Genomic DNA, 70,657 nt, shown 5'->3' with positions numbered 1-70,657 from the left:
AAGAGGTATACGAGCCCACTGTGGGAGAGCAGAGGCTGAAAGGAGGCCCCAGCATGAATTCTTCCCTTCCCGCTAACTTAGAGCGTTTTCTCTATTTTGTACAGAACGTGATACTCTCTTAGGAGTGACCCCTCTGACCTCCCACCTCCTGATAGGATGGCGAGTAAGTGAGTGCAAAATAAATGGCACCGAATAGACCTTTTCAAAGAGAAGGAGGGAAATAAATCAGGTTATTCTGGTGCGGCATTGACAGCACGTCAAAACAACTCCCCAAAGCGTGAAACTTGGCTGGGGAACGGTAATTCCACTTACATGCCAGATACTTACATGCCAGATGTATGGCTTATCATCATGTCTGTCTGTCTGTCTACCTGTCTGCCTACCTGCTCTTACTGTAGTATCAATTCTTTAAGCGCACATAAGCTATTTATGATCTTATCTCCAGTTCTGGAGCGGAAACTGGGATCTGGACGTGTGAGAATTGCTCAGGAAGGAAAGTCTGCTAGATTGTAATAGCTGGTGACTCAATGTAGCAAAATGCCGCGCCAGTCAATGTTGTAGTAGATTGATGGTTATATTTTACTTACTGCAGAAGCTCTGCGGTCTTGCTGAGACACATAGATGTTAAGGCAGGTGGATGATAGAAAAGCCCAATGGACTCTGTAAACTCAGACTGGTACTCAAGGTTTGTATTACCCAGACCCCCCTTTCCTAAAGAACAGTGACAAACAGATCTAGAGCTTGTCCTGCCAGAAAAAAATGCATTGCATCGTATTCTGCCGAGACCAAGCCTTCATAACGCACACAGAAAATCACCACTCTGCAATTCCACCAGGAAACCGAGAGACGAAATCCAAACATGATGAACTCCTCCAAAGCCCTCAGCATTGATCTGCACTGATCAGTAAGAGCTGATGAACGAGGTGTAAGAAATCAGGCTCGAAAGCTCCCCACCCTCTCCTACGTGGTTCTCTGGACACACATCGCTGAATTTGCTGTGTACAGGAGGCTTTGAGAGGGAATGCATCTGTGGATTTCATGCCTGTGAGCTTCATGGTTACTCCAGTGTGAGCAGAATAAAGAAGGCTTAGAAATGCTGATGAAGTTAGTTAGTATACTGGAACATTCCTGGAGATTCCTATAAGTTCAGAAAAACTGTAGAAAATTATACTCCCTAGTAATTTCCAAGGCTAAAGTCTGAGCTCACTTCCAGTAGTGCAGCTGCTGTAAATTTACACTAATTAGTAGTAGTCTGAGTAATTTGGGGAGTAGTTAATGTTTTGGCATTTGTATGCTTGTTTGTTTTTTCTCTTTGGAGGATTGGGGGAAACATATCTGTGCTGCACATTGGATCTGGTAGCAGGAGGGGGTGTTTCTGTTGCCAGTTTCAGACCAGGTTTCTCATCTGTGCAGAGGGTGTTTGTAGAAATGGAGCTCAGGACACAGCCAAGGACTTGAGCACACAGACCCCTTGATCCCAAGCAAGGCCTATAGCTTAGTATCAGCAATTCCATCCATCGGGTATGTTGTGTTTCTAGAGGCGATCCTGAAGCTACGTGCTCTCTAGATGAGGAAGTGGAGGGGTTTAAAGGAGTTTTAAAGAAAATCACTGCTGTCTGTGAGAGGCGACTGAGCTATGAGTAGCAGAAGTGCTCGGATCAGGCAGGTAGGAGCTTCAGGATGATGCCTCATCCATGAAACTTTCCTGATCCACAGGCGTAATGTTTGTCTAGGCTGAAATTTAGCAACTTAGGGCTGACTTGCTGTATAGGATGTCTCTTATTTCTGTTATCTTCCACTTTTGGAAACAACCGGGGCAATAGCAGTATCTGTCCCACTTTGTCTACATGGAGACCTTAATGATACAACCGGGGGTGAAACTTATACCCGAATACACACCCCTGTGTCACAGAGTGGGAGGCATTGTGCTGTGCCTGTTTGGTTTCAAAAATCTTGTACTTGACACGGATGGGTTTGTCCTGGTTGCCTGTTCTGCAGGAGTGCTGGAGAACCAGCCAAGGTCAGACTCACAGCACTAAGCTCATCACATATATTAATCAGGCCTAAGAGATCTAAAAAGCAGATACTTAGTTTAAGCTGGGTGTTCAGGCTCTCTTTGTTAGCGGTGGATGGGTAAGGGCAAGCCAACCCTGCTATTGCAGGGAGGTGTCTTAGGACTAGCTAAAACACCTTTCTTTTGACTTCAGAGGGAACCTGGCGTAACCAGAATGGCCTAAATGTCTAATTGAGGGGTTTGAAGGAGGGAAGGGTCCCATGCAATCAGTAGCAAGACAAGAGCAGAGCCTAGTTTTCATCATTTTGAAGTCTTGGAACTTTCACCTTGTTTATTATCCTAATATCCCAAATCACCTTGGTTTATAAGCATGACACTTCAAATAAGAGAAAGGGGAGATGTCACGTGTGACTGTGCTTGGAGTGTAATTGTGTTGCTGGATGTCAGAGCTCTGCTACTGGAAGATAAGGGAGGGGTGACAGAGCAAGAGGAGAGACCACCTGCCTCATCGAGTGCAGGCGCTCACAATTACAGGTGACCATGTAATAGCTGCTTAATCCAGAGGGGTCCCCAGAACATCCACTGCATACGCCGCAGGCCATAAAACACTTCCCAACACCCTATAACAAATTTAAGACCGTTAGTACAAAAGACCAAAAGCCACAAAAACTCAAACATGCAGGAGAGATCAAGGGCATTGCCAGTGTCCCGGGTCCCGGCAGTAGCAGGGAAATTGTTAGGTGAAAATGTCCAGATGATCTTAGGAAGTGGACCATGGCCCACCCTACAGAGGAAAGCAAGAAAACCTTACCAGTCCCTGCCAAATCTGACCCGGGGGGAAACTCTTTCCTGAATACAGGCCAAAACCCAAAGTAATTGCACATGTACTCTTTAAAAATGGATTTTATTTAGGAGAAACACATTGTCATCATCATCCTGTAAACTGCGCCAAATGTGTGCTAAGGACTTCCCGTAGAAGGAGAAATGGGAAGGCTCTAGCTTTTTTGCAGAAATGCCGTGATGAGTGAGGTACCTCCATCCCACCACAACCTGACTGGTGCTAGATGGAGAACCTTCTGGAGACACCCCAGGTTTCTTGAGGAAAGAGGCATTACTTAGCTTGAGCTGCTTTTTTTTCCCATTCCTTGCCAGAGTCCCCAGACAGCTGCGGTATATTGAATTATTGAATTTATGGCTTCTAATCAATCTCAGTCTTTTGAAAGCAGGACAAAGCTTTTCAGAGGGTTTAGTCAAGGTCCTGGCCTGAGGAACCTTGTGCAGGGTTGGTACATCCATCGTGGCTGATCTAGCATAATGCAGCTACTCTCTTCCTCCGATGAAATCCTCTCTGATGCACAGGGCTTGTAAAAGTCCTAAGTGCCACTTAAATCTAACTAACAGATACTGAAGGATTTGTTCTCAAGGCAAATTAGCTTCTGTTTCCTGCAGTCCCAACCCAGTTTCTCTCGTTTCCATCTCCGTTCCCTTTGATTTGACTTTCTGTTCTTGGTTACAGCAGCAATTGCAGTCAGAGCTATCTAGGCTGCAGTTTAACTGTGTCTGTAGAAACAGATGGATTTTAGAGCGTCTGCCAGTAAGACTTACCGAAATTAGAAGACTGCTGAGTTTCCAGCCTTAAAACGCAGCCAGCTCTGTGCTCTGGATAGAATTAAGAGTGGAACTGGGAGGGAGCAAATAGACGTTCACTTGTTCTCTCACATCCTTTTGCAAGGTTGTGTTATGCTGAAGCCCCCTATTTCTGCGATGGATGAGCCCACCCCAGGATCTCAAAGTCCTTGTCCTAACCCAGGACCTTAGTACTAAGTAACAGCATTGTGAAAGACATCGAACTACTCTGCCATTTTACAGACAGGCCCATAGTTGTTAAAAAATATGGCCCAAAATTGAACAGAGCAGTTGGTGTTGCACTTTCCTGCCCAGTGTCTGACAACCAGAGATGTTGCCTTTACTGTTTGGGTAGTATCCTGACCCGTCTCCCCAGGGTGCTGCTCTGGGACCGTTTGTGAGTGTGGGACAAGGTGCTCCTGGCCCTGAGGCTGCACGGTGTAATAAGGACACTCGTGCACTAGGGACTGCACAGACACCACCCAACTAGTTCAGAAACTACCAAACAGGCTGAGTAATAGCTTTTCCTCCCAAGGTTTCAAAAAACCATCAGAAATGCAGGTATTTGCATTGCACTGAGGTTGAAGTGGACACCTAACTCTCTTGATTGCATTGTGACGATGATGCGCTCAGGGAACAACTATTTCCAGCTCCATGGGTGCTGCAGAGCACTCCTGGGTGCAGCCATGGGAGGACAAGTTGGGAAGACCCCAGGGATGGGATTTTTCTTAGGGGGAGCTCTTAGCCCTGCAGCCCTGACGTGTGTGCCATGTGTGAATCCGTCCTTCCTGCTCCGTCCTGGTGACATTGTCTCTATTTTGGCTGTGCTGAGTAGTCTCTCTAGCCCCAGGAGGGTGGTTTGCAGGCAGCCTGGGCAGTGGCTTCTGTTTGTGATCCAGCACTGTGCTGCTCCTCTGGAATCTGGTGGCAGAAGAGCTTTGGCAGAGGGAGTGCTGTGAGCAGCGGTGTTTCCAGCACACCTGGCTGACCAGCGGGGATGACCCAAGACAGAGTAATTGATTCATGCAGCCACAACTTCACGCTTCTTCCTGGCCCTGAATCTGCTCTGGGTGGACATCCAGGGCCAGCCTTCCTCAGCATTCACTCTTGGGAAGCTCGGGCTGGTTTCTGAGCATGCTAAGCTTTCTGGCAGCTTGAGTTTGATAGGAGCCTTGCTGTAGGCTCATTTCTCACCCCTGGTGAGGAGGAGTGTGGTCCATGCTCAGAGCTGGGTGCCAGACCCCTGCGCAGCCCCCACCAGCATTTCCCATGTGAGCCCTCCCTCATCAGTTGCTGCAAAAAATAAAATAACAAGATTTAATGACAGTTATCCTGTTAAAGTTGAAGAGCCGAGTGTTGCTGGGAGAATCTTGGCATCTTTTTTTTATATATGAGGACTTTATCTATATTTGGAAGGCAGCAGGTTAAAAGCACAAGTCAATGCTAAGTTAAACCGTGCATGGAAGAAATAAAAATAGCCCATGTTGGGCTAGTTGGGGAGAAGAAGAGGTTACACTATTTCCATTAGAAATGACATTTAAATGGAGGGTGAGCTTGAAACTTTGACAGGACCATGAACATCCCCTTTGGAGACTGCTCCTGCATACCAAGGACTGCAAGGATTTCCCTCCTGATCAGGACTTTGTAATTCATGTGTCCCTTTTAGGTGTGGGAAAAGCTCACTGAAAAGAGGGATGAAGGGTTATTTTCTGAAATACTTGTACGAAAATCAGCTCCTAAAGACAAATAGCTTTCCTGCTGGAGATTAGATTTAGGAACTAAATGATACACTCCTCTTTGTTCCTCTCTCTGGGGGGAAAAAAGTATTGAAGGATGTGCTGAGGTGCTGCTCCTGTTTATGAAGATTCATGGACAGAGCACAGGGCATTTGTCTGGACTTTAAGTTCAGTTTCTTCATGCTCCAGCACCCGCTGAGTCTCAAGGCCAAGCCTGGAGTGTGTTTGCCAAGATGTGGGTCCCAAATCACTGCACAGTGGGTACGGGACTTTGCCTCTTCCCACGGCGCTTGGCCTTGCCTCATGTTGCTGGCTGCCGAGGCTCCAACGGGACGTGAACAGCTGCTTCTCCTTCCAAAACCACTCTAGGGAAATAATACCCAAAAAGTTGTGGAAAGGCAAAAGACATGAGCATAGAGGGAAAAAAAATACTAAACTCTAAAACTCCACCCGTCTTCCTTCTCTCTGTGATTTCGAGTGGATGGTTTAAGCTGGTGAGACCCGTTTTGATTCAACCAAGCAGGACCATCCTGCCGGTGTTGCTGTGGTGGGGCAGAGCTGGGTCCATCCTCATGGACCCTGCACCCGGGGCAGCTGTAACCCCAACCCAAGGGGCTGGGCAGAGCCCTTGACAGGCATTAATAAGCTGGGGGAAGGTTTCTGCTGCTCTGGCCAGAACAGGCCTCGCTGTGCACCGAGCCCTGAGCCAGTCGTTGGGGTCAAGCTAATGCTGACACTGGGGCCTTTGATTGTGTTTGATTCATGTGCATACACCACTGGTAGGTCAGATGGGCTGTTAATCCCCAAGTCCCTTCCCCCTTCCCCAGGAAAAAAAAAAAAAAGAAAAAAAAAGAGGAAAATGAGAAATAAGTTTAGCAGGCAACATACTTCCCGGCTTCCTTGAAGGCTTGCGATGCGAGCTGGCTGTGAGGTCCGGATGTTCAGAAATGCGTTTCCTCTGTGCTTTGGTGGGTACTTTTTGGTAGCCTGGTGACTAAAACGTATTGGAGGGGAAAAAAATCTCAGCCGATGCATGGTTCTGGTGGTAAGATGGATGTAGCGTGTTTCGGGGGGAGCCGGGCTCCCTGGGAAGCCATGGGAGAAGGGGGTGACCCCACTTTACTGTTTGTATTTAATCCTGGGGATTACATTTCTATTTAATTTAAGTGGGTTGGACAAGGCAGTATCAGTGCAAAACTGTGTGCATCCCCACCTCCATAGGAGAAAGATTTTACCCTGCTTGAATGCTCATTTGTACATGATGGGAGATTTTTTCCAGCTGACAAAATGTATTTTGGTGTCGCAAAAGGACCTAATAAGCAGTTTGTGGGCGCTCTCAGCCAAGACATGGAGGGTGGTTATTAGGACTGGGCTGCGGGGACAAACCCTCGTCCGTGGGCAATCCCCAGGGGGTGATTCCTGTGGGGGGGATAGGGCTGGAAATGTCTCCCCCGAGGCCAAATCCCCCGGCGGCTGCTCCGGAGGGTCCCCTCGGGCTGTGCCCTTGTCCCGGGATGTGGAGCTTCCCCGTCCGCCCCATCCTCAATGTGGGCGGGTGGGTGGGAAGGAGCAGGAGCGATTTGGAGGGATTTGGGAAGGGAACAACCCGGGGAGCAGCAGCCGAGCGGGGTCCTGGGGGCGCGACACCCCCTTTGGTGGCTGAAAATAGCGTCTGCCGGGCCCCGGGCTGGGGAAGCTGCTGTGGGCAAATGACCAATTAGGGAATCTTTGTCAGATTCGAGAAAGCCGAGATAAGTCTCTTTTATCAGCCTATAAAAATACCACTTTCACTTATCTGGAGCTACCTACGCCGCCCAGCTGCGGGAGCCGGGATGGGGGAGGCAGAGGAGGGATTACGGATGCGCTTGACAGCCAGGGGGTTTTTTGGAAAACCATTTTCTGCTGGAGAACGAGCCTTCTTCCCTCCTCCTCCCGGAGCCCACCCGCTCCCCTTCCCTCAGCCTTCCCAGGGCGGGGGGGCCTTTCACCCGCAGGGTCCCGCTTCTTCCCAAAATCTTGCCTTTTCTTCTAATTTTCTACTCTTTTCCCAGGCATCATGCCGGGTGCTGGCCAGGCTGTAGAGAAGCCGAGGAGTTATTAGGGCAACGCTGATGGCCTGAGCGTGGAAGGAGCACCCACGGGCACGGGTGGGTGTTGTGCCTATGCGTTTGCTAAGCATGATGAATCCACGGGGCGCAGACAAATCAACCGATGCTAGTGGGTAGAAGTCGTCTCTATGCTTGTTTATGCACGCATCTTCCTGTTTATATCTGTTTATATCGAAATACTCAGATCCACGCAGCCATTCTCACTTAGAGCCGCACCCCGAGGTCGTGGGTTCCCACGTCTGTGGGTCTGGGTGTTTTCTGGACACCCAAATGCATTCTGCATCTGTGCATCTGCATCTGAAGGCATCTCCGTATGGATACCCACAGGCAAACAGCGGATCAAGACGTGGAGAGAGTGCTAACATGCATTCCTACTGTGGGAAAACATGCTGCACTTTGATTATTTTCTCTGTGGTTTCCAGTCTATTTGGGCTGTAGGAAAACGAGCAGATAAAGCGTGGAGGGGGGAAAAAGCAACCCATCAGGCCACCCAAATCAAATCAGTGCTTTCTAGGTTTTTGAGGGACTGTTGGTGGAGAGAAAAATGCGGTGAAAACCACGGTTTTCGTTAAAATACCCTGTGCAGGTTTGGTCAGGTGGGGCCTCGGGGTGGGAGAAGAGCGGAGAGGCAGCGAATGTCCCTCGTCCCTTGTCCCCACAAGGTCCAGGCTAATAAGACAACCCCTGCTGCTATTCTTCTTCTTCTTCTTCTTCTTCTTCTTCTTATTATTATTATTATTATTATTATTATTATCATCATCATCATCATCATCATCATCATCATCATTGTTATCATTATTATCATTATTATCATTATTATTTTAAGGCAGAACAAGCAAATCTAACTGGCACAAAGTTACACCCTCTCCACGATGCCTCAGCCCACGTGGTTGGGGGGGTGTTTGCTAAACCTTGGCTATCGCGGGTGAGAATAGACCGGGGTGAAGTTGTGCCTCTTCGGGCTTGGGCAAAGATTCTCACCGGAGTTTTTTCTTGCGTTGTTCTTCTTTCGAGGAATTAAACACGCGGGTGCAGAGTAGGATATTGCCACCGGAGTGGCCCTCGGAGCTGGGGGGGCGGCTCAAGGCGAAGGGGCAGCCCCCGGGGCAGCCTCTCCCATCGGGCCGGTACCTTTCGCACAGATTTGTTGGAAGAGTTTCCAAATTCTTTTCCAAATATAGCTCCGGGGCGGCTGTCTGCCTCCCCCGTGTGCCCTTCACGGCTCTGAGCCGCAGCCGAGGGACAACCGCGACCCCCCCACCCCAGCCGTGTCTAGCAGGCGGGTGGAAACCCGACGGGAGTGGAGGGTGTTACTCCCACGCAAAACACGCGTGGAAGCTCCGGGGCCGAGCCCAAGTGTCTCCCGCAGATGAGCTCTACTTTCCCCAGGTTTCAAGGAGGCTTTTTGGGGAAGGCATGGGATGTTTTGGGTTCCTTCTCCTCTGCTGTCACCCCTGGTCCCTTCCCGGAGGAGGGGACCTTCCTCGCCTCCCTGTCATGGAGACAGCGAGAAGGGCCAAGAATTACTGCTCCTACCCACACGGCCTAACCGGGACCTGGACATTCCCACACAAAAGGCCTTGGAAGAAAGCGGGGGGACATAGCTTTGGGGAGAGAACCGCAGCCCCCCCCCGAGTGGAACCTGGGCTGGTGGAAGGAGGCAGAGGCTGGAGGGGGCTGGATACCCCGACCCGCATCTGGGGTGGGGGGACCCCTCCCCAACGGGCCCTTACTCTAGAGCCTTCAAAGATCATTTTAACTACGATAAGTGTGATTTTCCTCCTCCCCCCCTTTCCATTATAAAAGGCTCCGCCTGGGATATTTCTCCCACATCACGTTTTTATAGCGAGATCAAGGACAAACTTGTTGCGTTGTGGCGGGTCCTTTGGGGTTTTTTTCCCCCCTTTTTTTCTTTTAATTTCCAAAAGCGGGGTAAAGCTCGGAGAAGTTTGCAGTTCTCCCGCTGTAATTAAGAGGGAGAGGGAGCGAGATCTTGATTGCTTCTTCTCGTTCTGATCGCTTCGGAGGTGGGGAAGTGGAGGGGGGGTGGAGGACGGGCGGGAATTGATTTTAGATTTCTCTTTTATGTTGGGTCTGGTTTCTGGTGATTAAATTTCTCTCTTATGTGGACTGAACCTAGGGATAACTGATTAATAACATGCCACTTGGCGCCAACACGGGGTCTCAAGGCCTTTAATCGGCAAGATGCACAAGAGAACAGAGAGAAACACAGTGCAGGACAAAACTCCACCAACTATTTTCGCTGGTCTCTGCCTCGGCGGATTTTTTTCTTCTTCATTTTTTCAGTATTTCCTGCTAAACTCGTAAACTTTATTTGATTTACAGCTATTTCATGAACCTGCTTAAACTAACATGTGTTCCGTCTTGTCCAACTGAATCATAAAAAACAATCTTGGATCCAAACGAGATTTTTTTTTTTTTTTGAAAGAAACGAGTTATTAATGACAGAAAATAGGTATTGTCTTCAACGGCGGCTGCTCCGGACCGGGGAGGCTGGCGGGCCCCGCATCCGGCAGCCGCGGTGGGGAAACCGGGCTCGGCTCCGCAGGTACCGCCGCAGGGTTTTGTGCGGAGATTTGAGCGACTTTCTTTTTCTTTCCCTAAAAAGTATTATTCGTTGCAAATGAACGATTTCCAAGTCTAAGGTACCTAAAATGTACTCGCAAAGGCATTAATCCCCAGCCCCCGTGCTGGCAGCCTGCAGACAGGCTCCGGAGCAGGTAAACACGTCTGTCTCAAAACACAACCCAAAACGAACAACTCCCAAAACTCAGTCAGGCACAAAATGAGCACCTAATTATTTCTCATATAGGTAAAGGCAGGATTTTCTGTGCCCACAACCGCTTCTCCACCTAGATCAAAATAGACAAACACGTATCCAGCACAAGTGCTTAATATAGGTGCAATAGGTACAAATGTACCTATGTCTATAACATAGAAAATCGAATTCACCAAACCGAACGCTAACACCAGCATCTGTTCTCACACAAATACTCAGCCCCGTTCCCCACCTCTGTTTGCGTGGAAAAACACTCCGGGAAAGCTACTTGCACCCCCCAGAATTGGAGCCCCCACGCCTCGGGCAGCAGGATGCGGCCGAGCGCCACTGCTCACAAATCTCGCTGCTCCTTCCCCGCACACCCGTGGGTTTCTGCCCCTCGGAAACAGATTTCTCTTGCAGCCTTGTTGCCGCGGAACCATCCGCGGCCGCGTAGCGCACAGGGCCCTGAGATTTACAGCTTGCGGCCTCATCCAGTCCTGGCACAAAGGGCAAGTGTCTATATGGGGCAAAATGATTTTTTCCCCCTTTTCTCTTTTTTTGCACTTAACAATTTCTGAAGAGAACAAAAATACTTCTTAGGACCTGTTTAGGTGATCCACGTAATCGGTATTTTTCTCCCGATGTTTTTTAGGATGCCCATGACACCCGCACGAACTCGGGTTAACGCGGTTCCCGTCCGCAGAGCGGGGCTGGGGGAGCCGCAGCTCCCCCCCCACTTCCTTCTGCCCCGGCTCCCAAAATTTGTGGGTGTCCTACGAATATAAATGATAATACGGTCATAAAACTTCTGCCGCGCTTTCGCTCTGCGTTATTTAGGGCAGGGGAAAAAGGAAAGAGGGAGAGAAAAGGGGAGAAAACGGAAAAAAGGGAAGAAAGAGAGTGAGATGGACTGGGAAGGAGGGAAGTAAGAAAGAAAAATGAGCTAGGAAGAAAGGGAAGAAGAAAGTTTGCGGGGACGGGGGAGCTGTGGAGGTCCCTCGGGCTGCCCGCCCCGGTCTCGCCGGGGGAGCCGGGACCGGCCCTGCCCGCCCTGAGGTGAAAGGAAGGAACCGGTACAGGTGTCCCTTGTGAAGGGCTTTTTTCAGGGATTGATTCAAAGCTTTTCGGTTCGGGCCCCTCTACCTAAGCCCCTCGTCTATCCCGCCCCCCCCAAGCTCCCCTTCAAGGTCATTGCAAGATCACTTTCAGGGAAAAGCACGGGGCGCTGGAGACTTTCCCCCTCTTGCCCCCATTAACTTTCTTCCCAGGGCGAGAGCGAAGGCCTTATCTGCTTTTATTTTCTCCTTCGGCCCGAGATAACGCCCTGATTGACACCCTGTTTGGCAAGAGCAGATTAGCCTTTCCATTCTGGTATCGATAACGCATCCCTCTCCACCGGGAGCATCAGTCATCGATCGGGGAGGGGCATCCGATGGGCAAAAAAAATCACCCGGACTGGCTCCCTGAGAGGGGGAAAAAGAGAAAAGCAGCCTAATTCCTTCTTGCCCTGGGCAGCACTGTGGCCACGGGAAAATTTGAGGAAAGGGCCAAGCCCCGGCTTCCCCCCAGCTGCAGTTAATTCTGGGGGACATCCCATTTTGGAGGCACAAAGGGGAAAGAGAATAGACCTTTTTTGCTTTAGGGATGCTCCTAGCTTGATTTTGGGACGCTCTTTCCCCCTTCCCGTTTGCCATCTGAGAGAAAAAGTGACCTCCAGCCCACGGCACGCGTGGGAGGCTCCGAAGGGCAGCGCTATGCCCACGCCCGGCTCTGCAGCTCTGCACGGCTGCTTATTTTTCATTTTCGTCACTGTTTTAAAGCCTGAAGTTCGCCTGCAAAATTAATGGGCTGAAGGGAAGGGGGGAACGGGTTTTAATTGCTTTTTTTTTTTTTTTTTTAAAGTAGCCAGAAGGGCGGAAAAAAGGACCCGAAACCACAAACTTTTAAAGAAAAATACTGTTCACAAGTAATTAAAAAAGAAGAAGAAGAAAAGCTCCACTCAGGTATCTACCCCCGAAGGCTCGTCTAAGCATAAGAATTCTAGACCACTAAATGCAGGGGTTTGTAATGGAAATGCTGGCACGAGTAGAACTGTATTGGCGTTATTTCGACACAAACGTCTTGCTGATAAACCCTCATCAATGCAGTCACTCACTGCTCCAGTAATTTAGGGAATTAAAAACAAACAAACAAAAAAATGAATGGAGCAAAATGCTTCCAGAGAGGATGATTATGTTAAATATTTGTTTTCTCCCAGGTGCGTGTTTCGCTCAAGTGGGTATGCAGCCAACAGAAGGCAGTTAGAAATAAAAGAAGAGAAAACAGGTCGGAGAGGGGAAGTAAATTACCTAAAAATGGAAGGGGGTGGAAAATATCTGTGTTACAAGAGAAGGGAAAAAAAAAAAAAAAAAAGAGTTAAAAAGCCAAAAATGCCGAAGCGTGTATGTTTTACAAGGTGGGGGCGGCCAGCACCACTGCCCCGTCCCTGGGTAGGGCGGCTGCCGAGGAGCCGCCGGCTGCGGACGAAACGCAAAAGGCTTTTCGGTTTGGTTAAGCCGCCCCAAGACGTGATTTTAAAGGGGGTGTGTGTGAGGAGAGGGGGGAGTGAGTTCATGCTCGGCACTATTTCTTACTGCTGACACCTCGACCCCACTGCAAGCCAGCACCCCGGCCACCACCCCCCCACCCCTTCTCCACCTCTCCAGGGTAAAACCCGAAAGGAGAAACCTCTAGGGTGAGTGACACCCTCCAAAGGTAGCGAGAGGGAGAGGGGCTCCGCAGGGCTCCGGCCATGCGGCCCCCAAAAACGGGGGTTCCCCGCGGTCCCCGAAAAGGGCGGCGGGGCCCTGGAGGCGCGGGCCTGATCCTGCGCCCCTGACGGCGGCGAGGAGCTGAGCATCAGGGATCGAGCCCGGGGGGGCTGCAGAGGGCTCGGGCTCCCCCCCGCCCAGCCACGTACCCCCACCCCCACGTAGGTAAGTGTATGCGGTGTGGGTGTTTGGCTCCGTGGCTGCTGATGGATGCCCCGGTATTTCTATGCATGCGGGACCTCATATATAGATATATATACGTATATGGAGTACGATATATAGGCGGCGTTCACGTATTTATCCACTCGCGCAGATTTGCGCACACTCGCGCTGAGCTGTGCGGAGGACTGGGGCAGACTGATGTTTGTGTGCACCCAAAACCTCTATGTAGACCATAGATGAAACGTAAAGCTTCACAGGCGTGTATAATAGGGCACGGGTGGCTCGCACTTGTATAGATGCGGTTGTGCGAGTGTGCGCAGCGATCTCATCACCCGCAGATCCACGCACACACGGTTTTGTGATGTGTGTGTCTGTGTGTGCGTATATATATACATTTATATTCGCGCGTATCTATAGATCTCTGCACCTCCGCGTTTATATTTTACGCTCAGCTTCCTGGTATAAAATTTGCCTAAACGCTTGAGCAAGAAGTCATCGTGAGTGTGCTTTTGGAAACTGTGTGTGTCCAGACTCATTTAGACATGCACACCTATACTGATATGTATACATCTGCAAACATACGTGTCTTGGCATTCCTGCTGCCCATCTTTCACCCGCTCGGGCGGTGTTTGGGTCCAGCAGCGGTTCTGGGCTCAGCTCCGAGGCCGAACGAGCAGCTCTCGGGCCGGATCCGGAGAGGGGCCGGTGGCGCCGGGCGGGCGGGGGGAAGCGGTTTCCCCTCCCCCGGCTGCAGCCACCTCGGGGGTACCCCAGGGGGCACTGGGAGCGGGGGGCCACGACACTTTTATTTCTGATTTGGGGTAAATTTTCGGCAGGAAGGTCCTATCCTGCCCTGGCAGTCAGTGCCAGCCCGGCTTCCCGCAGACGAAGGCGTTGTGAAGCGCACGATTGTCCTCCGGGGAGGTTTTTCCCCCCATCCTGGTTATTTGGGGGAGACCCCGAGCTGAGGAGCGCGGCTGGATCCAGCACTGAGGCAAATCGAGTGGCGGCTTTTTCTCCCCGACCAGCCGGTCCCCCCCTCTTTTTTTTTCCCCCATCCTTGCTGGTGCATGTTACTCGGGGCCTGGCTTCCCCTGGGTGTCTGCAGAGCTCGGTGGTGGCCGGGAGAGCTCAGCCTGGGGAAACGGGGTGAATCCAGGCAGGATTTTCCTGCCGGGAGGGGAATGCTGCCTGCAGCCCCCTCGGCCGGAGCTGGGCTGGGAACACTCACCCTCTGCAGTGTCCAGCTCCTGCAGGAACTTCTCGCTCTTCCTTAGGTGTTGCTCTTTATTTTCTCTCTCCCTATTTCTCCTCCTCCTCTTCCTTCTCCTCCTCTTTTTTTTTTTTTTTTTTCTTTTGGAGGAAACAACGTTTTAGTTTTTTTTTTCTTTTTTCTTTTTTTTTTTCTTTTTTTCTTATTCCTTCCGAAATCTTTCTGCAGTGACCGGGAGAGCATCCCAAAATCCCTCCAGGTTGAGGGAGAGCTGCGATGCGGGAAAGCGCCGGCGGTTCCTCTGCAGCCACTGGCTGCACTTGGCCGTTTTTTGCTTTTTTCTTCCTATATTTTTTTTGGTAATTATTTTCCTTCACTTGTCAATCTCATTTGGCAAATAATCGCCTCGGTTTACTACTTTTTTTTTTTTTTTAATCAGCAAAAAGAATTGTTTCCCGAAGCACACTTGAATCTCTGCAAATAACCAGGTTATCATTTACTATATATAGCCCAGCGTACTTTCTTCCAGAGGCTCCTGAGAATTCATTTGACAAGTTTCCTGCTCACTCTAATGGCATTATTAAGAAAAGCCCCAACTGAATAATGCCAATACCGTTGAATTGACTGGGCTGCTCCTGGTGTAGCAGGAGCTTTGCTACTGGTTTTCCGCTTTTCATTTCCAAGAAAGAGGGGGTTTTCCTGGAGTTTCCATGCCTGCTTGGGTGATACACACTCATATATAACATATGGCCTCTCACACACGCATATATGCGTGTATGTTGTATGTCTCGGCGTGTGAGTATATTTACGCGTATATATACATGCACGCATCTATATAGAGAGGTTACAAGCACACAAGCCCGTTGATTTTGCATTGAACAGAATAGATTTATTTGGGGAGAAAAAAAAAAAAAAAATCCGGAATCTCACTGATAGGGCTTTAAAAAGAGGAGAATAATACAAATTAACCTTCCATTACTGCTGCAGTCAACCATGACAGAATAGGCCAGTTGCGTGGTTGGTGACGTCTCTGTGTCCTATAGGAGCAAAGCTCGTGAGATAGCAGCTATCGCCTTGAACTCTCTTTATTTTATTGGAGTATGGCTGGTAATAAACAGTAATATTTAATTTGTCTGAGACCACAAATCGGCTTCTAGCTGGAAGGCTCCTTTGCCTTGACAAAGTTGTAGGGAGCCTGGACTTGCCGTCCTTTACTCAGCTGCCTTTTTTTTTTTTTTCTCCTTCTTGACCCCCCCCCAACCTGCAGACGGAAATAAATTCGATTTATTTGCATCGTTTTCGACTTGTCTTCAAGGTGTTTGAGAGCTAGTTTGGCATTGGAGAGGTGAGTGCTTTCCCAGGCAGCGGCCGTGCTCGGGTTCGCTCTTCCGAACTTCAGAGATTTCCACTTTTCGCCTTTCTTTCCGGCGAGGGAAAGGCAGCTCGTGTTCTCCCTTGCTAGAAGCTGCGAGAAACCTTTCTCCTCGCTGCTTTTATTTATTATTTTAAGATAAAAATCCTGGGTTTGTTTTCGGTCTCGAACACCTCGGAGGATGCTCGCCTGTGCGGGGAGGCTGCAGCCACCGCGGCCGCGCTCAGCGCTCCTTCCCCAGCTTCCCAGCACCACGGTGATCGCCTGCTTTATTTATATCTTTTCATTCTTTTATTTTTCCCCTCTCGATTTGCACCTTTCGGAGCAGCACCCGTGCGATCGGAAGGGCTTTGCAAAGCCGCACGGTGCCCGCTCGCCCCAAGGCCGGAGCCGGGGCTGCTCCCGCCGCCCTCCCGGCTGGTGAAGAATCGTTCGGTTTGCTCGCTCGCTCGTTTGTTTGTGTTTGGAAGGGCTCCACGGCTCCTTTCCCCTCTAAAAATAATGAAATATGGGACAAGCTTTGTTCTGTTTGTTTAAGTAGCGTTCTCTGGCTTATTCCTTGTGGCTACAAGTGCAGTTATTTTATTATTCTTATTTGCAACCGTTTACTGTTGGCTGTTTCTTCTCAAGTAGCTGTTTGAACTGGCGTGCACGTGGAGAGGGTTTGAGAGATGCCAAACTACACCCACGCATGCACCCACCCCCCCCAATAGCCGCTCACCCCCAGGCTTTTCGCTTCCTCACCTCAAACTTTGAGGGGGCTCCGGTGCTATCGCGCCCTGCGGGAGCTGAGAGTCAGGGTGGAATTTGCTGAAAACTTCCGCGAAATGTATAAAGGGAACGACCGAAAGGCAGAAAAGAGTGAAGGATTTTCTCTCTTTTTTTTTTTGGGGGGGGGGGGGGGCACGGACACACAGCGGAATACACTGACGAGAAGAGAGTGGGGGCAGGAGGAGGAGGAGGATGGGCAGAGCAGATCTAAACCATGCCATTTATTCCGAGTCTTATCAAAAATCCGCCTCGCCAATCTGGTTCTCTTCAGCCTGCAGAATGCGACAGGGAGGCTGTTTACCCTGCGCTGACCTATTCAACTTTACCCTCCAAATAATACATTAAAAAAAAAGGGAGCAAGAGGGAGCGAAGGAAGATGCAGATAAACCCACATCCCCGCTCCTCGCTGACGGTTTGATTATTTGAGGACGGCAAATTGCTCCGGGGGCTGCGGCCCTTGGGCCGAGGCGGCGGGGCCACGGGGCGGCCGGGCAGCGAGGAAGAGGATGGGGAAGGGGCAGAGCAAGGTTCTTGGCTGCCTCTAGAAGCGGGGACAAGGGCCACAACCCCACGCACACACCCTGGGCTCCTCCATCCCTGGGTTTCAGTCCCACTCCGCCGCGTTTCATATTTCCCCTCACGCCTCTAGCTTTTGCCCATTAAGCGAGTCCATTTGGGGGGGATCCCCTCCCACCCCCTCAACAAAAGGCCTCTGTGAGCACTAGCAAATATAGAGCTGGGTCTAAATCCACACGTCTAGGCTGCTCTTTGAGAGCCGGGGGGGTGGCGGAGCCGGGGGTGGTGCGAGGTTAGCGGAGCCAACGATTTATTTAAAGGGGTGAGGGAGGGGAGGGGTGGGGGGATATTCCCAGGCGCTGAATTTTCTCTTTGGTTGGGAGAGATGGATGGAGGAGGGAGGGAGGGAGCGGGGAAGGAGGTAAGGGAGAGGGGGAGGGTTGCTGGGGAGTTTGATGATTGTCTTTGTGCCTTGTTCTTGTTTGCCGGCCAGAAAAATAGGCTGGAAAAGGAGGTTTGGGGGGGAGGGGGCGGGAGGGAGGGCTGTGTGAGAGTGAGTCTCTCCGGAGCAGGATCCCAGCTGGTTGGGCAGTGGGTCCCGGCACTTGGGGAACGGAGCTGGACGAACCCACGTCACCTCCGCGCTCCACTCCGCGCACGGCTCCGCGCAGCCAGGGCGGCAGCGCCGCGAACCTGCCCGGAGGAGCGGCGGCTGCCGGCCCGCACGAAACTTTTTTTTTCCTTTTTTTTTTTTTCTTTTTTTTTCCTCCAAGGGGGTGCTGTTTTCTTTTTTTTTTTTTTTTTTTTTCGCTCTTTCCTCCTCTCCTTTTTATTACTATTCTTATTTTTTAATTTTATTTTTTTCTAGGTGAGGAGTAGAAAGAGTACAGGGTGAGGAATCTGTATCTTCCAGATCAGGCTGAGGAAGGGGTGGGGGTGGGGGCTTTATCTTGGTCTCAGGATCCTTTCTAGTGCGTCTGACAACCTGGAAGTGTTTGGAGAGAGCAGAGAGAGAGAGAGAGAAGCAGGCAAGCAGGCTTGCATTGGATAGATTTTTTTCTTCCAGGCTGGGTTTTCACATGCTGATCCGCAAATAAATAAATAAAAGGAAATATGCACACGAGAAGCCTGATCCCATTGTAATTTCCATTGCAAAGGGGGAAAATATACACATACATTATATAGATGGAGATGCATTGATTGCATGGAATTCAACAAGCAAGGTAACAGCTCTTCCATTGCCATGTATGTCCGTCGGTGTCTGTAATCTGTGTGTGTGTGTGACCGAGGGAGAGCGAAAGTGGCTGGCTGGGGGCATTGTGAGACACAAATTGTCTTTGCCGAGGAGCTGCGAGGCCTCGGGAGACACGGGGTGCAGGGAAAGTGGGGGGGTCTGTTCTCCCCAGGGCTCCCGCGGCCGTGTGTGGGGCTGGGGGGGCCGGGGCGAAGCTGGAACAAAAGCAGAGGGTGGCTTATTTTTTTCTTCCCCTCACCTTTTATTTTTCCCCTCCCTTTCGCAAACCCACTTGGTGCTACTTTAGCAAGGCAAGATGCATGTTTCATACAGCCACCGCGGCCTGGTTCTGTCAAGCTCCATTTCTTCTCAGCAGCTCTTTAAAGGGGAAAAAAAAATTAGAAGCCACGGATGACCAATTGCTCGTAGTTGTTGCGTTATTTTTTTTTTGCCGTTACCACCTCCTTTATTATTATTAGTAGTATTATTATTTTTATATCTGCTTCATTATGTCTGGACGCGGAGAGCATCGGGGAGGCTTTCTGGGGCCGGGCTGATGTGCGCTGCCGTAGCTGGGTCCCTCTTTGTTTTAATAAATATGCTTTATATTTCGCCCCCCCGAGCCTTGCCTTCCCCCCGTAACTTTGCCAGCTCAGGGGGGAATAATCACTCCAAGCTGGAGGGAAATCGATCAAAAAGTGGATAACCGGCACTTCCCAAGGAAAAAAAAAAACAACAAACAAACAAAACCAAAAAACTCAACTAACAGTACGGGGGGGGGGAAGGAGGAGGGGAAGAGAAAAGCCTTAAATGGTCCCCGGAGCTGCGGCTCTGCCCCCGCGGGCTGGGCCCGGGGCACTGGCTCCCGCACGCCCCTGGGCCCGCTCCCCTCCGCGCACTTTCCGCGCTCGTAGCGGTTTTGCTTTGCCCTTCAGCCTCTCACGCCGGGCTCCTGGCTGGTGTGCGGTGGGAAAGGAGCGTTTGGGAAGGGAGGGAGGGGGGCACGGGCCGTTTCTGTACGTGATCTTTACCTCTAGAGGTGTGGATCTGGAGTCCCTTCGCTTTTTGTCCTTTTAAATTATATATATACGTATATGTATATATTACCGCTAGAAGAGAAGATAATTTTCTCCCCCCTCCTTTCCACTCCCAGTTTTCCTCTGTGTTTAAAGGAGAATTGCCTTTTTTAATCTTCTTCTTTTATTGTTTTTTTTAAAAGGGCTTTTAAATATTGTTGCAGGGACAAGAACTCATTTCACAACATTCTCATGCACTTAAAGCCAATGTTGCCTCCATATAGTTGGCCTTTCAAAAATGAATCCCCTTCTTTGAAACATGCAAGAGATATTTTTTAAAAGCTACTAAAACTCTAAACTTCAGAACAAAAACCTAGCAGACAATTCTATTGCCTTTATATTTTTATTTTTTTTGCCTGCTTTGAAAGTTTTACCATTCCTGATAGAGCCTTTAAAGCAATGTCAAAATACTGCCCTTAAAACTCGCCGCGTTACTCTCATCAGATGTGAATTGTGCATTTTTCAAGCTCGCTTTCTCTTCTCGTGCAGTTTTACTCTCAATGTTATTGTTTAGCTCACTTCATCTCCAATTCCATCCCCCGTTCACCAGCCCGGGTGCGCGTTACCTTGCACAGCGTCTCGACCGATTGATTTTTGCGCACTTTTATATTTTAACTATCTCGTCCATCCTTTGCTTTACTTGCAACTGTCCGCGGTGGGGGGAGAAATGGATTTTTTTTTCTTAAGGGTGCGAGAAGTGGAATTTTCTTTGAAAAGGAGGTTGTGTGAGGGCCCTTGCGTATCGATGGCATTTGCCTGGTGGAAACAGGAGTGGAGTGAAAGCTCCCACTTTCCTGGGAGGAAAGGGGGGGGGGTTTAAGCCCCCTCGACGGCAGCGAGCCCGGGGGAATTGAGGGTGTTCAAGGCTCCGGGGGAGGCTCTGCCCCCCTTTCCACCCTGGATTCTCGACCTCCACAAATCACTTGTGTGATGAGTTGGCCGGTCCGCAGCCCCCCAGTGTCTTACTCCCCGTATCCCTCCAGATTGACCTAAAATACGCTGTTTACCTTTTCCAAAAGATGCATTTAATAATACCGCCTCCCTCCTCCCCTCCCTCTCCCCCCCGCCTCCCCCAAATCCTATCATCCCTTGCGGGCTGCGATAATAAATAAAAGTCTTTATTTCTCCCTCTTCCAAAGTTAAAGGGCCTTGTTCCCTCCCCGGGCAGCTGGAAGTGAGTTGTGGGGCAGCGCGGGTTTATTGGGCAGCCCTGCCTAGCGCTCCGGCTCGGTCCCCCTTGCATATATATATACATATATATACATTATTAAACGTCAGCATTGACTTATGCGTCTCTTATCTCTGCTCTCTCCTCGATGTGTGCCTGCAGTGGGGGATTCAGCGAAGGAAGCTCGTAACATGGCGGATAGCGAGGAAGGCTTTGGGCTCCCGACCACGCCGGCTGATTCGGAGGCCAAAGAGCACCAGGCTGAAGCCAAGCAGGACACTCAGCTGGGGGCCACCAGCAAGTCCCCCACCTCGCCCCAAGCAGCCTTCACCCAGCAGGTAAAGACCTCCGCTCCTCCTCCTCTCCCCCTAGCTCTTTATTTTTCCCTTTTCTCTGCGTTTTTTGCCACAAATATCAGCTCAGCTGAGTGGCTGCTCCAGCTCTGGGCGGTGATGACTCGTTTTAGGCCCCAGGAGAGCGAAAAATCTCACCTGATTGTCAGAGCCGTGGGCCTCATCCTGCCTTAGTGTTATTTGGGGTCGCATTCGAGTGCTGAACCTGCGGGGAAGTTCACGCGTGAATATTGGGGCGCGTGGAGGGAACAGGCACAGAAAAGCACCCAAAATATTGGAGAGAGGCATCCGCTCATGGAGATGTGCACTCATGGAGATGTGCACCCACAGCCTTCCACGCGTGAGCGTACAAATGCACACGCAAGCACACAGACAGCTGCGTTTGCGGGTATGTGTTCGCTGTGTCAGTGCATATTTGTATATGATGTAAACATATATATATGGGGACTCCTTGTACAACGCGGCGTAAACATGCCCACGCAGATACAGCCACACTTAGGTCTGCCCGCACCCACGCAATGGGCCCTGAAGGCGGGCAGGGGGCGTCACTCGTGGGCACCCCGGAGACAGGCACATCCCTGGGTCCCCCTCACATCCTCCATCAGCCCTTACCCCTCCGGGACACGCGTGGGCTCCCACGGGAGACCCGCCGGCCGCAGCTCTCGGCAGGGCAGAGCAGAGCAGGCCGGAGCGGAACGGGCCGGGCCACCCCTTGGCTTCTCCGTCCCCGCCCGGCCCGGGCGGTACTGGGACCTGTCCCCCGGTGCTCGACCCCAGCCGGGTCGGGGCGAACGGGGCTTTTCTACCGAGATGGCCTCGCCTTCCGCGGCTGCGGAGCCCCTCGGCAGAGCTCCATTTGTCCCCTGTCAGGTAAATCCTCGGGGGGAAACCTCCTCCCTTTGCGGATACTGCTCACGGGGGTACGGACACCGGTCCCGGGCTTACCCTGCCCGGCCTGAGGCTCGGACCCACCGTGTGCATATGGCAACCGACTCCCGAAGCGTTTGGCGAGGCGCTTCGGCTTTATTTTAAGAGCGGGCAATATGTGCTTGGCTTAGGAAGGGGATCCACTGTACCTTCCATTCCACGGTGGGGGGGTATATTGTCCCTTCGGTGGCATCTACGGTAACAAAGAGTGGGGCTCGCCGGGCCCCGCTGCGAGCGGCCCTTGTGGGGGTGAAAAAAGGAAAAAAGAGGGGGCAAGGGAAGCAGAGCTGCCGCCGCACACCACTCCAGTCTGGAGAAGCGGAACCTGCTGGTGTAAATTACTCATCGGAGGGGTGTAAATCTCCTCCGGCTGGTTCTTGAGAGCAGCTGGGCCGAAGCGCTGGGGTATCGCTCCCAGCGGCGGCCGGGCTGGGAGGATGCGGGCTGGAGCCGGCTCCGGGTGCTCCACGTCCTTTTCTTCTCCTCCCCGGGAGCACTGAGGCCCGCAGGATCCCCAACCCGCCCCCCTGGACCAGCATCACCGTGCTGCGGCCTGAAATCCCGTTCTCCCCGGCTTTTGGGCCGGATTTTCCCGGGAACACCCCGAGCTCCGGCTTCCATCACCCGGCCTTTTCCCTCCGAGCTTCCCGCTGGGGCCATGCGGGGCCCCGCCACCCCCTCCTCGGCTGCCCCCAGCGCGGTTCTCCCCGCAGCGCTTGGGTCTGACGGCTTGTGCCTTCCTCCCACGCAGGGCATGGAGGGGATCAAAGTGTTTTTGCACGAGCGAGAGCTGTGGCTGAAATTTCACGAAGTGGGGACGGAGATGATCATAACAAAGGCCGGGAGGTAAGGGATGCGGGGGGAGGGCGGGCTGCCTCCCCATGCGTGGCTGAATCCCGTGTCGTTTGTGCGGGTTTGCGGGCGGGAATTGCTTATGGGGGCAGGGAGGGAGACACACGCGTGTTCGCAGAGCCGCGTGGGTGGGGGTGCGGGTTCCTGATTCTGGTACGGTCGCGTCTCTCGTGGGTGAGATCCACCCCCCCGTGCGTGGATGTGCCACGGCCCCGGGAGCGCCCGCAGAGCCGGGGGAGGCCGTGCGGAGAACCCTCCCTGCGAGGATACAGGCAGAAGAAATTGTTTCTTCTGGCTTCTTTCTTAACCAGAACAGTTGGATCGTTAAACCCAATTTCAGGCCTTTGGAAGCTTTCCAGGCGAACGCGACTTGCAACCACTTGGCCAAAAGCGAACCTTGTTTAGAGCAGCTCGCTGGGCGATTTCGTTAGTGGTGTTATTATTATTTTTAATTAAAGCAGCAGCTCGTCTCTTCTGCGATTTTGCAACGCCCTACGCTGTTTACAGAAGTTTCTTATTTATTATGCGCGCACTGAGGAGAATGTATCCAGAACACCCACGCCCACCCCGTTTAAAAGTATATGTGGTCTTAAGCTACTGTTTATATACTGATAGCAAAGCTGTTTAGATGCATAGATAGATGTGTCCGCAAATAAATAGCATCCGGATTTAACTGCGTCCAGATACACATTTCTATATGTGTGTATTTGTCTGCGTGGGTGTGGAGAAAAATATACAGCCTTGCAAACCCAACTTTATTGGGACTGCGCCTAATCGATTCCATGACTGGCTTAGTAAACCTAATCTATAGATATTTATACGTGTACGAGTGGGTATTTAAGTGCGTTCGAGGCGATTTAACATTATTCTTAATACTGATGTGCTGGAGGGCTGTTAAATTGAAAAGTGCCTAAGCCACCGAGACCCAGTGAAATAGTCTCTCCAGTCGCATCAGTAAACCGGGGGCAGCCCGACAATGGCTTTTTTTCTTTGTGATTTTAAATTAAAATAATCGGAGGAATGGGTGGAAAGAAAATACCCTCCACGTATAGAAATAGTAGTAGTTTTAGATTGCAAGGACACACTAAACAACGCGGAGGCGAACTTTCATTTTGCTCTGTCATCTGGTATTTGTTGTGGTCTTCCAAAATTTGCCTGAAGAGGGAGGGGAAAAAAAATTGGAGCTAGTTGTATAAAGTTTTAGCGAATAGATATGTCTCACGGCTCGCCTTCCCCTTGCATCTCGGTGCTGCTGGAAAAATCGATATTAAAGAAGGGTCTTGTTTGTGTCCAAGGGGACGTGGTACAAAAAGGAGGGGGGGAGATGGTGGGGGTCGGGGTTCTGCTGACCCCCGGCCCCGTTCGGGGCTGAGAGAGCGGTGGAACCTCCCGAAAAAACTGAGTTCACAGAAGGCAAAAAAAGAACAGCACACGGAGGGAGACATGAACCACCTTGCAGAAATTTCAAACAAATATCGCAGTGGACAGAAATCTCATCTGGAAAGCAATAAAACAGACATTTACAGTGCAGGGGCTTTAGGCGAGATGCGGGAGAGGTTTCCTTATTTATATAATTCCCCATGTTTATTGTTGAAGTTGGTGTTCTTGCTGGTCAGGTGTTTTCGATTGAGTTATAGATCATTCTTCAGGTGCAATTTGTTTTATTCTCCCTTGAATCTTTTGAGCTAAATCCTGTCTTTCTTCGTTGGTAGCTTTTCTTTCCCCCTCCAACTTCTTACAACTGAATTAAACCCCAGCCCAGATGCCCTATCGCAGAGATAAGCGCCCGAGCCTCGGAAAAGAGCGCAGTATTTTTAGAGGTGTGGGGTTCTTGTTTATGCGTGTTTTAAGTCCAGGGATACATTTTCATCTGCTTTATTTTTAAATATTTGGAAAGCTCAAACTAAAATAACATCGGTGTTTTAAGTCCCTGCCTTGCAGTAATGGAAAATATTTCGAAAAGCCCCTGTCTTCAGTGTGTATCCGAGTGTTTCCAAGTATTTGTCAGGTGTGCTTGCTGATGTCTCTGTATGTGCATAAGGCTGGACACGGAGCTGGTGTCACACCTGAGTGCGTGTAGGTTTGTTTTTTTTCATATCTGCACACAGAACCGTTGATACACAGAACGGAGGTTAAAATAGATGTATTTTAAATATAGATATTTACTTTTAAACTTTTTTTTTTTCCTCGAATCGCATCCCCTGTTCCAGCGGTTTATGTATAGAGGGAAGTAACTTGCTTCCAAAAGCTCTCACGACCAGATTTGTTCAAAGAAGGGAGAGTCGAAATCTTGGCAGAACAAATGATTAAGAAAAATTCGAATAGACGTGCAGGCATACGAGTAGGTGAATGAATAAACCCGCCAGCCTTGTAAATAGGATTCTGACTCAATAAGTCACCTGTTTCCCCTCAGCTGGGACCCCGAGAGGTACCCAGGGACACCCAAACATCTCCCCCACCCCAGGGGAAGGGTGCACCCATCCTCTGCCCGAGCCTTTTGGAAGGTCCAGCTGAGATTGTGGCGTTGCCCTTTTGTTAAATTACTTCCCCTCATCCCCTTGTCTCTTCCTCGCAAACACACGAAACCACTTTGGAAAACTTTCCCTTCTTTGCTTTTATACTAATGCACTTTTTAAAAAATATTTTTAATAGGCGTATGTTCCCCAGTTACAAAGTGAAGGTCACTGGACTTAATCCAAAAACTAAGTACATACTGTTGATGGATATTGTACCAGCGGATGACCACAGATACAAATTTGCAGATAATAAATGGTATGCACTCGTGGGGGAAAGGGGAGGGAGGGGAGCTCTGTGGCGGGTTTTCTGGGTTAGCCAAACCTGGGCAGCACAGGTTGGGAGATACCTCGGAATCAGCGGCTCATCTTTCTTTTTTATCCTGCAAAGGAGAGATGTTGGGCTCCACCTGAGCCTCTCGGGATGCTCCCAGGGTGCTTGGGAGAGAAATTAATTAAAAAGAGAAAAAGTCTGTCGCAGTTAGCTAACGATAACTGTAATGCTGTTTGACGATGAGATTGTTTGCTATCGTGGAACCGCTGGTTTAATTATATTAAGGAAGGGAATATCTCCGGGCAGGAAAATCTTTAAGGATTTGTCCACGGTCCATCCTTTGCTCTTGGCTTGGGTGCCGGGAATTAGGGAGGGGTGGGAAGTTTGGGGTTAAACAGGGAAAACAGCGAGAGCCATCTCCGACGGGAAAGGCGCCAACGAGCTCAATTAATTCCCCGAGAAGTATTTGTAAATGCCTTTTTCTCCCCAAGCGCGGCGTGACCGCCGGCATCGCGCTGCAGCCGCGGACGGGCTGCCGGACCAGGAGGGACCCCAGGCGGGGGATGGATGGATGGGGGGCAGGAGCCCACGGGAGGGTCCCCCCCGCGATGGATGGATGAGGGGCAGGAGCACACGGGAGGGTCCCCACCACCCGGAGCTCAGTGTTCTTGTCCCCACGCAGGTCGGTGACGGGAAAAGCAGAACCGGCCATGCCCGGGCGGCTGTACGTGCACCCCGACTCCCCGGCCACCGGCGCCCACTGGATGAGGCAGCTGGTTTCCTTCCAGAAGCTCAAACTCACCAACAACCACCTCGACCCCTTCGGACATGTAAGTACCGGCGGCGGGAGGAGGACACGGCACCCGCGGAGGTGCTGCCAGGAGCCCCACGCGTGTTCACGGACATCTCCCACTGCTGCCAACGCCACCAAGGTGATGGCAATGTCACCCATCCCCAAATCCCCTGTGTTGGTGTGGTGTTATTTTCTTCCCTGAGAGGGTGGGATGAACTCCTAAGGAGGACCACCCCACACAAAATGGAAGCATAAACCTTAAAAGTGGGTTATTTAGCAGCACTGAGTGGGAATTGATTACAGATCCCCGGGGACTGGAGTCCGCGAGTGGGCGAAACTCTCCCAGATTAATTGAGTATTTAGCTGCCCAGATTTAACCTCGTGGGGAGTCTTGGAGCGTTAAAATCTTTTCCCTGCCTCCGTGAATTTGGCTAACAGGTAAAATCAATCAGGCATAATTATTTGAGGAAATAGGACCTAAAACCATGTGGATACCTCAGTCCAGGAGAGGAAAAAAAAAAGGCAACAATAATTAAAGACAATAAAAAATGTGAAATCCCCCTAGAGCTTCTTGGACATAAAAAGTCTTTGCTATACTCGTGGGGCCGAGAAAGCTTGTGTGAATTCTGCAGCCAGAACCAGCCCTCCTTCGAAGGTCTCCAAAGATGCGAGCAAATATATATGTGCATGTATGAATAATATATATATCTATAAAAATATATATATATAATTACTTAATCGGCTATTCGAATCCAGAACCCGCCACCCCTTTCCAAGAGCGTATTTTTCTCCAGTCTCATTTCAACACTTCAGTTTCTTTTTTTTTTTTCCAAAGTTTGTTTTTTTTTTCTTCGCTTTTTAATGATAAATCTTGTGCTATTAAATCCGTGACCACGTGGTCACTAAGAAGCGGGGAGTAGGGGGGGAAACTGCAGGTCAGAGCGGCCAGACGAGCCCCCAGCCCACCACAATGCTGAGCATCTTTTTACGGGCGCTCCTCCCGCTGGGGTGGGGTGGGGGGGGAATTTACTTTTTTCCTTTTAAAACATTTTATTTTAATTTTACGTTTAGCTGGTGGCAAAACAGTTGGCAAGCGCTGCTTTCTAGGGATCAGGGAGGGGACAGCGGGGACCCCGCAGTAGAGCAGCCGGGCGGACCTGTCCTACCACCTGGGGTGGTTTTGGGGAGCAGTCCCTGGGAGGGATGGAGGGGGGATCCGGCCCCGGGGGGACTGGCCCAGGCATCCCCCGCTGCGAACAGGAGGCTCTGGGGAAAAGTCCCTCTAAACAACCCGAAGGCGCTGAGGGGACAATGAGGGGACTTCAGAGGAGGAGCTGCACCAGGAGTCTCTCAATTAGAGTCGCTGTAATGAAATTAAAAACCATTAGATCGTTCACCGTTGATGTCTACGACTTTCCTGGATGTCAAAGCAATTTGCTTAAACCCCCGGGACGGGGGAGGCGGCGGCGGGGCGCGCTGCGTCTCGCTGTCGCCAGGGTCCGGCAGTCATTATCGTGACCGAGCGCCCCCCGCCACCCCCCCGAACCCGCCCCCCCCCGGCGTCTTCCCCCGAGATTAACCCGGTACCGAGCAGGGACCGCTTTTTATCTTGAACACAGCGCGTCCCTCCCCACCCCGCCACCCTCCTCTCCCATCCTCTGCGGGGAGAGGCGGGGGGGACATACTAAATGCCTCCAGCCTTCCGCTTCCATTCCCCCTTCTTGCTTTTATGCCCTCCTGGGGGGGGCTTGAGATGCCCGGGCCATCGTAGTGGTGAGCTGGGAGGTTTTAGGGACATGGGAAGGTGGAGAACCCCCAGCAGCAGCAAGTTCAGGATGCCAAGATGTGTTGGGGGAACAGCTCTGGCCCCTCCAGGGGGGTGGGAGGCACAACAGCAGAGCCCAGGGTTGGTAAGGGGGAGCAGAGGATAAGAGCCACCTTTAACAGCATCACCTGTCCATGCTGGGCTCCTTGGTTGTGGGAGGGTGAGAACTTTCTTTAGAAATATGTCCCCCAACCCCAGCCTCTAAATCAGCCCTTCTGGGGAAGCCCTGAAGAGGGTGAAGACTTTGGGGAAGGGGATGTGAGGACCTGCAGGTCCTTTCTCCTCTCCCCATCCCTGGGTAGCTGTGTGTGTGGGGCTGCACTGTGCTGTGTCCCCTCCATTCCCATGAGATGTTCTCTCTTCTCCTTGCCCAGATCATCCTGAACTCCATGCACAAGTACCAGCCCCGGCTCCACATCGTCAAAGCGGACGAGAACAACGGCTTTGGATCCAAGAACACCGCCTTCTGCACCCATGTCTTCCCGGAGACTGCCTTCATTGCCGTCACCTCCTACCAGAACCACAAGGTGAGGGGCTGGACTGGTCCCCCCCTCAACAAAAACTGGGTCCTCTCTCCTGTCTTCACCCCACTGCTCCTCCCAAGGGCCTCAGTTCCCCCTTCCCCTTCTTCCCTCCTCATCTTTTCACCTTCTTTTATTTTCTTTCCCTTTCTCTTTTCCCCTTCTTTCCTTCCCTTCTTTCCCATCTTTTCTTTCTCCCTTCTTCCTGTCTTCCCCTATTCTTTCCTTCCTTCCCTTAATTTTCTTCCCCTCCTTTTCCTCCCTTTTTCTTCTCCTTTTCCTCATCTTCTTTTTTCTTTTCTCCTTTTCCTCATCTTCTTTTTTCTTTTCTCCTTTTCCTCATCTTCTTTTTTCTTTTCTCCTTTTCCTCATCTTCTTTTTTCCCCTTCTTCTCGTTCCCCCCCCCCCCCCCCATTACTTCTTTTATTCTTTTTTCTCCCCCTTCTTCATTTTCCATCCCCTCTGTTATTCCTGGCGACGCAGACAAAACGTCTAAAGACAAAGTTTAGGGCGAGCCGAGGGGGAATTAGCTCAAACAGGATGGTTTGCTCAGAGAGGAGACGACCAACCGAAGGAAGTTTGGCTTTATCTTCTTTCCCCCCCTCATCGGTCAAAGGCTCGTAATCTGGAGAAGGGAGCCCGGCGCTCCCCTCTGCGGCCGGGGCGCTGATAACCCTTTGTTTGGGGAAGGGGCTCCTGGCCCGGCCGGCTCTGTGGGGAGGTCGGCAGGGGGCTGCGGGTTTGGCAACGAGGAGGCCCTGGAAGGAAAGGGAGGTTCTGTGCTTGGAATCAGCTCCCTGCCCGCCCAAGCAAAACAAAGCAAAAAAAAAACCCAACCCCAAACCAAAAAAACCCTCATATATGTATCAAATAAGGTTTTCTCGACATGCTGCCGGGTGGACACGTGTGGATTCCCGCTGCCACCCTGTCTGCCTGCCCACACATAGGGGACCCTGCCGTGGGGTTGTGGCCCCCTCTCTTTCCTCTGCTCAGCTTTTGGGCTTCCAGCGAGGAAGGAGCTGGAGGAAGGCTCAGGGCTGGGGTAGTCTGAGCAGATGTATTTAAGTGATGCTTTTCACTCACTGCTGCCTGCAGACCCCAATAGCCCATCTCCAGGGCAGTGCCCCACAAAAAGCCAACTTTCCTTCCCGGGAAAAAAAGAAAATCCCTCCCCAAATAGCACAGAAAGCAATTATTGCAAGCTTTTACAGGTACTTCTGGACAGGTAGGATGGCTCCTTTGCACTTGATGAAGTGAAAGAATTGTTTTTCAAAGGGAGAAACATCATTTAACATCCCGGATAAATCCTGAATGCTTTCCTGGAGATGTAAGTAGGAAGCTCCTAAACCTGTGCAAAATGATTGTGTTTCCTCCGTCACTCAGTTGGCAAGGGAGATACAGAGAGCCGAGGGAGGCTGGAGAAGAAAGAGTGTTTCACCGTAACTAGGGAGAAAAGAAAATACTTCCCTGCCCTTTAAAATAGGAGCTGTTGGCACAACCAGGACAAGCAAACTGAATCCAAATTGAGCCCTCGCCAAATTATGCCTTAAATTATAACTCCGCTGTGGATGCTATAAAATCAAGTTTAACTTCTGCTTGATGGATTCAGAGAAAGAATATAATATTAATAGAACTGGGAGTTAATAAAACAGGACACACTGCTCGCTTTAAATGCATTTCCCTATGAGAACACAGACCTGAATTTAACTGCTTTCCTTTGAAGAAAAATAGGGCTGTTTTATTGGGGGCGGGGGGGGGGAAGTTATCATGCAAATAAAACAAAAGCCAAGCAGAAACATGTAAGTACAGTAGTTTGGGAAAACTGCCATATTAGGAGGAGCAGGAATATTTGATTGTAAATCAACAACATCTGGTTGATAAGGAATGACATCTGCGTATCCGTCTCTGTCAAAACAGACACGCTGACGAACGCGTGAACCCCTACAGACACACACGCGCTCGCATCCCAGCAGACACATGCACCCGCACGCAGACACCGCGACATCTTTTACACACCCCCCGACACATTTTACATACACTTACATCCCTCCCCCCCAAGAAACACACACATTCCTCCTCTTGCTGCACCAAATCGTTGGGGGAAAGAAATAAAGAGTGGCTGTAGCCCCAAGATAAAGACCCAACTGAGAAAGATAGAGCCATAAAAATAAACTAGGGAATGATCTACCCTAAATGGCATCTCCCTCCAGGGAAGGGAATAAAATTTGTAGCTTGCCCCAGTGCAGATGGAGAATAATATGGGGGCTGAGGCGGGAGCAGCTGACGCTGTGGCGGATGCTGGTTGTGCAAAGGGGTAATAATGTTCTTCAGCTGCATGGGGTGGCAAGTGGGGTCTTTTCTACAGGCAGAAGCTCGAGTTCAGCTCTCAGAGCTGAGATGTAGCTTAGCAAAATATCTTTTCATGTTGCAATGCAGACTGTTGCCTGTTGCCGTAAACAATCGCAGTCTCACCGGTCCGGGTCTGTCTGTTTCTGTCTGTCCATCCCCACATCTTGTTGTTGGTGCACTGCCTGTTTTTTCCTGCTTAGAGCCATCTCTCACTTGCACCCATCACCTGTAGCACATCCTTCGTGCAAACTTTCTGATCTGCACGATCACACGACTTATAAACACCAGCATATTTCACAAATAATTTTTATAAACCCACGTATTTTACACACACATATACACACAAATTCATATGTGCATGTGTTTTGGGTTTCAAGAACTATGTTATGGGTGAATTATGTTACAGAATTAATTGTACAACTTGCCCATAAATGCATCTGAGTCTATGCTTACACAGCCTATAGGAACACTCACGTGATTTCAGATCCATCAATTTATTTCAATAGCACAGCTGCAATCCCTTTGTAGGGCTTGTGCTTATTTCCCCTGATGTTTTAGGCAGCCTGAAAAGATATTTAGACACACTGGGCTCTCCCTCTCCCCAGCCCTGGTCCCCAAAAGGAGAGTTAAACTAGGAAGAAGGTTTTGGTAAAGTTTTCAGTGAGGTTGTCAGCAGCTTGGTCGACCACCTCCCCCCTCTCTGCAACCATGAAAAAATACCCCAGAAATATTGAGGTGTTAAAATAGGTCACATGCACATTTCATTTCCTTGCCATTTACACAATGGGTGCTTGCAATCAGGTTGATTCCCAAATATTAACTTCCCCTGCAGTTAAGTACCATTTTGCTGTAGCTTAAATCATTGTGTTACTAGCTTGTATTTATTAGGTACTAGCTCTCTGCTTAGGACCAGGAAATGAACCCTAATAGACAGAAATAATTAAGGTTCTGCCCTCATGAGGGTTCTTTCAAAAGCAAGAATTCACAACAATTATTCTCATTAATTTTTACAACCTACTTTCCCCGTTAGCTGGACTTGGGCTTTATATTGGTTTCCCCCCCTCAGGATATCCAGTTTTATGCTGATTTTTTTTAACATTCTTGGTAGCCCAAATTCTTTTAAGGAAACATTAGCCCCCATTGGGATGCTATAGGCGCCCACAAGTGCTACGTTCACCATAGCAATGCAGAGAAACAGTGAAGGGCCTGGCTGGAGATTGATCTGCTGTGTCCTTAGATAGTTGGGTTAAACAGGATGAGACCATGTGTCTCCTTTTCATCGGTGTCTTCCTTCAAGAGCTCTTGTGTCCTTCACAACCTGTGTCTGAACCAGTCCTGTCTCCCGTTTGTCCTCAGGCTTGTCCCTGCCACCCTAGGACAGGGTGTTCAGCCAGTTCCAAGCTCCCGGCCCCTTTTGGTCCTTGATCCAGCCGCGTCCCCAAGCTCTGCAAAGACATCTTATCTCTCTCCAGCCTCAGTGCCACCTCCTGACCCACCACCTTCTCCTCCCCAACCCTCTGCAAGGTCTGTCTCTTCTCATCCTCCGTTCTTGTCTCCCGATTCAGTCAACAACCTCCTCAATGAGCCCCTCTGTCTCACACCAGCACCTCCAACAAGCTCCCAGTCCCTCCCATTTCCTTCACTGGCTTCTGGGTTCAGCATTTTCTCCCCCCGGCTTCCTCTGTCTGGTCTTTCCCTCAAGTTTGGGGTCTCAGCTCTCCGTCCAGCTCCTCTCTTTGGCCCAGCCAGATGTCCGTAGTCTCAGCAGGCACCTTGTCTTCATCTATTTTTTTCCTTCCCACCACTCTGGTTTGGCTTCCTCCTCCATGGACTTGGTTTCCACCTGGGTAAGTGAGAGTGCGAAAGAAAAAGGCTCTGTGCTTTCAAGCCTGAAGCCCAGCATCCCAGTTTCTCCCAGCAGCAGTGACAGGGATGGTCCTGGCCCATCTTTACCATACTGAGCAGGACTGTGGTCACCTGCACATCAGGGACAGCATGTATTTCCACAACATGCAGTGGTCCACACGTGCTCAGCTCAAGAGTAATCACCCCGACCTCACTAAATGGGGTGACCTGAATGGTGTTGTGTTTTTTTTCCTCACTAAGGTTTTTAAGTTGTCCAAGTGGGGAAGATTTTCACAAAACTAAGGATGCCCCCCTTGCAGGACATGAAGTCCCTTTTCCAAAATGCCCAGCCTTTAGGACAGTGTCAGAAAAGCCTGAGAGGGTCAGGGTGGTGTGTTTTCCCTTAGCTGAAGTGCTCAACAACAACAACAAAAAAGTAGGACCAGTGTTGTTGATAGCAAAATAAGTAAATAAAAAGGAGCCCAGGGCACATATGTGATGTGGAACATTTCAGCCCTAGCAAAGTTTTGCAAAGTTAGATCCAGTTCAGAAAAATATTGTTATGGCAAGTGCTTGACAAGAAGTAATGCTAAGTGGTAGTTTTGACCCAGGCCATAACAATGTTCATGAGCCTGTAGACACACACAGTCATATAAATACATGGCTATGCAAAAAAAAGTAGAGCATCTTTCCTCAACTTAACTAGATGCAACGCTAAATTTTATCATGCTGGAGCTACAGATGCCGTTGGAAATATCTCAGCAGAAGAGCTTTGTGGTCAGTTAGCCCAGAGAAAGTGGCGCCGAGATTTCATTGGGAACTGTCGCTTCCCGTTAAAGTGAAGATGAACCCATCGGTCAGATAAGCCCTGAAAAGTGTAAATGTGGGAGGCTTCACCCTGGCAAGCTCTTGTCTCAGAAGGGTCTGCAGCCGCTTTAGAAACCAGTGGTCAGAAGTGAACTTTGCCATCCATTTATTTCATAAACAAACACATAAACAAAGCCCTACAGTTTTATTAAATCTGTGCTATATAATCCAACCCTGGGCATTCTGTCTTGATGACCTTGCAGGATGCTATATATATATTTTTTTTTTTCGTGGTGTAATTGTCATTTGATTTTCTGACAGTTTTTTGTTCCCCCCACCATGAGTTACTTTCAATTAAACAGAGTTTCGCTATGGCAAAGTTGATCCAGAAGAAGTTTATTTCCACCCATTTGTTTGCTTTTCCACCTCTGAAATAGTTTGTCAGCCAGCCAAAAACTGGCCAAACAAAATACCTTCCACAGGCTGTTTTCTAAAGCAGGGATTCACCACCTTTTTCTCTATTTTGTATTTTGTTGTGTACAGTTGTGTTCAATCTGGCTTGGACTCTCCTTGGCTTAGTGCTGGGGCTGATGCCTTGAGTTGTCATCTAGGGAAGTTTTGCTCTGAAAGCTCCTGCTGAAATCCATCTGAGGGACACCAAAGAGCTGAGACCTAATTTAAAACCTTCTGTAATCCCTGGTTTCTAGATGCCTTCAATCCAGCAGATCTCTAATTTTAAGGAGGCCGAAGTTAGCCAGGCATCAGGTGGGGCTTTCTGCCTGTGACATATATGTTAATACTATTGTTTGTGAAAGTGTTTCTCATGAGGGTAAGGGAACTTCTCTACTCATAAAGTGACATATTTGCAAGACTGAGGTCCCATATGATATTTCATCTGACATTTCTTAGGTGATTAAAGGCTTGATTCATCAAACAGGGCATTCAACTGAGGTCCTTAAATTAGGGTCTAGCATATTGATGGCTCCTTCTCTGGTGAATGGAGAGTGGTGGAGACCTGTGAAGGCAACGTGACACACCTCAGAGCCCTGGTACCCTCTGGCAGCCCCCATTGCTCCCCACTGATTCCAGCAGGAACACTGGGAGACGATGTTCCCCATACAGGCACCTTGGTTAAACTGCCTTCGGTTAGGTTGGGATGAATCCGGCCCTTTGTACATTTGTGTGCTGGTGCCAATCCTGTAAATCCTCGCTCAGTGAAGGACTTCACTTATGCAAGCAAATATTGCTATTGGGTTCGGCAAGTGAGGACAACTTGTACATTGAATGCGTTTCAGAATGCAAATGGCATAGAAATGTTCAGAAAGTTGAATAATGACTATTATTCATTACAGAAATGCTACCACCTCTCCAATGGGAGTTGATAGGCAATTTCTTTGCAGAATACACTGCTGGTGGTTTGATTATTTAGGGCTTTTAATTATAAAATATGCTAGAGAACAACACAAATGACAAATTGGACCAAATAGATCATTTGTTCACCCTTCTCTTTGAAATCTGAAATGCGTGACAAAAAACAAAACCCAAACAAACAATGCCTTGTTTATTTAATAAATTAGGTCTTGATTTAATGGGAATGCTCATGGGGACAAGCATAGGGGTGATGGGGTCTTTGTGTGAGATTTGGGGCTGAACTGGGCAAAAAAGGCAAATAAATAAATAGCCTTTGGAAAAAAAATATAAGATGAGAAAACAGCAAAATAATCTGGTTGTGCAGACACCTGGCGGGGTTTGCTATTGACACTAGCCGAGCCAGATTTTTCTCTTTGAATTTTGGCAGAGAGGAGGGTCCGGTTGTGTGTGCTTGACTCAGTGGACATGAACCTCTCTCTGTTCTGCCGCCATTAATCTTGAGCTCTTTCCTTCCCATTGGCCGACTTTCAATGGGAAGGAAGGACAGTGTTTCCATAAAATGCGGTGGGCACCTGAAGTTCCTCCAATGGCAAACACAGGGTCGTGTCTCCTCCTGGGCAAGTGACCCTCCCGACTGCTGGCTGAAGGCTCAGACTATCAGGCAGTGATGGAGAAGAAGGGGAGTTGTGGCCTCTTCTGCTTGAATATTAAAAATAAGCTGAAGGCTGGTACGGGACTTTGCACAGAGACTGATCCTCTCCCCCAAGGCTGGGTTTCCCTGACTGCAAACTCCAGCTGTGGACAGATTTATTTAATATACGGGTGGGTTTATGGTTGTGTTTTTGCTGAATGAGCCAGAGCTCCTGCTGCCTTTGCTTTGCCGTGCCAGCTCTGGAGGAGCAGCTGGTGTGAGGTTGGCACCCAGACTCCATCCTCTTCTGCAAAGACACCAAAGCATTTGCATCAAATTTGGCACAGCAGAGCGACTCTGTACAAGATCAGCAGGGCATTTGAGAGTGTTGCTAGTCCACAGTTAATATTTGCTTAAATGACAACCACTGGCTTGAGAAAACCTACTCAGCCAAGTCCTCTGTGAAGGAGAGGATTGCACCTCTTTGAGCAACACTTTGGATAAGGGTACGTTCTGTACAGCAGCTGCTTTAGATGTTTAATTTAGATGTTGTAAGAGGACCAAAGTCAGGAATCAGAGGGGGATCCATCCCAGGAAACTTGAGAGGCTGAAAGTAGCTAACTAGGCAAGCAAACTAGTTCCTCTTAATTCCTTCTAGAATTAGTTGAGAGGCAAATATTCTTCCACGGCATGATGGTCAGAGGTGGAGTTGTCCTCTAAGACAATTATTCCAGGCAGTGGTTACAGGTGTGGGGATGGCTGGGGATGGATGGCAGATGCAGAGCACCTGGAGAACATTTAGGTGGTCTGAAATACAGAAAGGGTGAGCTTCATCAGTCTGAGAGGATCCAGGTTCTAAGAGGTGAGGTTTGGGTCATGGCTGAATATGGATGAGGAAATACTTGTTGGTATCAGTGGGATTTGTTCAGTCAGTATGAATTTCATTCCTGGTAAGTGCAGCCCTTGCTGTCCCAACAGCAAAAAGAAAGTAAGTCACTCTAAGAAAACACATTTCCCCCATTGATAAATTTTTATTTGTGTACAGTCCCATATGTTAGTTATGGGACAAGCCTGAGAGAAGTGGGAGGTTGATGAAAGGAGGTATTTTTCCAGTGGAGAGATGTAGAGGAAGGCCCATCTGGAGTGGTTGATGCCTGAGCCGAAGGATGACTTGAGTTCCTGAAAGCTGTGTTTTCCCCCACATCCCTATAGGCTTGGGTTTAATAACAATATCCCCTCTCTCCCAGGCTGTGCCTTGGACTTGTGATGAACCCGTTGCATTTCCTCCCTTTCAGATCACCCAGTTAAAGATTGAGAACAACCCCTTTGCGAAAGGCTTCCGCGGCAGCGATGACATGGAGCTCCACAGGATGTCCCGGATGCAGAGGTAACGTGTGTCTCACTCGCGGGGACCTGCTCAGGACCACGTGAGCCACCTGGGCTTTGCTTTGCATGTCTTTTGTGGCTTGAGCTAAGCCAGAACCTAGTGACGGCTCCTTCTCTGGCGGTTGCTTGTGTATTTTACGTCAAGCTGTTGAAATATCATCAGGATGTGGGGCTGAAATCCAGGACTTCCCACTCCTAGGCAAATGCCCTAACTGCTGGGTTACAGAGGCAGGATCTCACCTGTGGGTTGTCCTCTTGGCCACTGGGACCTTGTATATCTTTCTGACATGTCTGCGTCCACAACAACCTCTAGTTTGTACTAAACAGATGTTTCTGCATGTGGGCTTAAACCTGTTTAAAGCAACAAGAGACTTGGAGTGACTCTGAGAAGGTCTGGTCATCAGATGACTGTAGAATAACTGTTGGGTATTTTTTTGCCCAGGTGGCAGTGCTTTAAAGGCAAAATTCTCAGCTCTGCTCTGAGAACAGGTTTGTTAATGGTGCTCCAGATGCTTCTGGAGATCTTGGTGCGGAGACTTAAGTTGTGCTGGTTTCTGGCTTTCAGAGGGTCTTTGGCAGGAGGGGAGTGTTTGCCTGGTCAGTTCTGGATGTGCAGAGCAGGAGCGTAGGCATGGTGGTTTCAGGTTGAAGAAGGGAGGTATCAGAAAACGTTGGGATCTCCAGGGCCAGGTGGCTGAAGAGGTCTTTTTGAATCTCAGTTTTGGATGTAAGTGCTTAAGCTGAAAATCAAACCTAAATCCTGTTTAAAAATCCCATTTCAAGTCCTTTTCTAAATGTCAGGTCCTGCCAGTAATTAACTTCGTGCCTTTCACTTCACTTGGAACTTCACCCATATGTCAAGTTGCTTCCTGGTGCAAATGTTTTGCAGGAACCCTGCCATACCCATGATTATACCTAAGACAGATGTAGACACTCAATATAGCATTTTTCCACCCAGGAGGGCAGGAGTGACTCAGATCCCTTATTCTCCGGGACTGACAGAGCTGGCTGGTGGTGGAAGGTTGTAGGGACCTGCATTGGGACCTTCTGCTGGGAGGTCTCTCTCTACCACCCACCCAGGAGCCGGCTGGAGGTGCTCACTGCAGGCTGGGGTGCAGATGTTGGTGCAGATACAGAAGTCTCTTCTGGTTGCCGCATTTGGTGACCTGAGCACAGCTCTCCGCAACTGTGCGAATCGTGCTGGTGGGCAACAAATAATGCCTGTAAATGGTGACGCCCATAACACTACTCAAATGGGCAAATGTACTCCTGTGTACAAACATTTTCAGGCTCAGACCCAGAAAAGCCAGTAAATATATACATGAAAATAAATAAATATATATAAAATAAATACATATATAAATACAAAAATCATGTTTCTCAATCTAAATCATCTCTGTGGTCTTCTGAATGTGCCCTGTGTTCCCTGCCTGCCTGCCCTTTCCAACGACAGCACAGATCCTGGCATAATATGTCAATATTTATTTATTTATGGGTGCACTACCACTTGAAATAGTTTCCCCCTCCCCATGCCAGCTTCCCAGCCTCTATTGGAACTTGAGTAATGATGTCCCCTGCACATTCTTGCTGCTAAACTACCCTTTCATTACGGTCAATGGAAAGATTTGAAGGTTTACATTCATCGCGGGGTTTTTTGGAGCGAGAGGGAGGAGGTAAAACAGTGAGGACTATTAGGAGGGCTGGATGCCATATGAAGAGCATGGCATCGAGCCATGCTGAGCTTGTGCTAAAAATTGCTTGGCATTTTTATGCGGGCTTGCGGTCATAGTCAGCGATACAGTGAACAGAAACACTTGGAATATATAAATGCACCCACTCAGACCTGGGTTGAAAGGGTTAAAATCCACAGCGTTGACTTTACAGGATAATTTCTGATGCTCGCTTACTTAATAACTTATCTTCTATATCGATAGCATAGAAATGACTCTGTACCTTTACAAAGATTTCATTTTTTTTTTTTTAAAGGGAGAGCAGGATAGGAGTATTATAGTAAAATAAAGACCCATTCAAGGTTGAAAATATTAGACAAATATGTACCCACCTTTGTGGTTTTTTATATCTATCTGAATATATACAAAATTGTATCTATATAAATATATGAAAACATACATAAAAATTATACATACATTAAAAAATAAATTGCATATATAAGATAAAGAACCATTCAGGATTGAGCATGCTAGAGAAGTATGACCTACCTTTGTGGGTTTATATAGGTTTAACATATAAATATATATTAAAATATAATTAAATATATATGAAAAAATGAATATATAAATGTATACCTGTGTGTGCATATGTAGTGAGGTTTTTTCGCAGTGATGGACCCACTCCCCAGCTGGCACGTATAGGTACATCTGTCTTGGCTTCAGGGGAGTGACGTCTATTTGTGCCTTGGAGAATATGGTGGGATTTGTTTTTAGTGCCTTTTTTTTTTTTTTTTTAATTATAGAAAAAAGTAGCTGGAAAAAACACTCTTTAAAAATACAGCGTACAGACTTTTGTACCGGAAACTGGTGACCTGATGTTTCTCAGGCCACTGATCATCTCATTAAGGGGTATAGCTATGGAGGGAGTTAATTTTTCATGCTGAGGAAAACCTTGGTACCTCTACATTTTCTTTATTTCTATTTCAAATGTTTTTTAATTCCTGGCATAGGGCTGTTGCAAAGGGACATCTTCTAGCTGGAAGCAGCCCTGGGTGACGCAAACGAGGCTGAGATGCAGGGGTGATCCAGCCGGGTGCATGAGCTGGCTTGTGACATCCCAATTTTGGGGAAGGCTGGTCCAAAGCGTGTCCCTCTGCTCACCTACCTACGCTCCCACCCCTTGGAGCAGCCTGGGAAACCTGAGCCCTGATCAAGATGTGCTTCCAGCACTGAACCTTTAGGTCCTACCATCTTGCACAGGGCTTGGGTCAGATGTGAGTAGGTGTGTGGAGATTGAAGGTGTTGTCTAGAAGAAGCATCCTCAGGCTGGGCGGGTGTCTCGTCTCCCTCTTTGCAAAGCAGAATGTGATGGGCATGTTTGGAATGTAAAGCTGCTTTCCTTGGAGGGCTCACCCCATGGATGGTGGGATGGCGTGAGGAGCCCACCTTCTGCCTGTTTTGCCTTCAGAATCAGAATGATTTGCTTGCATGTCTGCCTTTTAAACAGACCAAATTACATGATATCAAGTCCGTCTTCACACAAAGAATTGCCAGCTGGCCAGCTCTTGTTGTCTCCTTGCACGTTTGGCTGTTAGATGATGGAAGGGAGATCAGTTTGCTGGGTCCAAAGTTCTCTCACTCGCCTCAGGGCAGGTCTTGTAGATGGGTGAAGCAGAAGCAGGTCTAGGTGCCAGTGGAGACTTGGCCTGATGAATCACAGAATCCCAGAATGTCAGGGATTGGAAGAGACCTGGAAAGCTCATCCAGTGCAATCCCCCCATGGAGCAGGAACACCAGGATGAGGTTACACAGGAAGGTGTCCAGGTGGGTTGGAATGTCTGCACAGAAGGAGACTCCACAACCTCCCTGGGCAGCCTGGGCCAGGCTCTGCCACCCTCACTGAGAAGAAGTTTCTTCTCAAATTTAAGTGGAACCTCTTGTGTTCCAGTTTGAACCCATTACCTCTTGTCCTCTCATTGGTTGTCACCGAGAAGAGCCTGGCTCCATCCTCCTGACACTCACCCTTTATATATCTGTAAACATTAATGAGGTCACCCCTCAGTCTTCCCTTCTCCAGCTCCAGAGCCCCAGCTCCCTCAGCCTTTCCTCATAAGGGAGGTGCTCCACTCCCTTCAGCATCTTTGTTGCCCTGTGGAACATCTACCCTTGGCAGATGGTAGGGATGGAGAGGAACTAAGATGAAGCAGGGAAGAAAGACAAGTCAGAGAGTCAAGAGTGAGCTCAAGGTCTTGGGTGTCTCATGGAGGATTTTCCCTCCATCTCTGTGTGTCTCTGGCTGAGCAAAAGCAGCAACAAGAGTTGGCCCAAGTGGCCTTTGGGGACAGGAGCTCTGCAAGGCAGATGTGGATGTCTTTGTGAGTCCGTCCCTCTCCGTGGTTTTCTTCTTTGCAGGACCTCTGTGGTGATTTTTATTCTCTGATTTCCCAGAAGAAAAGTTAAGTCTGTCCAGGTAGAAAACTTCATTCAGTAGTGATATTAAGCCTTTCGGCAACAGATGATTTCATTCAAAAAGAATAGCCATGAGCTCCAGAGAGATCCAAATTCCAGTGAACGCAGACTTCTGATACATGTTAATTTTCCCCCCACCTCCTTTCTTTCCTGAGACACATGGGACCCCTTTAGCAGTTTCTTTGACAGGATGAGTGCTCTGGGAGAACAGGGTTTTTTTTTAAGTTTTCAAGTTCCTGAGCATGAGATCAAGCTTGTTATTTCCTCAATTAAAAAAAAAAATAAAAAAAGAGAAAAGATGCTAGAGGAATACGAGTTATACTGTATCTGTATCCTGGAGTCATGCTGCAATTGAAAAACATAAATCAGCTAAACGTTATGTAGTTGCGATGCTGGGAATTTTAAGCAAAGGGTTCCTTTCAGATCTCTTGCCCTTCTGTACTGTAAAAATTCCTTTTGTCTCTGCTTAGAACTTCTGCCTGTGCCAAGGGGAATTTGGTGTGGAGAGCAAGAGCAAAACACGCAGCAGAAATCCACAGAGGGTGAAGATTATGCAGAGGGACGCTGAGATCTGCATTGCAGATGCCAGTGTAGGACCTTGCCCTTAAAATTCCCCATGCATGAGAGTCAATGGAGCTGTGCAAATAAACCATAGCTATTGGGTGTTTTTTAGGGGATTGCATGCAAGTTGTAGCTATTAGGGTTTTTTTGTTGTTGTTATTTATTTATTTATTTATTTAAAGCTGTGACTGCCAGAAGACAGCAGGGGAGAAATGTTTGTGGGTCTGGGGCCAGAGGACTGTGGAAAAGTAATTCTGTTAAACCCTTTAACCAATTTTTGCTTGTCATCTGCAGCTCCCATTGTCTTTAGTGGTTATTATGGGTGCTGAAGACCTTCTGAAAGTCTCAGGCCCTAGTAAATGTTTATTCCAATTAATGCAATTTAGTGCTTGAAGCTTCTTGTTGGGAAAGCTTTTGAGAGGAAAGATGATTACGTGAAAGGGTGGCTCTTAGCTCCCTTGATGGGTATCCTGGGTCCTTTCAAAGTGAGGCAAAAATCCAGAATGATCCACTTGACAAAGAAGAGTGGCAGTGTAGCTCAATGTTATGTTTTCTTCATCAAAGACCACGAGCCACAGTTTGCTGCCTTTGGCATTAATTCGCAATAATCCTCCTGGCTCCAAAGGAATTATTCCAAAGATTTCCTGGTGTAACCAAGAAGATAAACTGGGCCAGACACAAAGGACATGATATCAGTACCATAATTCAGAGCTGGCATAACAGAGAAGACAGTGCATTTTGGGGTAGAATAAATGGATGAGTCTCTAGGGTCCAAAAGGGTCATCTACCCTGGCATGTTAACATCATGTTGGACTGATGGACACCAGTTTGATTAATGCAAGAAGGTCTCAGTCCACAGCAAACGACCTTGCTCTCCTTGCATCTTCTCATTGCATCTTTTACATCCACTTTCATTTCCCATGTTCTGTCATGGAAATCTCCCAAGAGCCACGTGCTGTCTGAAACATTTTCAGCGTGAGGCATAGAATTATAACATCTGTTGGAGAGACGATGCTTTCCTCCAGCAAACATCCCCAAGGAGTTTTTCCTGGTCAGATCCCCAGTGGAAACCGTAGGCTTGAACTGTATTCTATAGAAATTGGCAGGATTGCGATGAAATCGAAAATAAAGCTCTGCAGACTTCAACGGAGGATATTCACAGCTCTTTGAAAGTGGGAAAGTCGGCTCAAGAAACACAGGGTAGCTGTAGTTTCCTCTGTTGCTCCTTCTTTGGGGCAGCAGGACCTGACCTGCAGAAGCTGTTGGCCAACATCCATTCTCCATCTCGTCTCATGATGTTTCTTTTCTTTTATTTATTTTTTTCTCCTCTCTTCCTCTTTCTATATCTGTTATGGTTGACCTCAATTAGTTTCCCATTCTTGAGTCTCAGCAGGAAGGATGACAATTGGTGGCCTAGGAAATATAAAAGCAAAAGCCTTTGGGTTGTATTTGCACATCTGGAATTGGGGGCTAATTCTTCACTGCTGTATCCACAGGTGCTGGGCAGGTGGAGGGGACAGGATGGATATGATGGCAAACACTTGTTCTTTTGTTGTGACTGACCAAGGAGGAGTTAAAATCTGGCAGTTGGAAAGAGTGGAGGGGCATTGCTATGTTTGACCACTGATATACCTTTGGTCAGATTTTAGACTAGAAGTTGCTATCGTGAACAAGATAGAGACAGTATCTAGCTCAGGGTCTTCAAAGAACATGGCAGCAGCTAAACATCGGGAAACCCTCTTCTGTATCATGCCTCATCTTGACCTTGAATGGATAACAGTATGATCCTTGAGGCCTGACATTTAATAGGTCTTTTGAAATCTTGTCACCATGAGCTACAGTAGCTCTGGAGAGCCTTGGTAGATAACGTGTGGCTGCAGGAATATCAGAAACAGCCTCTAAAATAATTTGCTTAGGGCCAGCAGGGGCTGGATGCTTCAACACAGAAACTTCCTGGCTATAAACCGTGGCTCTTCCAAGAGATTTTAACAAGGTTTCTGTCTGGCAGCTGCACTTACTATGCATTGGCTGGTATGTTAGGAAACTCAAAGTCTGCACATGAAAATAAATTGAGAATTATTACTCTCTTTCAGCATAATGATAAGCAAGAAAGTGGACTGGATGTCGCTCTGTGAAGGTCTATGTTTATAATTTTCCACAGTTTTTATCGGTTTGCAGAGGCCAACAAGGTTTTGAGCTCTGAGATCACAAACATTTATTGAATTTGCTCCTTTGAATTGTTTGGTAGATATGAAGTTGTGGCACAAATGATCTTATGAAGCTCCCGACTCAGTCATGGTGAGGGCACCATTTGGCCGGGGGAGGTGGAAGATGTCATGAGAGAAAATGAGACCGAGTTGGCTAATTCCACCTGGCAGAGGTCTGATTTGGGTGGAAGTGCTTGGAAAACGCAGGCAGGATTCACTTGTAAGGTCTGATCCCCTAAAGAGCAATATGTGTGCTATTAGGAAACGGTTGCGTAGAGTCGGTGTCTGATCCTACGAGTCTGGGAAACATTGAACCAGGTGGGAGTTCAGAACTGAGTCCAGAATTCAGGACCGAATGCCTTCACTATGACTTGGACCTCATTCCTTGTTTCTTCCCACAAGCTCTGATGAAAATCAAAGCAATATTCTCTCCTGGTGGCCATTCAGCTGGGAGCCTGGTGGTGCAGAGACGGTACAGCACCTTGTGCAATGCGTCTCCTTCTTCCTCCCTGTCCCCTCTGCTATTGTAATACACCAACTATGGTAACCGAATATTCACCGTCAGCTTCCAACAGACTTTAAATAGACCAGTGACAGCTTCCTTCCTCGTAAATTCTTTCCCCAACCAGCTTTTATTTTTTTTTCTTCCAATTTTACATTTTTTAATGCAAAAAAAAAAAGAAAAAGTAGCCCATTAACACCCTAATGTAAAACTAACTCCTAACTCACATTCTGGCCCAGGAACAACAGTCTCTTCCTTGCTGTGTGGACAATTTCCCATCTTGCCTGCAGAAGTCAAGCTTTAACAATTCATTTTCCTTCCTCCTTTGCTACATTTTTTTTGGACAGCAAAATTTATGGACACAACAGCCATTTTGTGCCAGAGCCGAACAAAACCTTTCATTCCATTAAACTGTGGCCTGGGATTAAAACCGCCTATTTTGGGAATAGCGACTTTTAGGCACTGAATTAAAAAAGGAGAATCTGATACATTTTTAAAGACTGAAGGACAAACTAGAATGGTAGCTGTGTATGCTGCGTATTGAGTGGGCTCAGGAAACTGTATAAACGTTTTAAGGTGACTGTTGGTATCACTTTATTAGAGCTCAGCTTCTACAAGGAAGAAAAAGGTAGAAATACAGAGGTAACTGCCTTTGTGTCTAGAAAAATGGCAAAGTGAAAGAAAGACAATATTTTAGATATTTAGTTAGAAAATACTTTCCTTCCTCTCCCTTCTCAAACAGCTGATTTTTTTTTTTTTTTTTTGACAAAAATAGCACCTAACATGTTTTGACTGAAATGGAAATATTTCAGTCTGGAAAGAAGTCATTGCGATACCTCCTGGGAGCTGCTGTTTGGAAACTTGGTGTCTCCAACCTGTTCCTTCTCCATCGTGACTCCCCCTTCCCACCGTGTCTCCTGCAGAGCACCATGGTCCTGTCGTATGGTCCTCTCTTATGTGCCTCCTTGGAAGTGCATTCTGAAGGGAATATTTGGTCCCCAGTGTACAACAGGAGTGTGACATCCTGACACTGCCTATGTTGGGGTAAAAATATTACTGTTTCAGGTATATAGATCCTTTATGGAAAGGAAACATATTTTTTTTTTTAATTAAGAAAAGAATCAGGTTGTTGAATTTTGCTCTCCTCAGCTCTCCATTGGAACGGAGAAGGTGTAGATTTAAGTGGGGAGTATCTGGGATGGGGATGGCTGCTCGGTGCTTGTGTGGTGCTTTGCACAGTGGAGGTCTGATGTTGATGGGGTCTCTGTGAGCTCCCCTGAGAATTTACTGTAAGAAATGCCCATGCAGATCTAATTCCATGTGTGAATGGGGAGATGAAGGCACTTCCAAAGAGACATCCAATTATTACCGCGCTCAAGCAGGGAGAAATTGTGACAACTTTTATCTCAAAAAGGGCCACAGAGAACAACAAAAAAAAATGAGGCTCTGCCATTTCTTGAGGGATTTGGTGTTGGTGTTGTTGGAGTTGAGGAAGAAGGAACCAGCTAATCCACGCAGCAGCCTCTCGTTAGGGAGGAGAGCTAAGGGCAGGGTCCATGTGTCACCTCCCTGCAGCTTGTCTCCTTGGAAGGGAAACCTGGTGGGGATACAGATTTGGGGTGTCATGCTGATACTATTTCCATAGGGATCCCTGTGTGAAGGTGGAGCGTGATAAGAGCAGGCAGCTCAGAACTGTGAGCTGACAGGGCTGGGTGACCTCCTAGAAGGTCTGGAAGCTGTAGCTCTTGATCTTCCTGAAAAGCCACCCAAGTGGGGTGGAAATGCTTGTGCTGGTTGTCCATAGGCAGAGAGGTCCTCTGAAGTCCCCGGCATTCATTGCTGTATTGAGTATCTGAGGGGTAATTCTCTGCTTTCTCCAAGTCCGTTTCTCTTTTGTTCCTCATGCACATCCTGGACTTTGGTTCTGGGAAAAAGCTGCCTGGCTGGTGAGCCCAATGGGTGGAAAACACTGCTCCTGCCAGCCCCGTGGGGAGGACATGCTGGGCTTCCAGGGGAAGAAATCCCACCTTTGGAACAGGCTCTGCTTGGCAAGCCACTGGTGCCTGGGGTTTGGAAAGCTTTCATGGCACAATGTGAGACACATACATTTGGTTTTGAGCTCCTGGGTGAGTTTTCCCTCCGTCACAGCTTGGTTGTTGATGTTTCTGGCAGTCACCACAGCAGTGGTTTGGATGAAAGCTCCCTGCTGTGAGTAGGTTTATATAATTGGGATTGTTCAATTTTGTAAATAAGTTCTGAGTTGCTCCTTCTCTGAAGGATGTTAATTGGAGGTTCGGTGCTCCTCCTCGATGTGTAAGTGGCCAGGTGAGTTGCTGATGGGATTTAAGGACCTGTTCTTACTCCAGCATAATGGTTTTGGGCAGGTGAGTAGGAGACCTCAAAGCCAGCTTGGTCCAATAGTTATAGCCTCAAAGACAAAAGCTTATGTCAGAATCTGGGCTTTGGTTTGTGGCTGCTCTGAGCCTGGTGGCACTTTGCGAGGTGCTGCTGTGTTGCTACCTCATATTTATGTGTTTTAGCAAGTTTGTGGGGTCAGAGAGCACCTGACTGTCTTGGAGACAGCCCAGGAGGAGGCTTGCACCTCACCTCAAGTTTCTGAGACTCAGCTTCAGTTTTCCCCCCTGCAGAGCAGGAATAATCTTGTCCAGCCACGTTACTGATGTGCTTAGAGAAATCTCTCCAAAACACACTGTAGGGTCTTGTAGGAGAGGGGATTTGCAGCCAGTGTTGGCAAAACATCCTTGCTTCAAAACAGATTTCAGGGCAAGGGAACAAACCAGAATTTCCACCAGTGCTCACCTTCCCAGCCCAACTTTGCTGAGGTTTGTGGTTCTGATGTGCAGCAGGTCTTGGTGATTTATTTATTTCTCTTTTCTGAGCGCTCTGGAGTGGAGCTTGTTCTCTGGTCCAGGGATCCTCGGTCCAGGACAGCAAGGCTGGCAGACCCTGGGGAAAAGGGATGGGGACAACTACCATAAGGACAAAAAGTAGATCTAAATATTTAATCCTTCTACAAGTCAGCTTGTAAAATGAGATTTTTGTTTACATGCATGTGCACATCCACATACACAATATACATAGTATATAATTTATAAATGCTATCACAATATGTGAATATAAATTTTGTGTATTTAGACATAACTGCATATATCTATTTGATGTATTGGTGTAAAACAGCAGTTGTAGTGGAAGAGGAGCAAATCTAAAAGGAAAGCGAAATAGTAGAATGCTGCATGGATAAAGTGCGATGGAGCTGCAGTCTCCTGGGAGGGGGATGTCTCCATTTCCCTGAAAGTCTAAACAGCCACCATGACACTAATGTGCTGCCCTCGTTTATTAATCCACTGATGTATTTATTAATTGATTGCTTTCCTGCCTTGTTTTCTTTTCTTTTCTTTTTAGTAAAGAGTACCCGGTTGTTCCCAGGAGCACAGTGAGACAAAAAGTGTCCTCAAATCACAGCCCCTTCAGTGGCGAGACCAGAGTCCTTTCTGCCTCCTCCAACCTGGGCTCCCAGTACCAGTGCGAGAACGGGGTATCCAGCACCTCCCAGGACCTGCTACCGCCTGCCAACCCCTACCCCATCTCCCAGGAGCACAGCCAGATCTACCACTGCACCAAGAGAAAAGGTCAGGCCTTGGCTGCTCTCCACTCTGTGCTTTCCCCTTCCTAACATGACCATCAGCATTGTTTCTGATGTTTTCCCTCGCTGGACAGCCCCAGGCTCCTTTACACTGATGCTCAAGGATGAGCAAGGGACGAAGGTTGTGTGCTGGAGGTGGGCAGCTCCCCCAGGCAGGGCTGGGAATCTCCTCTCACCTGTATTAACCTAAAACCCAATCTCTGCTGGGCGGGGAGTGACTGGTTTGGAGGGGTGGCAGAACCGTGCGCCCATGGTGAATCCACATTCAGTCAGATAGCTGGTGCCGGAGATAAAGATGACTTATCTGTCTCCGTAGCCCCCTCAGGCAGGGTTAATCTCCAAGAGGAGATACCTTGACAACTTGAATTTTGCACAGATTTGACTGAGAGTGTCGTGGTTGGGAGACAGTTGTCTGTATGCAGAAAGCAATTCCACTTAAATGCTTGGTCTAATGAATGGGGCGTGGGATTGAAAATCATAATATCCATGTTCGTTCCCCTCTGGTGTGACTGACCTGCTTTGACAGAGCTTGAAGGATCAAACTGTGAGGGCTTTACACTGACTGCTCAGCTCGTCCTGGCGTGAAGAGCCCCGTGATATCGATGGGATAATTGTTCTCGGGCGGGAATGAGCAGTTTTCAGTCTCTCCCAAAGCAATGGGAATGCTTAGAGGCAGAAACACTTGCAGGATTCAGATAGCAAAAGCCTCGGATCAGCTCCACCCCAGACAGTTAGAAAAAAATAGGGAATTTCCAGGGCTGAATGCAACTCTACAGGGTAGGCAGGAGACGATTACTACCTACCCCCGTTCTGTTCTCCCAGGTTTCAGTCTGCGTTGCATGGAAAATGCTAACAGGAGTCAGCATGCACCGTGGCATTTGAATGCACCGAGAATTTCTCCAGCCTGGTAGCCTCTCCCCACAGCAGATCTCTTCCTGCTTCCCTGCACTGTCCTATCAGTCAGCCACATGTCATTATTTTTAGTAACATAACCCCTGGGGCGCTGGGATGTGCAGTGTAGACACACAGTCTAAGGTAGTGATGCTGGGAAGTGCTGGCAGACGAGGCGGGGGCAGTGGAAATGATCTCTCACATCCGTGGTCAATCCCTTCAATATTGTAAGAGCACGCGTGTGGTGTACAAGTATATAAGCAAAGCAAAAATAGTTGATAAATCTTAATATTTTCTGGATGTCAGACTGAGCCAAAGAGTGGAAAGCAGACACATGGTTTTCTGACCCCTCTGGCTGACCAGGTGACCCTCGTGCTAGTAGAGAGTGTATCAAAGCTGTGATTGGAAATGGTGATGCTAGACTTGAGATGGGGAAGGAGGAGTTGCAGTGGCTTCCCCATGTCCCTAAGGTCCAAGGTGGGGTGTGTGTTCCTTGCTACTCCCGTGTTGGTGCAGGACTGTGGGTGCGAGGCTTTGGGACACAGCTGGGTGTCTGCAAAGTTGACGATGGAAAAGCAAGTCCTGCTCACCCTTGGTGTCCTGTGACCTATCCTTGGTGCTCCTTTGCCCCAGGAGCTGAGCTTTCACCGCTCCTCTTCCCCTTTGCAAAAAGACCTGACCAAAACAAGCTGTCTCAAATGGCAACAAACCCTTTGGACAACCTCCGACTGCTGCGTGTCCCCACACCGCAGGGCAATTCATCATTCGCCTCTGCATTGTAAGGTGATAAGGAATCAGCAGAGGTTTCCTTCCAGTTTTGGGATTCCCGCTAAGTGATGTCTCCATGGGTGGTTTCCCTCAATCCCCCAATTATCTCACTTCCTCTTATTGTCACAAAAGAGACGACTATCTGCCCTGGAATAAGCTCTCTGGCCCCCTTTGGCCTGCAAGGTCCTTATGAAAGTGCAGGAGACTGGCCAAGCAAGGCTCTGTCTGTGGACCTGATGGCCCCTCATTATCTCTATGATGGCTTGAGTGGCACAAGCCGTTAAGGGCCTTTTATCAAAGCCGCCAAATGCTTTAATCAAGGAGAAGCAATGTCCTGTCCGATACCACTGGCTTCTTCCCTGGAGCTCTGCTTCTCAGGAGCCTGAGTCCCTGCTTTCCTCCCTGCGCCTTTTTTTCCCCCCTCCCCATGTATCCAGTAAATCGAAAACAGCCACCAGGGCTTAAAGAAAAGAAATACAAAGTTAATGGGAAACAGAGAGCCAACATAAGCTGCCAAGCAGCTCTTTGCAAAGTGAAATTAATTAAAAAAAAAAAGTCACTAGAGATGAGCAATTCCGCTGAGATAAATCAGAACGTGGTCCAATGTTTTGTCTCAAACTCTGACTGAGCGTGACACTTTCTTCTAGCACCGAACTTTACTGAACTTGAGAAAATAACCTTGCCTATAATATTCCTCTTTCCAGCCTCTCCCTTCTACATGAAATATTAAGCTTTCCCTCATAGCTCTCCTGTTTTCCTACTTTTCTACAGAACTTTTAACAAGCCTCACCGTCTAAGGAAAAATGAAAGCAAGACTGTGCTCTTTCCTAATGCACCTCTGTCCTTTTTCTGGACTGGAAGTATTATTGATTTTGTTGGATCATCAACTCTGCAAACACTGACTTCTCCTCTGTCAGTTTAGGCTTTATCTCAAGCAGATTATTTCCTTTTTGCAAGGCTGTGGTTATGGATAAGTGCTTGCAGGGGCAGAGGGCAATTTGACTGGGTTTGAGACCAGCTGGTGTCTGTTTCTTCTGTAACAAATACCACCACTCTTTTCCAAGATAGTCTCTCAGATATGGCTCCTTCCAGCTTTGACATCTCATGATGTTTCTGTGTACCCTTTTTGATCAAGAGGTCGAGTCTTGGTTTAGGCTCAGTTGAGAACAGGTCTGCAATCGAGCAGCTCAAAGGCCCCTTATTCAACTTCTTCTTCCTTGGTGACCTAAGACAAAGATTTAGCTCTGTGGCTGACAGTGTTGTTCTTAGCTGTCAAGCCAAGATGGATTCACTCTGGAGATCTGATATGGAGTTACATTACGGGAGAGCAGCAGGGCTGCGAGGGGATGTTATCTCTGAAGGCTCCTCTCTTTCAGGGAGCTGATATTCTGAATGAGTAAGGAAGGGAGCACACATCCCAGAGCCCCGAATCTGGTGATTCCTGGTGCGTGGGTGGGAGTGTGGGGTCGCAGCATTGGGAATGACCCCAGAGTGGTGCAATGGGGTTCCTGCTCCAGGCACTTTCTGACCATGCTGAAGGCTGGGGAATGGCAGTCCTCAAGGCAAGGATCATCCTGCATTGTATCCCTGCTCCGCACTGAGATTACTTCTGCCGTTTCACAAAGAGACTGGTTTTGAGAGGATGGATTAACTCAAATCCTGTATCCTACCAAGGAATGGCATCAGTTCTTGATGTGGATTTTGAGGCTGCAACAAAGACCAGTTAGAGCTTTGCCTTTTTTTTTTTCTTTCTGGTTGTTCTCCACCTCTCCCTCTCTCATTGTTGTGCTTCAAGAAGCCCAAAAGGACTTACCAGCAGGCAGCTTGCTTTTTGTCTTTCATTTTAGCCCCACGTCCCAATTAGGGCATTGGGGCTTGTTTTCCCTTGTGTTATCCTCTCCCTCAGACTTCCTGCAAACTAAAAAGCCATCTCTCTAAACCTCTGCTCCCTCCCAGCCTTACACAATCTCAACCACTTGACAGATTTCTGGGATGCTTATGATGCTGAACAGGAGGAGACTGGAACAGCCTTTCCCTGGGGAGGTTTATGAAAGTTGTCATGTTGGCACTCTGAGGGAGAAGAGGGATGTGGCAGAATCCACCGGCTCCAACCAGCGAGGACTGTGTCCTTCAGCCACCTAGCTTGGACATGACCCTGCCCATAAGAAAGAACGTATCTGTCATCTCCTTCCTACTCTGCTGAGGTTGGTGGAGATACAGTAATGCCTTTCCCCCTTCTGCACAAGAACAAGCAATGTTAGGGTGGATAGACCTCTTCATTGATTGAGCTGGTTTTTCCCTCATCCCACCCTGCTTTTCTTTCACTCAAAGTATCTGTAGGACAAAAGTCAGATATAGAATGTCTTGTTGCAGGACATCCTGCTCGTCTTGCCCATGTTAGGAGACACAATAAGTTGGCCAAGGTTTGAGCTGTGCTGCAGCTGGAGATGTTTGCAGCTTGGGGAGATGCAGTGGAGCCCAGAGCAAGCTGGCTGCTAGGGCACTGAGGGTAAAGAAGAGCCCACCTGCATGGTGGGGAGATATTCAGAGGGCTGGTGTGCTCCCAGCTTTTGCTGTGCAGCCACATTTCTTGTGGAGCTGTAGATTCAGCAGCTTCATATAAGCATCCCTCTCTCCCATTGGAGGTGCCTCCTGGGTCTCTGCAGGCAGCGCTGGCAACTTGCTGCCTCTGGAAGAGCTGCCAGCTTTAAGTGTTGGATTGTCTCTGCCCCACAACCCTTTCTGTTGCGTTCTTCTGCAGTGCAACACAGCCATATAGAAAACTGTGAGACTGCTGAAATAACCCACGTGTCTCAGGTTTCATGTTCTAGGATGTACGTCTTATTTTTCCTTTAGGGATGCCCATTTTGGTTGAATCTGTCTTTTCTTTTTTTGAGAGCCCTTGTCAGCCTTGCACACTGGTATTGGCTATTCAGGCTCAGGCTAGATTCATACTAGAAACCAGACTGGATAAAACAGCAGTGTTGGTGATAATCACCCATTGTGTCTCCCTCACAAAGTTGGGATGAACCTACTGTAACATCCTGGAAGTGTGGGTGAGCTTTAAAAACTAAACCAGTTGGGTCCCATTCTTCATTGTCTTCTGTCCCAGGGAGCTGATCGTCATGAATTGGAAAGGAGCTCTCTGGATTTACACCAAGGGAAGAGGTGGGCTCAGTGCAACATGAAATACAGAGATTTTACATGCTTGCATTTCATTCTGGATGGCCCAAATCTTAGAACTGGGAAAATTCCATTTAAAAAGCCATTTTAGTGGTATTTACAACCCAGCTGGAAGTAGTAAATACCGTAAATCTTGGAACTGCTTATGCTCTTGCTCTCGCTCCTTCATTAGATAGATCATCAAATTCCTTGTGAGGGAGCCAGTTTCCACCCCATTCTGCAGGCTTCGTTTTCCTTGGATCCACTTCGGAGCAGCTTCTCGCAAGCACTGGCAGCTTCCGCGGCTTGGCAGAACCTTTTGCTTTTTGAGGCTTGCTCAGTATCGAGGGGCCGGTCACAAGAGCAGATTGTCACTCTTGTCTTCCAAGAATAGCAACAGAAGTGGAGGATGATCAGCATCTCCCAGGATGGTCAGCAGCTCCCAGAGGTGCCCAGCACCTCCTAGGGCTCAGTGGCAACAGGAAAAGGACAATAGAGTGCTATCAGGGAACAACATCAAGAATCAAACCCAGAGCAGGCAGGCAGTTGTCTCTTATGTCCTGCATATGGTGATGCTGAGGTGAAAGGACGTTTTGGAAGAGACTTATGGCCTTGGAACACACCGTGCAGGCTCCAGCACAGGTGGGGATGACTTTCAACTTCAACCTTCAGCATTGTGTGAGAGCTCTGTTTGACTTGTCCTCCTTTTGCCATTCTCTTACTTGAAGATGTCCTTCTTCCACTTACAGATGTGCTCCACACCCCACAGGCATGCATTTCATCTGCTCTGGGCTGGCTCTGGTCTCCTCAGCCAGGAGTGGTGTGGCAGTGCCAGATCAGACCAGAAAGCCCGGACCAGTGTAAATTCTTCAACTGGCACCAGCTGAGGTTCTTTGCTCTTCATCATCCCATCTAATGATGAAGATGGATGGTTCTCTTCCCTCTCCAGCACTTTGAGGTTACACAGATGAGAAAATCATCAGGAAGGGGGGCCAGAGGGCAGCAGAAGCTGTTAGGGCAGGTTCTGGTCTTTCATTAGCCTCTGTGTCCTCTCTGGAGATGGGCACAGCGTCCTTACACATCTTAAATCTGGAGTGACAGTGCCATTTCCACACAGGGCATCAGTGAGCCTGGCTCTAGGGAGGCCAACAGAGTGATCACAAGAGCTTACAGAAGAGAGGGCACCTATAGGGGTTCCACCGAAATTCCGTTGTTTTTGTTTTTCTCGCTTCACCTGCGATGAATTCTGGACGCGAAGCCGTAACTGCGGCTCTGCCTGGCTGGGCTGTGGCAGGCAGCGAAATGTCGGGGCTAAATGGAAAAATCAGCAACCTCAGGTTGTAAGTCAGACGCGTTTTTTACACAACGGAAAAACAAAGTTTGACTGGTTTGTGTTGTATATTTAAAAAACTAAAATAAACAGTCAAACCCCAAGCCAATGATTTCTAACGCCAGCAGAGTAATGCGGTTTAATGCTGAAAACTTTATTAGCAGAACAATGCTTCATTTTACAAGACATTGTTTTTCCACCCTAGTGTTCTTATTACTCAGTGGTGGGATAGGGAGCCAAAACTTTTAGGCTGGCTGTAAGAACGAGAGCTCAGGCTGTTCTTCCAGATGTATCTTGTGTGATAGACCCGTGTTTAGGAGTGAGCTTAGATCTGTGTTTCCAGCTTTTGTCTTTCAGGGGGCTGCATCATCTCTACTGCTCCTATATAAAATGAACCTCATCAGGATTAAGGAGATTGATGCACTTTTGCATCTCTCTGCTTACTGTTCTAGCTATTTAAAAGATGTGATTGCATTGCTTGGTTATCCCATCCTTTCTGTCCTTATTTAAGAGAAGGCAGAGGAGGAAGAGAACTGGATTATCAGGGCTCTGCATTGCTGGGACTTAGGAGTTGGGTTTTGCTGTTGTCAGGAAAAAAACATAGAATGGAAATGAATTTATGGGCAGCTGCTATTATAAAGTCACAGGACACCAAGGGGAAAGTCCTCACAGTTTGTACCATGGTACCTGATGTTTTCTGGGGTTGTCAGACCAAGACTAACAACAGCAGTTGTTCCAGCTGGATGTGGTGCACACCTGAGTGGAAATAATGGGTTATTTTACAAGTTGAGTGGGTGCAGCTTCCAGGAGAAAGCACAGGGCTGTTTATAGTATTATAATAAGGGTATGTGCATGTTTACAAGAAACAAAAGGTGCCTTGTTGCCCATCTGCACGTCCTGAATACGAGCACTTGTGTTGGAGTGACCCAGCAGCAGCATCTGTGTTTTGGCAAATGCTTTTTGGGGGGCAAATGCTTTTGATCCTCTTTTTTTATGAAACTGTTTTTCCTTCTTCTATATTTTGGGGGCAAAAAAAATTGCAACCCAAAACATGTTGGTTGAGAAAATTTGAAAAAGGCCATTTCTTGCAGTATTCTTTCAAACTTCACCCCAGTTGAAAGGGTACAGTCAAGAGGGCTTTGAGAAAACTGGGATGCTTTTTTGCTTGCACCAGAAATCTTGTTCTTGCAGCAGCAGCAAAGTTAATCTGGGTCAGAACAAGCTCCCTTTCCCTTGTCTCGCTGTCCTTAAAATCTCTCGGTGAAGCGCTCGTCCCTGGGAACTTTGCCATCCATTCCAGCAGAGCTGGATTTCATTTGATGACCCTGCGAATTAATAAATAAGTGCATATTCATTTATTCATTTTGCTTCACCCTAGAGATTTCACCTAAATTGTTTATCTCCTTCCCTCTGTTGGCCCGGGATGCTGCAGGAAACAAAGGGCTCTGCAAGCTGCGCCTTGTTGTTTCTAGCTGTGAAATTTGCTTTTCTTTTTTGTTACCCTTGGCTCCAGCACACAGCCCTGCGTGGATTTATGTGCCTGGCTCCCTTGGCACAGCTAAAGACCAGGGCTGGAAAACTCCAAATTTGATTGTCTCAACTGTGCCATTGCTGATGCTCTCCCGAGGGGATTTTTATTGCGGTCTCCATTTTCGTGTCATTTATCATGAAAGGAGATAATTGTAAAGGCTTTTAGTTCACAGCATTAGCTCTGAGTCTCTCAGTTGGGACCACTGGATCCACATCCTCTGGACAAAGTGCTGGCAGCAGAAAGGAGATGAAATGGGTGGTGTGGGGTTGTGCATGGGGTATCACCAAGCAAGCTGAGCCTCAGGATCCCTGCAGCATCTTATAGCCTTGGTTTCCCTCCCAGAGCTCCTAGTTAATCCCTTCCCCAGCCCAGCAAACAGGGCCAAGTGCAAGACTTGGTTTCAGCAGAATTGGTGATGGTTTAAAACTAAAGGAGGGGAGATTCAGGCTAGACACAAAAATTGTTGCCCCTGAGGGTGGTGAGAGCCTGGCCCAGGTTGGCCAGAGAGGTGGTGGATGAACCATCCCTGGAGACATCCCAGGCCAGGCTGGACGGGGCTCTGAGCAACCTGAGCTGGTGCAGATGTCCCTGCTCATGGCAGGGGGGGCACTGGGGGAACTGGGAAGGGCCCTTCAACCCAAACCATCCTATGATTCAGATTCATTCCAAAGAAGGGATATGGATTTAGCCTGAGAGAAGTGTCTGGATCAGCTCTGTGCAGACTGTGTCGTTGGTAAAACGAGGATTTGTGGAGAAGGAGGTTCAGCCGAGGACACAGTGGTGTTGTTTGTTGCTACCAGGAGTTTTCTCTCTCAACAGATGAGGAATGTTCCACCACCGAGCATCCCTACAAGAAGCCCTACATGGAAACTTCTCCAGCAGAAGAAGATCCTTTCTACAGGTCCAGTTACCCCCAGCAGCAGGGACTGAACACTTCATACAGGACTGAATCTGCCCAGCGCCAAGCATGTATGTATGCCAGCTCTGCTCCCCCCACGGACCCCGTGCCCAGCCTAGAAGACATCAGCTGCAACACGTGGCCGAGCGTCCCGTCCTACAGCAGTTGCACAGTGTCTGCCATGCAGCCCATGGACAGGTTACCCTACCAACACTTCTCTGCCCACTTTACCTCGGGGCCGCTCATGCCCCGGCTCGGCAGTGTGGCCAACCATACCTCTCCCCAAATCGGAGATACTCATAGCATGTTCCAGCACCAAACCTCGGTTTCTCACCAACCCATCGTCCGGCAGTGTGGACCTCAAACAGGCATCCAGTCCCCCCCCAGCAGCCTACAGCCCACAGAATTCCTGTATTCCCACGGTGTGCCTCGAACCCTTTCGCCCCACCAGTACCACTCGGTCCATGGCGTGGGGATGGTGCCAGAGTGGAGCGAGAACAGCTAACAAGGTGGTGGGGGAAAAAGCAAGAGCAATAGCTATGGGGGGAAAAAAGAGAAGAAAAAAAAAAAAAAGAAAAAAGAAAAAAATGGGAGAAGGGAAAGGAAAAAATACCCTGTTGATAATAAAAGTGAAAGTATTTTGCAAGACTCTTTAACTGAATGTTCACCGATAGCACTCGAGAGAGATGGACACTGATTGAAACCACAGATGAAATAGTCATCAGCCTCCGTGTGACTCGCCCCCCCCCCCCTTTTTCTTTTGTTTCAAAAGAAAAAAAAAATCAACAGATCGGCACAATTCTCCCTGCCGCGGTCCCCGCCCCCTTTGTGTCGCTGCCACCGCCAGCCCCGTGTCCTTGTCCCCCCACCCTCCCGCTCTTTCTGTTCTCCAGGGGACACGAAGCTCCTGCTGCCTTTCTCAATACGGTCAGAGTGCTTGAACGAAAACAACTAGGATGTTACTTTTTTTTGTGGTGTTGATGTTGACAATGTTATATAATAAATAATAATATATATATATTTTCTTGCAATTTTCTCAAAAAAAAAAAAAAAAAGACACCAGCCCTTCTTACCAAGGGTGGATTTTGGAGCGGTGTTTCTTTTTTTTTTTTTTTTAAATTAGTATTATTGTTGTTACTTTTCAACAGAAAGAGGTATTATGAACACACAGATGAGAAAAGCAGGTACCTACCTTGCCCAGGGTGAACCCGCTCCCTGCAGGGTCCCGTTTTTCCTTACAAACGCCCCCAAGCCCGTCTCTGCAGGGACCAGCCCCATCAACTCATCTCCTTCCCCACCCGCGTGTCAGTCTCTCGCTCTTCTTCTCTTCCCATCTCCCGATGTTTCCCGGTCCATCAGCCGTCTCTGGCGGAATCACGGGATATCTTTTAAACTAGGAAACATCCCCGGCTTGTCTCCTGCTGAATATTTTACCGGTGTGCGGAAAGCGAAGCTCCGAGCCAGCTGCGAGGGGGAGGGAACGGGAGGAGAGAGGATGCACAGAGCGAAAGGAAAAACTTTGCTCATAAAAATGATGATGACGCTTGTTTGCGATCCCTGACTTTTCGTTTTTATGGTGCGTTCTTTTTCTTCCTCAGAAAAAAAAAAAAGATAATCAAGGGGATACTGGTCTGGGTATGTTAAGTGAGATTAAGTAAATGCTTGAAAGGAACAGAAAATGATCATGAGAGGCTGGGAGGGGGGAGGCAAGAAGAGAAGAAAAAGCAAATGTGTGTAAGTAAAACTGTCTACTGCAGAATTTTTCAGGTGTAAAATTTCCTGGTACTATTTATTTATACATGGCAGTTCCAATAACTCATGGTGTGTCACAAAGCCAGCAGAGCAGCTGATTCGAAGGGGTTAACATTTTTATTGAAACAGAACTTTGCTTTCTTTTCTTCTTCTTCATTTTTTTTTTCTTCTCTCTCCAAGCTGTGCGCACACTATATAATTTACATATACTTTTAATTAAAAGTAATTCTAATTAACAAAAGAGGCATACCTGTGTGTCAGCAACTGAGAAGGCAGGTGTGAATGTGTGGGAACGCTGGTATGTGGTGGGAGGAATCACAGACAGGTACCTAAAGCCATGTAGCTAGGAAGAGAAAATAACAATTCCTACCCAGCTATGCTTTCCTATTCTTGTGTGCCAATTTGTGTCTAATAAATACCACATGCTCTGAAGTGCAAGGGACCTGCCCACCTTTTTTCCCCCCGCCTCTGATTTTGGGGTGGTTTTTTGTTGTTGTTCCATTTTTTTTCCTTTCTGCTTGGTAACCATAGGTTTGATTTTTATTTATTTCTGGTGATGGGCTGGGCTTGAGAATGTTGTGTTTCTTTGCTACAAAATTGTCTGGCTCCCCCAGGTCCTTTCCACTTTGCCTGTCCCCAAGGAAGATGCTTTTTTGGGGTCACGTTCTCATCGAGGCAGATTTAGAAGTGACCTTGGGATTCCAGGTGGATTCTGGGGTGGCGTTGAGGTGTAACTGTTGCCCATGTCCACACAGAGGGAGTCAGCGGGGGACTCATATTCCAGGGTGGGTGTGGGGCCTCAGTGAGGGAGGGGAGGATGCTGGATGCTTCGTGGATTGGAAACAAGATGGGGGAAAACAGCTCCAGAGAAATAAAGAGACTACATTCGAGAAGGTCAGCAGGAAGGTCTCCACTGCATGGCTGGGGAGCTACAGCCACCCCAGGGAGCAGCTTGGCCAGGGGCTGGGGACAGGCCAAGGATGTCCCCTGCCTGTCCCAGCAGCAGCAGCTCATGTGGCTGCAGCAGAAGCACGGCCAACATGTGGCCAGCAGCCTTGGTGGTCTCCTGTGCACCAGAGATCTAGGGACACGTGCAAAGGGACAGAAGGAGCCATAGGTATTGTTCCATCCCTGGAGACATCCCAGGCCAAGCTGGACGGGGCTCTGAGCAACCTGATGTGGGTGAAGACGTACCTGCTCATGGCGGGAGTGGCACTGGATGAGCTTGGAAAGTCCCTTCCAACCCAAACTGTTCTCTGATTCTGTGTAACTCTTCTGTGGGCATGGCTGGCATGTCAAGTTGTATCTAAAGCTGTTTGTCTTTGTGGGGCCATCCCCAGAGAGTTACTCAAATGTTGTGTTGCTCAGTAAATCACACGCTTGTTCCTCCAGAATACGCAGTTGTCCAAGATAAATGACTGAGTAAATTGCTCTTTGAGCTAAGGAATGAAAAATTACACTCTATTCAGCTGTCAATGACATTGTGCTTTCCAGGCTTTGTTATCCCACTGCTAATCATGTAATCATCTTATCACTATATGATAATTTACATGTAATTAAATGGCCAGTGGTTACTCTGTAAGTAAAGAGGTCTTACAGAAATGTGTGGCACGAATCTCAAAGAGTATCAGAGAAACTAAACCCACATGGTAGATTACTTCCCAGGCTTTGGAAGAAAAGCCTCAAGCTTTCAGCTCAACTAATTTCCTCTGAGCTCCTCATGTTATTTTTTTGGCTCTTCAGGGAAATGCTGAGGCTCTTTGGTAGAGTCTGCAATGCCATGATGGGCTCTGATCGCTGGGGTTTGGCTCCCCAAAAGCCAGGGAGATCCCTAAGGACGCAGCCTCATGAAGCCACGTTGGCACGATAAGCGAGGAGGCCATCAGTGGCAGGAGGATGGACCTGTCACATCAGCACAATCTGGGATGAAGGCAAAGGTGGGCGGGAGGATGCAATATAGTCTTCTCCTCCTCTTCTTGAAGAATTTGTTACTGGCTACTGCTTCAATGGGGCATTTCTGGGCGTTAGCCTTGATGGAGCCCAGTTGTGCCATATGAGCACAGCCTGGTCTTCGTTTGAATTAGTAGGACTGTAAGGAGCCAGATAAGACGTGAAAGAAGGAGGGGACTTGTTCAACTGCCCATGGTGACTCCAAGGCTGGATCTGGATGTTCTCAGTCTATGTTGAGTCCTGAGAAACAGCTTTTAGTTCCTCCCGGCTCACCAGCTGACCTCGTGGTCCAAAATGATATTGGAGGCTGTCAGGTAGAAGAGTGGTGTTCTCTCCCTTTGGTTGTAATTTTATATTACAAAGAGCCTGACATGATTTCCTTGATTTTTCTTCGTATGGGCTTATTCCTCAGTAGAGCATTATGACAACAATAATAATAAGCAAACAAAAAACTTGGGGGAAAACATATATAGGAGTTAGTGTCATAGAAATAATTGAACAAAAGAGATTGCAAAATTCACTCTATTCAGATCCACATTCACCTATCAGAGGTCTTGAAATTTGAGGGAGATCATCCCAGCAGGAAGATCATCCCATCCCTTGGTAGAAGGGACCAAGCATGGCCACCACCAGCCTTTCCCTGCTTGTCTACAAGTCTTAGGAGTCACAACTCAATCCTCAGAGTTGCCTGGTGGCTTCCCAGCACTGTAGGCACCACTGAAGGTGCCGGGTGGTGGCCTGGACCTGTGGTGCTTCTGCCATGGGTGTGGGGACAGGGATGGTGGGATTGTCCTGGAGAGCTGGACTTGCCCATCCCCAGGAAGTGACCTGGAGGGTGAACCGTGTCCCCAGGCAAGGAAGGAGCTTGGGCGCCAAGGAGATCCCTGCAAAACTGGTGGAGGAGGTGGTGGTGGCCCACCGTCCTCTTTGTGGGACCTTCCTCACCACAAACCTCTCCCTTTTGCTGACAGCCTTCGAGCAAGCTCATTGCTCCAGCAGCACGGAAAGTAGTCATGAAACATCACTGGGCAGAAGAAAAACAGGGCTTTATATATGAACCATAATAAATAAGTGCAGGCTGTGCAATTCCTTCGAGCGGCGAAGGAGCGAAAGAAACCCAACCTCTGCGAAAAACAGCTTTTAGAGAGCGAACGCGCATTCCCGGGTTGCGGTCGCGATGCTGTTTTTTCAGCTGCTTTCCTGGGCTAAAATCCTCCCATGGCTGGTACCTGGGGAGGCTGCAGATGCCCGGAGCGGGCACACAGAGACCTCTTTGTCCCTATCAGCTCATCTCCTCTTCTCAGGCTTCAACAGCCAGGATGTTGGGTGTTTTTGGGAGGTGACTTTTCCCCACTGTGGTACCTCCTGGGATCAGCAGCTCTCAAACCTGCACCGGGGAGGTTTTTCCTGGGGACAAGGATGCTGGAGAGGGGCAGGGACACCCCTGTCCCACTCAGTGCTGCTCCAGGGTAAAGCCGTCCTGCTTCCCAGGGCCAAAACCTGCCTTTGTGCCTCGAGGGCTGAGGGAAAAAACATCCCAAAGTCTCAGGATTCTTGGTCATAAATCCAGCCCACAATATCATAGATTTTACGGTGCTGCCAACTCTGACAATTTTATGGTGGGTCTCATGTGATTTGCAAAAGTGTGTGTTTTGTGTTTTTTTTTTCCCTCTTAAAGTTTCCAGTTCCTCAAGTCCTGTGATTATATGAGACTCTCAAGGGGTTTTGAGCCTTTCCCCCCTTGTTCTGTTTTTTCTTTTTTGTTGGGTTTTAGGATATATAATAACATTGGAAATTTCACTGGAGAAGAATGTGAGGCAGAGAAAAGAAATTGTTTGCCTGGAGGTGGGACCAGAACTCATCACCAGATTAAAAATATTTTGCCTTTTTCTTTTTTGAATTCTTTCTGGAAAAGTGAATGCTTTGCTGAATTTTTTTGTTTGAGCAATAAGAATTTGAGTGAATGGAAAGTGTTCAGAATGTGGCTTGAATAAGTTCCTACCCCCCAAAAAAGAGAAATATTTTGTTTACATTCAGGAGAATTTATTATTTTGAAATTTCAAAGGAAATTTTTCAATCTGAAGTCATTTCGGAGTGAAATACTGATGTGTTTCACTTGGAACCCTTCACATCCAGCAGCTCTGATGTCTCTTTCTCCTTTTGTTCGGTTGAAGCAAATCGTGTGTTCTCCATGGTTGGCTCTGACTGTGCTTAGCCGTGGGTTTTACAGGCTTTACCTTGCACTGGGTAGGACTCAGCTACACTGAAATATAGTTAAAAGTGTCTCTCATGGTTCCTTTATGAGATCAGAAAAATGTATTTAGGTGTGAGGGCTCCTGCTGTCAATGGGAAGGGCTGGTGGTGGGACAATGCTGCTCGTTGGAGCACCCTGGCTGTGGGCATCACTCTGGAACACCTGGGCACACCTGGGCAATGCCCGTTTGCTGCCCATCACCAGAGGATTGTCCTGTGGGCTCTGCAGTTGCCTTGAATGAGGCAGCAGCAGCTGGAGACACTCCCCAAGGTTTCCGACTAGCAACGTTTCCACCTGGATGAGCCCTCCCACCACAGGGATTAAAGGCAGAGACAAGACCAGGGGTGGGCTTTGCCATGGGGGTTTTTGTATTGGCAGGTGCTGGTGATAATCATCTCAGCAGAGGTGCTGCTGTTTGGAGCATGTTTAAGAGCAAGTAAATTAAAAAAAATAAAGGGGATGAGATGCAGAGGTGGAAGTTGGTTCCTGTAAGTGGGTTTCTATGTAACCTATGCAGTGCTCTCACTCAGGGATGTATAATATCCTGTAAGTTGGGGGGGGGTTTGCTGTCTGCTTAGGACCTAACAAATGACTTGTAATCTGCCTCAAGGCAAAAAATGTTGCTTGCATTATAAACAGAAAGTACAGCCCTAAATTAGAAGCGAGAAGGAGCAGAAATCTGCAGCAGCACATAGCGAGCTCTTTAATTAATAAGGGACTGAGGGGTCTGGTAGTACTTATATCCATAAACGCTGTTGTTGAGATGCTTTAGTTGCATAAGGTTGAACAAGTATGTTATTATTTTTATTATCATGATGATAATAATATACCGTTGATCTTCCTCTGCTTTGTGTGATCTGGCATGTGAAGAGCACCATTACTAATGCGTGTCTGTATCACTGTGGTGGTGATATCCCCATTGGTAGCTCCAGGGATCCCAAAGTCATCAATATTTCACTTCAGCTTTTACTTAGACCTGGGCTGTGATGAATCAGAAATTTGTTTGTCGTCCCTGGAGTTTTCAGGGGGACGTTCTCATCAAAAGGTAATGAGGTGGTTATGATGGGGTATTATTTTCTCTTTTCCTGCTCTTGTTGTCTGGACTTCTAATACACCCTTTACCATCCCATCCCTGGACCTACTAGTGGTGTTTCTGCTCATACAGCCTAGAGTGCAGTTGATCTTTGCTGCAAGGATGCATGGCTGGTTCCTGTTCAAATTGTTCACCAGGATCTCCAGGTCCTTTTCTGCAGAGTTTTTTTCTATATCCAGCCTGTCCTGTTGTATGGGATTGTCCATGCCAGAGGCAGGGCTTTGCCTCTGAACTTCACGAGGTCCCGGCCATCCCGCTTTTCCAGCTTGTTGGGATTCCCCTGAGCAGCAGCTCCATCTTCCAGTATATTGTCTGCTCCCCCAGTTTGGTCTCATCTGTGAACCTGGTGAGACTGTAATCTGTCCCGTCACCCTGGTTGTGAGTATATTAAGATATTAAAGAGCATCAGTGCCAATACTGGCCCTTAAGGGATGCTGTTGTAGCCAGCCACCAGCTGGACTTTTTGCTGCTAACGATTGCCCTTTGCACTTGGTGGTCCAACCAGTTTTCCACCCACCTTATTCAATCCACACCTTGCCAATTTGGACTTGGAGAACACTATGGGAGACTGTCAAAGCCAGTTGCAGATCCTGATGTTCATCAGAAGCTTAGGCTGAGGGGTTCCCCAACATTTTCCATCTTGAGATCGCTGTAAAGCTGATAATGTCTGCATGTACCTTCTTCATCAGAGCCTTTAATTAGAAACACTGCAGTCCACTATGACACAGGATGATTTTTGTGGGACGCATATCTGGGGAAAGCAAGCCTGGTTGAAAAGCCAGGTTAACGTGATGTATTTGCTGTTGTTCAAGTCATGTTGGCTGCCCTGCCAGAGCTCAGCGTTGGGCCTGCCCAGGCAGGGAAGGAGAGGTAATTCCAGACATGGAGAGCTTTTAATCGAAGGCAGAGGGTCAATGGACCACGGATGGTCCATGATGCTGTAAATGAGCAGCCTGGAGCTGGCCAGTGAGTTGTGAGAGCGTGTGCCCATATACTTTGACAGCCTCGCTGAGTGACAGGCACCAATATTGCCATTGGGTCGATGCCAGTCAAGGTGGTGATGACAAACCCAGCTTGGCAGCAGCTGCAGCGCTTGCCTACGTGGGGAGCAAATAATAAAACCTTGTTTTGGTTCATTTCCAAGTGTCCTATGCTGAGGTTGTGTAGCCAGGGAAGGAGATGGCAACTGTGGGTCATGGGCCACAGATAAGGCAACCTTGCACTGCAGGGAGACCTTCAAAACCTCCAAAAACACTTTGCAAAGGAAATTAAATACCACTGTTGGTCCAATGTGGATAACTGCCTTTTTGGAGGAGGCGTATTTAACCAGCACCAAAGCACTGCTTAGGTTCAAATGACATCATGTGCTTAGTTTACAAAGGAATAATTGTATTTTCCCCTCAATTTTTAAACAAATCACCTGAAACAATAAAGTGTGGTTCTATGTAAATCATCTCCTAGAATAGGAAACATCAAAGCTGCTTAAAGTTTGACATAAAACATTGCTGCTGGAATGAGAGGCAAGGATAGTTCTCATGGCAGTTCCTGAACCTTTTTGTTAAGACAATTTCATCTGATCTGCTTTTTTGCCTTTTTTTTGGGGGGGGGGAAGACAATTCTTGCCTCATGCCACCCTACCACCTCAAAATGTTATTCAGCTCTAATCAGTATCCAAAGGAAAAATGAAACATGGAAAAGTCAGGACTGGGAACCACAAGGGCCACTTCATTCCTAGCTGTGCTGTAGCATTAAAAAAAATATTCTAAAGCCTTAAATATTTTCCTAATGTCTGTCTTCCAGACATCGTAGTTCAGTTTATGCCAACGTTTGAAGACTCTTGCCTGTAAGGAAGTGAGCTCTTGGTCTGAGCAGGATTATCACTGTCCCAGGGTATTGCTGATCCTTATATGGGATTATTTTTAATGTTGGTTTGCTTGGATTTTACTCATGTTTACACAGCTGTTAATAAAGTGAAGGAAAGCTGTGTGTGATATCTCCTTTCTCATCTGATTGTGGCAGCTCTTAGGACAACTTTAACAACTTGATCAGTTATTGATGGATGGGGCAAGAGCCCTGCCGGTTGGCAGATGGTGGCTGCTCTTTCCAGAAGGACAGACTTCCAAGAGCAGGAGAGGTGGCCTCGTGCCCGAGAGGTGCAGTGAGCTGAGATGTAACGGTAGCTATATATAACCTAAATTAGGACTTAATCTGAAGCCAAACCTGGAGGCTTTGTGAGCCAGGAAAAGTTTAACAGGTACTATTTAAAGAGTGAGGTAGCTTGAAAAACTCTTTGAGCTCAATGCCCTCTTACTGAGGACCCTCAACAATATTCATCTTGACTTTTTAAAATTCTGCCTTTTTGTTCAAGGTGGTTGAATTTGACTTGTGAAGGTGAAAGTCTCCCAAGAGACAGCAGCAGTGATTTGATTAGGCTCACTTCTTTAGGAAATTAAGCTACAACATACTCTGGACCATGTAGCCTTTAACCGACAGTCTTTATCCATCATTCTTTTCTGCAGCAGGGCTGCTATTGGGATTCCAGTAGGAATATTCCTGTAGACAGGTTACATATGTGCCCAGGCAGGGTTAGGCTGGAAAAAAGGTCTTGTGGTTTTCTTTTCTTTGAGTTCGAGCCATCCTGATGAAGTTCAGTGAATGGAACTGTATTAATTGTGTCCTGTGCTGTTGGGAGTCTGTCCTCCTGCAGGACAGATGAGTGGGATAACTGGAGGATAAGTTATTTGTACATTAACCATAATAAAGTGCAGATCTGGCTTGTGCAACTCATCGCCTTGGGATTCAATCAAGGATACGATTCTTGACCGGAGAAAAGGGATAAAATGATAGGATCAAAAGAGTAAAGTGGCAAAGAGATGTTACTGAAGAAAAAGCAAACATTGCTTTATTCTCACACTTTGGAGTGACCCCAGCGGCTGGCAGTGCCGGCGGGGAGATGCTCCCTTGCATTGACCCTTCCAAAGTGCTTAGTGCTGCTGTTCGTGGCGGGTGAGCAGCTCCGCGGTGACGCGACCCTGAGCTGTCCTCTGCTCCCGTTGCTCGTGCGAGTGCTGAGGGGCCTCTTTATTAGTGTCATTGATGACCATGACCTTTCCGTTCTGCCTCTGCCAGAGTTCACGGTGCTCCCCCATGCTGGGGAGGAATCGGGCTGGGAGACCTGGTGATGCTTCTTTCCCGTCCGCCTCCTGGCTTTAGGTGGGATGGAAAAACCTTCAGCCTACCTACCTCCATTTCTTGAAGTGAAGGAGATGAGGGAAATGGAGGAAACCCCCTTATATCGCTGCAATTTTTGAGACATAAAAGCTTTTCTTTAAGAGCAAATCCTTTTTTTTTTCCCTTTTTCCTCCTTGTGGCATTAAGGCTCAAGAAATTCCTCAGAAAATAATTTGTCAAGGTCTTGACTGATCAAAGACGTATATAAAAGGACCCATTTTTTTTTTTTTTTAAAGGGGAAAAAATCCCCCTCTGAGCTCAGAATGAATTGGCAATTCATTTACCAACTGTCAGATAAAGTAGCTCAATCCCTATCACGTCTTTAGCTGGAACCGTGGCCAGAAGGAAGCAATTCTCGGCCCACTGTGCGTACATGCTTGGGGTATGTTAGTGATTAGGGTATTCCTGCCTGGGGGATGCAGAAAGATATGACTCAGATTCGCAAAAGAGCCATAAATCTCCCTCCTTTTATTCAAAATGTGTGTTTTATAGCGATTTCCTGGCCAATTTCTGCCTCGAATAAATATGTAACATATCTCTGTGTGTATGGTTTTTTAGGTCCAAGTGCTGGGCTCACTCTCAAGAGTGAACTGTCTGCTCAGGAAGAATTTGAATGTGGTTCTCTGCTCTTCTTTCATTCCCAGAAAAATCCCTCATTGAGCCTTAATTGGCTGAACAGTGTCCTGGTGGCACCTGCTCCTGTTCTCATTCACCTGTGGTTGGGGTGACCTGGAAAGGGACTGGGTGGGAGATATGATCTAAAGGACCCCAAAAGGTCATCCAGGCCCCAAGGCAGGATCAACTAGATTGAAAACTGGAATTTTTTGGTCCAAAGGCCCAGGTGTGGGATTTTGGTAATCCCAGCCATGAGCCAGGCCTCACACAGCACTGGATTTGGATGTCAACAGCAAGTCAAGCTCAAAAGCTCAGAAGGTCCTCAGCTCACATCCATGGTTAGGCTGATGGAGCTGGGCTTACCACAGTGATGGAGCCCACTTGTCTCTGCAGCTGAAATTACATCTAGTTCTCAATTTACAGATGACAATATGCCCGTGGTACCTGTGGGACTGCTTTTCCCCATCTCAAAACCAGCTTCATCTGTGTAGCTTTCCCCTCCTTAGCCTCCCACCCCACATCTCTTCCAAACAGCTTGTTGTCTCCCAATTTACTGCTCCCACACCCTCTTTTCCACCCCTGTGTCCTGAGTGTCATCTCTGTCTGGATAACATAGAAAGTACGATGTAGATGTGAAGGAAAAGGCAGGAGGAGATGGCCAGCAATGGAGGAAGGAGAGGCAGGGATGGTTATTCCTCTTTTCGTAGGTCCCTATCATAGTCTGCACAAGTAGAAATGCCCCATGTCTTTTAATCATGTTATCTTTTGGCATTTCCTTTAATCATGTCACCATTTGGGCTGTAATTCTTCACTGAAATGAGTGGCTGAGAAATGGTCATCGGGAGAAGAGCAAATGATTCAGCTTCTTCCATGTTTTGCTGGAGGATGAGTCCCAGGAAGAAAGAACAACAACAGGAACAACTCTGCTCTTGGAAAGTAATGTCACTAAGCGTTCTATCAGTGTCCGGCTCTTCCGAGTCACGCAGAAGGCCGATTCTCCTCAGTAAAACAACAGGAAAACCCATCCTCTTTGCAGGGAAAGCAGTAAAAGTTTGGGGTCTGGCATTGCTGGTATTTTATTTTTAGCTCTTCCTTCTAATCCTTTAAGCCCATAGTTCCTTTCTGTTTCCTTTTCCCCTAAACCAGGGGCTGCAATCATTTGGCCCTGGTTCAAAGCACAAAGCCAACGGCAAACCTCCCAGATCCCGTGCCAGAGAAGTCTGGTAGGGGCTGAAGGTTTATCTTGTAGAGGGCTGGATCTGAAAGCTGCTCAAGTTGGTGGGAATCTTACCACTAACCGTGAGGAGCTTTTTTTAACGAAGCCCTTAAGCATACACTGCCTATCTGGCAGTATCCTGAGTGTCCATGTTATTTAAAAATAACATGTCTGGTTGCAAGAAACAGCCTCAAAAAGTTTCCCGAAATTTGGTCTAAGATTTGAACTGATCTCACATATGCAAAAAGCAATGGGATAGGTCAAATAAAGGATAAACCAAGAAAGACATAGAGCGATGACCAGGGGATCACGGGATTTTCTTCTAAAGGTAGATGTCAGAGGGCAAAATCATTCACTGGAGAGAAATAAGTGTGTGTAATTGTGCCCTGGATGCTCTGCATGGGAAAGGCACTGTCAGGCTGCCCTTTCTCTGCTGCTCTTTGCTGCTCCTCAGTGATCTCTTTTGGATGAACATGGGCTTTTCATTGCAGATTTAGACCTTTCCACGAGCCATTCCCACCATGTGAATAGTCCTGTGACTCCCCAGTACCAGGAGACATTTATTCTCTTTAATTAATTACCTCTTCACTAGTGCTACTGCCTCTGCATCAGGCACTGCTGTTCTCGGTGTCATTTATTAGCAGAGGAAATTGTTTCTGGGGATCTCCCGAGTGCTAGGGTTAGTAATACTGTACTTGGGAGGAGATTTTTATTTCAAACCAAGAAACAGCAGATCTGAAACCCTCCAGAGAAGTGTCTTTTACTCAGTCCTGACTGCAGCTTAATTTTTTTCCCCCCATGGTATCTCTATTTAAGGCCCACTCATGTAAACATTTATAAGCACATGCTGGGTTTAACAATGATTCATCCTATTAAAGTCAAAGTGGCTACTCACAGGATAGTTTCCAGAACTAGGCAATAGATATAAAAAGGGCAGGGACCATGACTTTTCTGTGCTATCTCAAGTGGCTAACACTTCAGACACAACAGGCTCAATTTCAGAGGAGCTGGTCTCCCTTGACTGTACATTAAAGCCGCTTAGAGACATGATTTTTTCCCCTCTAAGAAATCCTTTATGTTCAAATATCCCATATAGGCTGAGATTATTGGGGCAGCCCAAGGTTTTCAAGCAGCTCCAGTGAAGGTTTGGAGCAGGGGTCTCATGTAAATGGTTCTGAGAGAAGGAGAGTGGGATGCGACTTTTTATGTACAACAAGCTTTTATTATCAGCCAGAAAAAAAAAAAAAACAATCAAGCTGACACGCCATCTTTTGATTTCAGGGCAGTAACAGAGAGACAACACTTTGAAAAGCTTTTTTTTTTTCTTTTTCCCTGAATTATGACACTTGTTGCATTTTACCCAGCCCCAAAACGCAGCTGGTGGAAGGGCTGCGGAGGGAGGCATCTGGTCCCCAGCTTGGCACAGGAATTTCATAGAATCCTAGAACAGTTTGGGTTGGAAAAGACCTCCACAGCTCCCCCAGTGCCCCCCCTGCCATGAGCAGGGACATCTTCACCAGCTCAGGTTGCTCAGAGCCCCGTCCAGCCTTGCCTGGGATGTCTCTAGGGATGGTTCATCCACCACCTCTCTGGCCAACCTGGGCCAGGCTCTCACCACCCTCACTGTAGAAATTCTTCAAAAAGGAATGTAGGAAGCTGCACATCGGAAGCAGCAGCCAACAGCGGTGGCAGCTCCTGGCTCTGTGTGGGGACCACGTGCTGCCCTGGAGAAGGCACTTGGCTCTCCCGGCTGCCTTCAAGCTCTGTAAATACCACCATGAAGTGGTCTGTGTACCCAGCACAGCTCCGTGCCCCCCCCCCCCAGGCTGGGAACCCACGTTCTGGCTGGGAGAGGCTG

General features: G+C 48.1%; 1 protein-coding gene across 3 annotated transcripts; it reads left to right on the top strand.

Moving 5' to 3' along the window:
- Nucleotides 1-13,022: 13,022 nt before the first annotated feature.
- Nucleotides 13,023-57,706, top strand: TBX5 (T-box transcription factor 5). 3 transcript variants are annotated; one of them, XM_065033851.1, is made up of 9 exons: nt 13,023-13,241; nt 20,751-20,926; nt 22,620-22,714; nt 25,373-25,492; nt 26,190-26,337; nt 28,500-28,652; nt 36,945-37,036; nt 47,868-48,094; nt 56,610-57,706. In XM_065033851.1, the coding sequence occupies exons 2-9, from the start codon at nt 20,780-20,782 to the stop codon at nt 57,191-57,193; spliced, it is 1,566 nt and encodes a 521-aa protein (XP_064889923.1). In that variant the 5' UTR covers nt 13,023-13,241; nt 20,751-20,779; the 3' UTR covers nt 57,194-57,706. The 3 variants fall into 3 exon arrangements, with proteins under 3 accessions (XP_064889923.1, XP_005500217.2, XP_064889922.1); XM_005500160.4 differs by lacking the exon at nt 13,023-13,241 and adding an exon at nt 15,535-15,796; XM_065033850.1 differs by lacking the exon at nt 13,023-13,241 and adding an exon at nt 17,665-18,333.
- The last annotated feature ends 12,951 nt before the right edge of the window (nt 57,707-70,657 follow it).

The sequence above is a fragment of the Columba livia genome, chromosome 17, assembly GCF_036013475.1.
Source record: "Columba livia isolate bColLiv1 breed racing homer chromosome 17, bColLiv1.pat.W.v2, whole genome shotgun sequence".
Classification (NCBI taxonomy): Eukaryota; Metazoa; Chordata; class Aves; order Columbiformes; family Columbidae; genus Columba; species Columba livia.
The sequence above is the reverse complement of the archived record's forward strand: the minus strand, read 5'-3'. Positions and strand labels throughout refer to the sequence as shown.

Bases quoted from the DNA above. Each gene is read 5' to 3' on its own strand.
- TBX5 (XM_065033850.1), top strand. The intron at 25,493-26,189 runs GTATGCACTCGT...GTCCCCACGCAG, and splicing joins AAATTTGCAGATAATAAATG to GTCGGTGACGGGAAAAGCAG. The intron at 26,338-28,499 runs GTAAGTACCGGC...CTCCTTGCCCAG, and splicing joins ACCTCGACCCCTTCGGACAT to ATCATCCTGAACTCCATGCA.